A 72089-nucleotide genomic window follows, 5' to 3' on the forward strand; every position below is an offset into this window, starting at 1 on the left:
CAGTTTTAACTAGCTCTCTCAGAAGCGGCTGAGGGAAATCGAGATGCGACATAAGCACTCGGTCGACGAATAACTATTGAGTAGACTATATACAGAGTGTTTCAAAAATACGGGGCATAATTTCAGGTATGTATTTCCCACATGTAGACAATCAAAATAGTTCATTACAACATGTGTCCGGAAATGCTTTATTTCCGAGTTATGGCCTTCACAACATTGAAATTCACCGGAACGTTTTTCTTTCCGCAGGTCGTTGCCGTCAAAGGAGACATTAAGAGGGCACTCTGACAGTTCATTCCGAGGCGAAGGTTACATTCAGTGTTGTGTAGGCGTTAGACTGTGCGACATGTATTCAAATCAAGAGCTGGCAGAGATACACTTCATGTACAGTAAGGCGGACGGCAATGCTGCGCTGGCTCGTCGTTTGTACAAGGAGAGGTATCCACAGCGACAATGTCCAGATCGGAAGACATTTGTACGTCTCCATTACCGTCTGTGCGAGTATAGAAAATTTAACTCTCCTGGTTTGGGAAGGGGACGACCAAGATCTACAACTCCAGAAGTACAGGAGGAGATTCTGGAGGCTGTGAACATGACTCCTTCTATCAGCACACGAAGGGTAGCGTTGCAATTCAATGTTCCTCATACGACTGTCTGGAGACTGTTGAAAGAGTATCAATTGTATCCTTATCATTTGCAACGTGTACAGGCCCTGTCACCAGCAGATTACCCTGCACGAGTTAGGTTCTGTCAGTGGTTCTTGCAGCAGTGTGGTGTAAATCCGAACTTTCCTGCCTTAGTATTATTTACAGATGAAGCACAGTTCACACGAGATGGCATAACAAATTTCCACAATCAGCATGTATGGGCGTATGAAAACCCACGTGCAACTGTTCCATCTCATCACCAGGTGCGGTTCTTCCTCAACATGTGGGCCGGTATCATTGGTGATTGATTAGTTGGACCCCATGTACTTGTAAACAGACTTACGGAGCAGGCGTACACAAACTTCCTGGAAAACACCATACCTCATGTTTTAGAAGACACTCCACTCATCAATCGTCAACACATTCACTTCTTGCATGATGGCGCTCCTGCACACTTTAGTCGTACGGCTCGCCGGTACTTGGATCGAAGGTTTCCTGATCGATGGATAGGTAGCGGTGGCCCAATTGCTTGGCCTCCACGCTCACTTGATCTGAACCCTCTCGATTTCTACTTGTGGGGCCATTTAAAATCATTGGTTTATTCGTCTCCGGTGCCTGATTTGGAATCCTTTCGGAATCGAATTGTGGCATGTTCTGAGGACATACGCAATACTCCTGGAGTTTGGGATCGTGTTCGCAGGTCAGTGAGACATCGATGTGAGGTCTGTATTCAAGCAGGAGGTGGACATTTTGAACATCTTCTGTAATGACAACGACCTGCGGAAAGAAAAACGTTCCGGTGAATTTCAATGTTGTGAAGGCCATAACTCGGAAATGAAGCATTTCCGGACACATGTTGTAATGAACTATTTTGATTGTCTACATGTGGGAAATACATACCTGAAATTATGTCCCGTATTTTTTAAACACCCTGCATTAACCTCGCTTCGTGTGTTAAAATGTGTTTTACTTTAAGTCGTTTATCGAAAACATAGAGTTCGTATACGTTTCTTCGTAGGAAAAAGTTCTGATTATTATTATTATTATTATTATTATTATTATTATTATTATTATTATGGCCCTACAGTAAATCACAAACAATGGTAGCTCATGTGAGAATGAACAACGTTTTTATGGTTCGATGAGGAAGATTATGATCCTACCTAAGCATTTTTCAGAAGAAACATGTAGTGCCTACATTTCCTGTTCTCAGATATGAACCTATACCTAGTTCTTCTAGTGTTATCGAAAGATGTTCAGTGAGGCTCTTTATTACATTTCCTACAACACCGATGATAACCGGTGAGATGGTATTTTTTAACATTTTTTTCCAACTTCCTTCTGTGTTAAGTTTCAATCAGTTGAAATAGCTACATCAATAATATATAATATTGGTGTTTTGTCTAGGAATATATCGTCTTTATTTATTTTACATTCTATCGACGAGTAATGGAAGCTCTCTGATCAAAATGGCGTTGTTGTCTGACATAGCAACTTCTCAAATTTCCTCATTATTATTACTTTCATTATTAAGATGAACTTAAAATGAAAATACTGATAATGATGAACATAATAGTTATTATTATTATTATTATTATTATTATTATTATTATTATTATACACAAATACCAAATAGAAGACAGACAAGAAACGTATAAATTGCACATTAATTCTAAAAAGTGTATTAAACAAAGAGATCAAATATTTTCAAATAAAAAGAAATTCATTTTCACTTAATATTGATACGTAAAAAAGTGAAAATTAAAGGAGACAATCCCCTGAATATACTATGAAAGATACACTTTTTATGAAAGAATCATTTCTCTAGAACAAAGAAAGTTGTACTCAATGTCGCATGTATTCATACTGTATATATATATATATATATATATATATATATATATATATATATCTCAATTAAAACTTAATATGTTGTCGTGGTCACCTGCACTTTCCAGTTAGTTCCTCTTGCGATAGCTTTTGGGGGTTTGGGACTTTGGATTTTCAGAAAATGACGAAGGGGACATTCAGATGCGAACGAGCTAGTGTGCTTCGCTAACTCTAATCCCGGTCACCAGAGGCGCTGTCGCCGGCAGCTAATTAATTCAGTGCGTGTCGGGAAGGCGTATGAGCACCGCACAAACACAAAACAAATAATTCGTAGAATACAAGGACTGCTGTGTACGATTGTACAGTACCTGAAGAACTTAAAGAATACCATCTATTTCTGTGTACACAACTTACCATAAGTAACACTTAAGATATGTTCTTACTGTTCAGTTTCTATAAAATACGGTATAATATAATAAATTTAACGAGGGAACAAAAAATGAAAATGGCGATATGCTAATACAACTATGTACACAAAATGAACAACGTATTAACAACACATTTTTCACACACAAACAACAGCACAAGTACACATATGAAAACACCAGAGGGCAAAAGTCTACAATAGACTACATTATAACTAAACATGTGCATCCACAAAAAATCCTAGATGTTAGAGTCTTAAGCTCGGCTAATGCAGGAACACAACATAACCTTGTTTTAGGTAAATTTAGGAATATAATATGCCCACAAAAAAATAAAACCCCCAGAATATATAGAGAAATTCAACACCGAAAGCCTTTCCGACGACTCAATAAAATACATATATCAACAAAGATTGAAAGAGAAAACAACAGAAAATGAAAAACTGAACGAAGATAACGTTGAAACCGCATGGAAGAAGATAAAGGACAACATAATCAATGCTGCAACAGAAGCAATTGGAAAAAGGAAAGTCAATATAAATAATAGAAAAAGATTTATGAAACCTTGGTTTAATGAGGAAGTAAAGAAATTGGTAACAGAAAAAAGGCAAACATACGTAGAGTATAAAAATAAAGTTAAAACTCACGAAGAGTACAAAGCAATAAGGAATGTAGTGAATAATAAAATTAAACAGATAAAACAGAACTACTGGGAGAAATTCTCAAAGGATATGGAAAAAGATCTATACGGAGGACAGAAGAAAGTTTGGAAAATGCTAAGGAACAGGAAGAAACCAATAAATGAATACTTACAAATCCCGTCAATAAGTCCAGAAGGATGGGTAACATATTTCCAAAAATTATATGATAATGAAGAAGAAGTAAATAATGAATTTATTACAACCATAGAAGAGGAAATAATACCAATACCAATGAAAGACATTCAAGATACTATAACACAACTAAAAAACAGGAAAGCACCGGGAGTGGACAATATCAGCAACGAGATGATTAAATATGGAGGAAGTCTACTAGTCGAAGAGATCCATAAACTATTTAGGAAAATTTATTCGAACATGGAAATACCAGCACAATGGAAGGAAAGCATAACAATCCCAATATTCAAGAAAGGAATGAAACGGAACCAGAGAATTACAGAGGCATCTGTTTATTGAATTCAATTCAGAAATTACTGACAAAGATAATATACAAAGAAATAATTAAATTATGAATCAGTGAAGTACAACAGGGATTTCGACAGAACAGATCAACGGTAGATGCTATATTCATACTGAGACAAGTAGCAAAGAAAGCAATTGAATTCAACAAACCTGCATACCTATGCTTTATCGATTTAACAAAAGCATTCGATAGAATTGGAATAAAAGATGTAGTAGAAATACTAAAAAGGAAAGGAATTAAACCCAACATCATAAAACTCATTCAAGAACTTAATACAAACAACTCTACAAGGATAAAAGTAAACAACCGTTTAACAGAAAAGGTACCTATTGCAACAGGTGTAAGACAGGGTGATAGTCTCAGCCCGATTCTCTTCAATACAATTATGGATGAAATTATAAAAGAAACAAAAAATGTAGACCCAGGATATAAATTAGAAAAACAGGAAATCAAAATCATATGTTATGCTGACGACGTAGTTATTTTAGCTGAACAAGAAGACGATCTACAAAGATTATTATATAAATTGTAAATAACAGCAGAACGATTTAACATGAGAATATCATTCGACAAAACCAAATCGCAAACAATTTCAAAGCAGCCGCTAAGATGCAAATTGGCAATCTATAATAAACCAGTAGAACAAGTAATGAGCTTTAACTACCTAGGAACAAAAATAACAAGCAATAAGAACCTAGGCGAAGAAGTAAGGGAACAGATGATTAAAGCTAACATAATATCAGGATTTTTAAGAGACATTATTTGGAGGAATAAATTTATGACCATAGGAAGCAAAATTCGAATCTACAAGACATGTGTAAGACCAGTTTTAACGTATGCAACAGAAACCAGAGCAGAAACAAAAAAACTGAAATGATGATGACAGCAACAGAGATGAGAACGCTCAGGAGTATTACGGGTTACACAATACATGATAGACAAACAAATGAGGAAATTAGAAGTAAATGTGGAATACAAGACGTGACAAAATAGATCAAAGAAAGAAGAAAAGGATGGAGAGATCACGTTTCAAGAATGACAGATGAACGACTTCCAAAAATCGCGATGGTAGGAAAACTAGACACCCCAAGACCTTTGGGACGACCTCCTAAACGATGGAAAGAAAGCTGGTCACCATTATCAGAATAGGCAACGTTGGAAAAGACAGGATTTAATCCTACAATACGAAGAAGAAGAAGAGAAGAAGAAGAAGAAGAAGATAATCTGTTGCTATGTACACGAGCTTTTAGTACGTTACCTATAAAATTCAAACTCTTAGGGCCGTATTCATAGACATTTTTAGCGCGAGCTTTCGGTGGATGATCAGCGTTTTTCGTATTCATAAACCAGTGTTAGCGGTAGGATACGATTTGAATTCTGTACTAGTAACCAGTGGATAGCCGGGGCTAGCTTAGTACGCTCGTAGCGCGTGCTGCGAAATGTCTATGAATAGCACCCTTATTGTATACAGAAGTCTACATTCAGTGCTTATAAAACATAATCACATAATCTGCCAAACCTAGTAGGCGTGTACTGGTGGGAGGGAACTCTGTACTTCAGAGAGCACTGAAAATTATGCACAAATGAAAAACTTACTTTTTTCGTATTAATGAATGATGTAGGCTACTTTAAAGCAATGAAACGTTACGCGGCTCAAGGGTATCTTCTTCATTATCTTCATCTGTTAATCTGTTCGGTCGGTGATTTATCCCTTAACTTTGTAATAACGTCATGACCCATTTTATTAGCTACCCTGTCTAATTCGTATTGTTTCTGTTCATTTTTAAGTGGTACAACTAGTTTAAATAAGTCAGGAATTGTGGCTGTTGGATTATAATGTATACGCGTGTTGTTTTTTCCTAACAATTCTCTTATTTTGAGCTTCATAGTGTTTGTATTTGGAATTTTATTTACGATGATGGAATGATAACTGGCATTGTTAATAATTATTACGGAACCCACTTATAATCAACACAGTAAATTATTTGTGAGCAAATTTTTTAATGTTAGTGAATTAATTCCTGAATGATAATCTGGTAGGGTTTTGACGATGAGTACAAGAAATCCAGTTTTCAACGAACGTGTAAAAAGGCAGCATTTTCAAGAAGGAAACTGGCCTGAAAGTAATGTTTCCTGCACGCTTCCTAGTAAATGCATCTACAGAAGAATACCTTTACGATTAATACTATAATAATAATAATAATAATAATAATAATAATAATAATAATAATAACAATAATAATAATAATACCGGTAATAATAATATATATTATAGTCTAATATATTGAGGCGTTGATGAATCATGGTATGTAAATTTCTAATCCGGCATTTGCTTTGACTGAGGAAAACCATGAAAACTCCTATCAGATTGTTCTACCACGAGAATTGAAACCGGGACCTCCCGAATTTGAATCTCCAACGTTACAGTTTGAACCAACTCGCTCCATTGCACCAAACTGTAATAGTACATTGTAATAGAAGTGCAAAAAGTGCTCTGTTACAAAACGAGTATATGAAATTTGGAGGACGAAAGAAGAGAGGTAAGGTTAACCAAACAGTAAAGCAGGAAAAGTAAATTACCAGAATTGCATAAAAGTACTTTTTCCAAAGAGTCCTTGTACTGTACAACGTTATAAAAATCTGCAGATGCAGTATCTAGTGCTTGTGTCATTATGACAGTTATCTTCAAATAATTTGAAAAGGTTAGAGATATCTGAAAACAGATTGCACCATTGTTTTTTTTTTTTTTTTTTCAGAAAATTTCACATGATTTTGAATACCTACATGAATCCCTTTCCATTTAAAATTTCAAAGTTGCATCGAAAATGGAGGCTCTTGAGATAGCTGAGGGCTACAATCAAATGTGTCACTGGTACAGCATTTGGTCTTACAAATACTGGTAACACCTATAGTAATTGAAAATCAAGCATATGGAAGATATTTATATGATTCCAGACTTTTTATTCACCCTGTATGTATGTATGTATGTATGTATGTATGTATGTATGTATGTATGCATGCATGCATGCATGTATGTATAAATATGTTGTTCACTTCGATTGTATAAATAGCGGCTATAAAGCAGATAAATAAAGGAGGATTGTGAAATATCATGTTTAGATATAATAATCCATAGATTTGTGCTTAACGGGTAACGAAATATGTTGCAATTTTAATGAGAGTACGTTTGTGGGACGAAGAAAATGTCCTGTGTATGTAAAAAAAATTGAACACCTTATTGAAAAGAAAACTCCATAAAACAAGCAAAACTCCGCTAGCGTATTTAGTAATGAATGGACACTTCGGGCTTTTCATATGCAACTTGAACTGCAAAGAGAAGGAAAACAAAATTTACTCTGTAATTAACAACGTTCAATATAGATCGACTTTAAGCAAAATAAAAAGTTATGTGCTAGTACTGATAAATAAATGTCATATATTTGTGACGTAAATCAATCTACCTTGCTATTCAATTTGCATAAGTTATTATATAATTAATACGGCATGGTATGTACAGCATATCCGTCCTAGGCAAATAGCACACAATAGCTGCTTCCGTGTCTATTAAATTGTTCCCTCCCTTCTCCACCTCCCTCCCTCTCTACCAACTAGCAAGTTACCCCCCTCTTCTCCTTCTCTCAGTCTCTCTCACTCTAATACATATACAAGCCAGAAGTTTCGTACCACACATCGTAAGATAATATCTTGAAGAGAGCTCAAAGTGCCTACTCGTGCGTTTTATTTCTCTCTGTGGTGCTTACAGCCTTCGAAACGTCTTTACATAAATCCATATTTAGAATTTTTCAAGACCTTTACAAATATTTAAAGAATCACGTCATGACGACACTTCCTTGAGACAGAAGCAGTATAATATCAGGTCTCCAACTAAAACTATCTGGTAGGATGGAAGAGAAGGCCTTATGGCCTTAATGCTGTTAGATTAAATAAATAAATAAAACAGCCCAGGACATCACACTGGCAATGGACGAAACGTCCATGCCTTCGCAAAGTTCTAAGAAAAATTTATGCCCGTAATTTTTTGCGTACACCAACAAAAGTATTAGAGAAATTTATTCTTAACTTTTGATTTAAAGATCTCCTCAAACCTGAACAATATTTAATTAAACTTACTATGAAGTAATATGTGCTGGGTGCAGGTTCGCTCTCCTGACTTCCACTTTGCCTACTGAACTGAAGACAGATCATGCGTATGTCTATTAAGATTGGTCTTCACGCACATACAGCATATTACAATATTTGGTTTCTCCATTATCATTTCAATTTCAAGAAGCATTGTTAATAGTCAATATTATGTTAAGAAATAAATTACATTGCTTAGCTTGGTTTTTCGATGACCGAACCCAGGATGGATTTACACACTTGGGCTTACATTGGCTCATTGTGCGCCCTATAGATGCGAATAATTGTTCAAATATAAAAAGTGATCTGGGTGACATTCGTGAATCCGATGCTGATAGGTGGAAAATCCTGCCTGACAGAGCCAGAACTCAACATCAGACGGGTATCTAACAAGCCCCAAGACCCGGGAGCCCCGTGGCCTTCCTTATCAGTATCGGAAACTCGAAATACGCCCAAGACTTCAACCCAGCCTATTTTTACTACTGCAGATGATAGAAGAACTGAGGGGAAGGTGGAGAGTGTTGGAGGGGTAACAGAGGGGAAAAGGGAGCACCCGAGAGAAACTGTTAGAAAAGCCTGCTTTGTCAACAAATTCCATTACAATCTGGCCGGGTTTCGAAGCTGGGTCTCCTGGATATAAGACCAGCGCGCTAACTCCGAGCCACAGGCGCGTATTAATTCATATTAGTTTACTCGTAATTTCAGCCGTAAGATATGAAAAGAACTCGTGTCATGAAAATAACACAAAATTTCTCATTATGCATTTTACGATTTTTCTCAACAATTCAGTTCCTTGTGACGTTAATAATTCCTATTTTTACTTTATTTCCTTGACTTACCCTTAAAAATATATGCGTACATTAATGAAATAATTTACTATCACCCAAATAAAAATATAAACTTTAATTTTTCGCATTGTGCGCCGAAAACGTATTTAACAATCAATCAATTTTTAATTATACGGTTTCAAAACATATCTCTCATTGATTTTCTATAGACACAGATCTTCGGATACCTATATAAAAGCTTTTAATATTAAACTGCTATTTACGAGAATCAGAATTTAAAACTGATAGAAATACTAATTATTTATTTAATTGAATGCTCAGGCATCTGATACAGCATCATTTGTCTTCTGTACTCACGGTAGAGCTAGCAGTTAGGTTTGCTCCAGTAATTCTGGAGAGCTCGACATTGCTTGGGATGGTTCCAGTTTTATTCATGGTGGCATTTCCTTTACACAGTATGCAGTTATGAAAGAAGATGAGTACGAGGACGTATGATGAGATTGCATTGTTAGTATTGTTTCCTACCTAGAACGTGTGTTCAGATTATGATGGGAAGGAAGATAAACGAAGCGAGATGACAGGTACGAAGGAATGGAGGAGTTCAAGATTTTGAAGAGAAGGAGAAGTGAGTTTAAATTTCTTCTTTTGTCTACTCGTAGTTTAAGTCAACCTATTGCTTCCAGGAATGGGTTATTATGACCATATTTGCGAACATAGCATACGAAACGTACACACAAAATTATGAGCACGTTGAAGTGTCATTTTGTTGTCGCTGAAAAGATCAGTCAGTAAACTGTCAAATTCAAAATAGGGTACAATACAAGAGTCTGCACGAGGTATATTTTTAAAAAATAGGGAAGATAAACATTTATTCTCTTTAGGACATGGGTAATAGAGTAGAGTTCTTTTATTAGTGCAGCACTATTTAATCCGAGCGACCAATTCGCCCCTTGGGTTTACTTCGTTTTTGTACACTTCGCCTTTTACTCACTCCCATAGACATAAGTCAAAATAAGTAAGGTCTGGGGACCTTGATGATCAATGCCGTGACTACCATGGCCGATCCATTGCACAGTGTGCAATAACGCAAATCTAGCTGTACAAAATTCATAACTTCTCTGCATTCCAACGGATTATTATGAAACTTTGTACAGACCTTATAGACAGCACATATTCTTTGTGTACAAACTGTGACTACTATTGTGTAAAAGAAACAATCCCTTTATACGAGGTGGTTTTAGATAAAAATAGTAACTTCTCTTCTAACAGATTTTTTATGGAAGTTACAGGTAGGATATATTTTTTGTGTACAAACTATATTTACAATTCCAAAAGAGGAAGTACCCCTTTACATGCGGCGCATTTACACAAGATTAACTTCTCTCCTACATAACAGATTTGATGAAACTTTGTACAGGAGTTACAGGTATAGCATATATGTTTTGTGTACAAATTCAGAGTGCATCTGTATGCTACCTGTAGGCCTAGTAGTTGTACAAAGTGGCATAAAAATATATTATATAGGAAAGAAGTTGTTAATTTTGTCTAAATGCACTACTACATATAAAGAGGCAATTCCTCTTATAAAACATAATCAGATTTTGTAGACACAAAAATATATTCCACCTGAAACTTCTGTATAAAGTTTCATAAAAATCTGTTAGATAGGAGAGAATTTATTAATTTTGTTTAAATGCATCCCTAAAAGGAGTAGTTCCACTTATGGCACCGTAAATATAGTTAGTGCACAAAAAATATATGCTACCTGTAACTTCCGTACAATATATCATAAAAACCTTTTAGATAGGAGAGAAGTTATTAATTCTATTTAAATGCACCCACTATAAAAGGATAGTTTTTCTTATGCAAACGCGATCAGAGTTTGTACATAAATCATATGTGCCACCTGTAAGCCATGTACAAAGTTTCATAACAATCCATTAGACTGCAGAATAGTTATTAATTTTGTCCAGCTATGTCCTATTAATTTGTGTTCTGATTCACTGTGCGTTTATTAAGGTTAGATAAAAATGTGTCCAATGTATTTCTAATCTGATAGTCCATATCATGTGAATAATATTGTAGGCCTAAAACACTCTCACAGTTACTAAAAACTTCCTTAGTCAATGATTCTTTTCTGCTGTTAAGGCAAACATGAAACAGTTATCTATGCCCCACCACTGAAAAAAAAAATTAATTGCTGATAAATGAGCAAGAACGCGCAAACTTTAAAACAAAGATTCAACACCCTAAATGATGCTGTATTAAATGGTAAAAGAATTGTTGTAACCGGACATGACCGGTTATACTAAATCTTATATTTGGAGAACTTTAAAAACGTAAGTTTTTAAATTGCAATATTTAAATCCCACTGTAAGAATGAAAATACTTTATAAATTTGTCATTTAAGGTATATTATGAACAAATTGCATGTTTCAGAACACAATAAATCACAAACAATTGGCTCTTTTTCTCCTACATAGTAAGCCTCTCTCTCTACGACTGAACCGGGGCTAGAAGTGTTAGGAAGAACTCTAAATATAGCTTGCCGCTGATAAATCAGTAAAAGCTATTACTCATAACATTCTTCAAATGTTAAAGAACATGAATTCATATTCACCTATGCATAACTAAATAAGTCGAAATTTGATTTTTGTCCACCTAAATCGGGAAAATTGCACACTGTGCATTGTTCCGGGAATGTAAGATTTAGATTATGTGTCACCGGACAGCTAAAATGTACACGGTCTCCTTCATGTTGCAAGAACATGCCCATCCTTGTAGCTAAGGTAACTAGAGACAGCTGCTGTTTCTCTACACACATTCTGCCCTCAGACTATCTCAGAAGAGTGACATGAACTATTACTCTGACGCAGTCATCTGTCGTTCCTTCTTACCCTTTGTAAGGCTTGTTATGTGTAACGTTCAAACAACTGTTCTTCACTCCTATTGAAAATTGGACACATGTTTATGAGAACTTTTTGCTCAGAGTAGTCCATGCTATCACTCCTAAAAATGATAACGAATGATTGAGAAGAAAACGTGCTTTGTCAATAAATTAGTCTTCATCCATACGATTTAAAATCTCATACACGGTACTTCGGTTGAGAATTTCGTGATGTTTTAATTGATGTATCATCTGAATTATGTGTGGATGAAAATAAAAGGCGCATAAGCACATGGGACGGGATCATGGCGCCATAAATTAAAATGACAAAATTCATTCCTAGTAGCCTCAAAATTGTCGTTATTTCTGTAAAAGCTTTTAATTGCAAAAGCATATTGTGCACCGTTTCACCTTTCCATGATGACTACATGGCATTGTATTGGCAACAGAATGTGCGCGCAGTTTATCAACCCTCAACTGTGCGGTGAGAGTTATACGCTCCTTAAAATCGCCCGTTCCTCTGCCAGACTCTGTACAAATTAATAAATGTTGAATTTAACCGTTAGATGCACATAAAAATTAAAGACATATGTTGCTAGAAGAAAGCTTCTTCATTCCAACGTTTAATGTTCATTCCATTGTGTCATTTTTATCTCACAATGGTAAAAATGTTATGGTAACTTACAAATGAGAACTATTACACAGGGTTGTTTCCGATCTCTCATAACGAATTTGAATGACGTCATGTGCGTCAGGAATCACACCGACAGCTAAATTGTGGCGAGAGTAACAGACCAATAGTAAGTGATTTCATAACAAGAGTGTACGGTGTATCACAGTAGCAATGTCCAAGAAAATCGAGCCTTTTTGGGAGGGGTACATAACTCTTTCCGATGCCAAGTACAGTTACGTGAAAATCATAGGAGCCTGCAAATAACGTGGTTCCGTTATTGCAAAGAAAGGCATCTTGTGTGTACCTAACAAGATTGGCAAAGCTCGGATGGGATTAATTCCAGAGTGGAAAAGGCAAGCAAATCCACCCCCCGTCACAAGTCGCCGCACTTCACAAGATGATACAAATTAATTCCATTCGAGCTTTACCAATCTTATTAAGTACACAGAAGATGTCTTTCTTGGAAATAATGAAATATTGTTTATTGCAGGTTTCTTTTATTTTCACTTAACTGTGCTTCGCATTAGAAAGGGTCGTAATGTACCCCTTCCAAAAAGGCTCGATTTTCTTGGGAATTTCTGTTATGAGTCGCCGTGCACTCTGGCTATGAGATCACTCACTACTGGTCTGTCACCTCGCGCCACAGTTCAACTGTCGTGTGACTCCTGATGCACATGATGTCATTCAAATTCGTTATCAGACATCAGGAACAACTCTGTATTAGGGAGAAATGGATCTCAAATAAATCACTAAACACAATTCTAGCTAACATAAATCTTCAATAATCTCACAAAACAAAGTCAAGTTTTCCTGGCGTTTTTTTTAACTTATCACCCACATGAATGTCTTTATGTATGTTGGTAAAGCCAGACCATTCCATCTTGAATCAGAAGTTGTGCTCCTCAAATACGTTTTTAAACTACGAAGAGTAGAGAAACTTCTCTCAGCAAAGGCAGTTGACACTGGCAGAATCTCTAGTATGGTCAGAAGTTTGTAAATGTTTAGAAAAAAGTTCTTTGTATACTCAACCAAGTCATCTACTGCAATTTTAGGAAGTTTTTCTTCATGTCTTCACTTTGTTTCCCATAAATAAAATTCACTTTCTACTATTTCAGAATACCTTAGGTCAGACTCACAAAACGTGCAGAATGGGAGCAGGTTTTTGTCAACCGTGGTAGAACATTCTGAAGAGAAACAATTGTTTCTTTGTGTGACAGGAATTGTTTTTTAGAGCTGTAAAGAAATCATCCAGGTAGGAAAATTTATGATAGTGGTCATATTACTCATAACTTTCTATTTCAATAAAAGTTGAAATTTCTGGGGGAACGGATTTTCTATATACGCCCTATCAGCAGACAGAATTCTGGTTTGAATCTCATAAGTGACATCAATAAGGCATCACTCATGAGGCAACTAAGCTAAGAAATAATGGGGTAAAGAGGTCAGCTTCTTTCCACCTTCTTGTATACATCGTTGTTTAAAAAAATATTTCGACACCAGCAAGACTAAACTACAACGGCAGACATATTGCTAACAAAAATAGTAGGCCTAATTACCACACATTATGGATAAAAAATAACGACATCTTATAACAAGTCTTCCATAGAAGACTGCAAAATCTTCCAGATTTGTAGAAATTCAAATACACTTGCCTGAATTCATGCACTTAACATCGGCGCAACGGGGACTCACGTACTTGTATGTTATGCTTGATATTTGCCTATTGAGATCTGCTAAGACAATCATTGTCACAGTTCTTTCCCACGATACCTCACGAATAATTAACTCTGCGCGTGTGGCCCCACAGAAACTATCCTTATGAAACTATCCTTATAAACAAAGAGTACAATACAATATGATGTGAGTTCTGAAATTAAACTGCCGAAATAGAGCTAGCTGTTAAAGGTGATATTTTCGAACATGAGTTTATTAAAATCATTACTTGTCTCACTCCAACTTTTACCTCACGAAGTTTGTCGGTCGAAATTTTCTGCACCCTGCCTGCACGTAACAAGAGCATACTGTCACATTTCGTGACCTGTTTCTTTAACCTATATTTATTTTCTCTTAAGGCTGTAAGTACAATTATTTTCATTCTAGTAAAATACAGATGTTACTTACTTACAAATGACTTCTAAAAAACTTGGAGGTTCACTGCCGCCCTCACATAAGCACGCCATCGGTCACTATCCTGACCAAAATTAATCCAGTCCCTATTCCTCATCCTTCAAATCCAATTTAATATTATTCCCCCATCTACTTCTCGGCCTTCCCAAAGGTCTGTTTCCAATTAACACTCTATATGCATTTTTAGATTCACCCATACGTGCTACATGCCGTGTCAATCTCAGACGTCTGGATTTAATGTTCCTAATTATGTTAGGTGCAAAACACAATGCGTGCAGTTCTGCGTTGTATAACTTCAACCGTATTATCCCCAAATATTTTCCTAAGCTCCTTATTCTCGAACACCCTTAACCTCTGTTCCTCTCTCAGAATGACTTCCAAGTTTCACAATCATATAGAACAACCGGTAATATAACTGTTTATAAATTCTAACTTTCAGTTTTTTAAAGCAGACTGGATAACAAAGCTTTTCAACCGAATAAAAAAGACATTTTCTATATTTATTCTGCGTTTAATATTCTCTCGAGTGTCATTTATATTTGTTACTGTTGTTTCAAGATATTTGAATGATTTCCCCTTTTCAAAGGATAAATTTCAAATTAATAAGGTACCTATGTTACTGCTGTTAAATAAACTTTCTTCCTATTACATTCTGGGAAATTGTTGCAGGCTGTGATAAAATATATTGCTCTCCAATCTTCTAAACAGTGAACATATCTTAATAGTAACAATAATAATAGTAATAATATTACAGACGCAACTCAGATAAAGGCTTCACACTTAATGACCAGACTGGATCTCGGATAGATCTCATTGTCTTTAATTTTTAAATAATACAGAGTCTTTAATAAGTAAAGAGTCTATCGAAAAATCAACTATTTTGGATATTTTTTAAATGATGTTCATCCTCACGAGAAAGAACACTTCCCGGTGCTGTACAGTCGATTTGGAAACAAACACTCCCCTCCCCTCTCCGCCAGAACTATTAAACGAAAGAATGGTTAGTGTTTTAAACCTTTATTAAAACACATAAATGTAGAAACAGTTTCAATTGTTGACAAATTATGGTGTACAATTTTGAAAATGTCTTCCTTTCTGCTGAATGCACAAATGTAAGCGAGGTATCAACTCTTCGTGGATTCTGGTGAGCATGTAACCATTTGTATCGTGTGTTTAATTAATTCCACTAATTCAGGAATGGTGCTGGCTTAGTCGCATAGACACGATCCTTGATGAAACCCCAGAAAAAGAAGTCCAGGGGAGTCAAATCAGGCGATCGCGGAGGCCAACAAATTGGGCCTGTGCGACCGATCCACCTGCCTGGAAACACTTCGTCCACGGAATAAACGCTTAATTTGGGCGACACTATTTCCAAGTTCAAACCAGGCAGCAATTTTTCCCTACTGCAATAACGTTAAGTGGCTGCGTGGCATTTTATCATTCCAGTTTATCACAACAATGTGTATAGGCATGGCCGTGTACCATTATCCTTGGCGTATAGAAGGCCATGCTCCAGGTCATTTTAAGTTGGCATCAAATGCACATTACACATGGATAAGTAGCTTCCTCTGGCGACGGGGGGAGTGGATGTTTGTTTCCAAATCGACTATACGGCACGGGGAAGGGTTGTTTCTAGTGGGAATTAACATTGTTTCAAAAAATTATCCAAAATAGTTGATTTTTCGATAGACTCGTTACTTATGAAAGACTCTGTGTTATTACAATTGAAATTCCATGTGGCCGTAGTGGTACTATGTCAATAAAGTTTCACCATTCGTTCGTCGTCTAGTGTAGATCCAATAAATCTAAAGAAATGCAAACTCAAGGTAGACCCCATTAATTATGCAAAATTCTTTATATAATGTGCGTGTGCACTTAAAAAATCTGAAATGTTTTTTGCATACTCCTTAAATAAATGTTAATATTTCACAGCAACAGAGTGAAGCAATGTTAACATTTTGGAAATAATGATTTATATTTATAAGTATATTGCATTATACGCTTCTTTCTTGCACAAACATGTCTTTTGTATATCAGATATTTCACGAAAGGTCATCTTTAACAACTATGTCCAACTGCTCAAGCTGCTATCCGGCAAAGCTGTAAATTTTCAATGGCTCTCGAGTCGCAATCTAATTTGCAGTAAGAATGAATGGGTGAGCTACTGGATAAGGAAGATTTAATCTTGCAAGAGACTTGTCGAATTCTGGTAAATCCACACCATGTTACTCTGTTGCAATCTGTACTCGTATATATCTGTGTGCTCAGTAATTGATTATTCTCGCTATGAAGTTAAGTCACATAATTTTGCGGTTGTGGATTGAGCCACCCCCCATCACCTCACTCTCCTCTCCACTCTCTCGTCCTCGCCAACTTCAATATGTAGGCAAGATTGAAATTTCGCCATTATATTCGTGCCTGACAACTACGAATGCAGTGATGGGGAAATTTAATCACGTCCATACTTGGATGCCATTGTCACATTTAAAACAGTCGCTTTTCATGGCGATCAGCGTAAAATATTTTTATTTACGTATTTCGGAAGAATCTTACTGAGCCACAGAATTCTTTGGATGCTTCAGTAAATTTGTTGTACTTTTGGTTTTATAACCATTTATAACACATAAAATTCCTTGGATTTCTCCATAAATATATATATATGTACTTTTGTAAAAACTGACACGGATTTGACTGATAATATCTGTGATTCATTACTTCTAAGAACAGTGTAATTATTCAAAGTCGTTAGGTACAGTAGTGGCAAAAAAACCGGACCGACGGAATAATCAAAGTCCCCGAAATGAGCCACTGCGCATGCCACGCCCGCATTCACAAGATAGCGAGTAATTTATTGAAATTGTTGTAGTTTCGATTGTTGACGAAGCCCATTTCGAAAGCCATTAGAAAATAAGCTGGTAAAATTCATGTTCTGGGAATAATAAGTTAATTGAGTAGTAAAATATCGCTGCAATCGAAAAGTAGGCCTATTGGAAATAAATTTGAATAAGGAACAAAAAAAAAGTTTCCTTCCCAGGCAGGATTCGAACCACGAAAGTCTTAGTTACCAGCCTATCGTGCTGTCACTGTGAACACGGCTCTGAAATCACCTACAAGGGTCGATCCGATTTTTTTTTCTTGCCACTACTGTACATATTGTAATTTTTAGTCGGGAGGATAGTTTGTATACCAACACAGACGAACGGTTATGTTAAAAATGATTTTACTTTATTTTTTTAATTGTTACAATATTATCTTAATGGTCAAATTAATATTCTTACAATATTCAGAAATACGTGATGAAATCGTTGCCCACGTCTCTACCTACCATTTGTGACGCCATATATCGGATATGGCTACTATGTCAGGTGGTAAAGGTGATGTGGATTTGATCAAGTTGCGCATTGGAAGTATACAAATAAACAATGCCTGATATTAAATAATATAACATATAATTAATTAAATATATAAAAGAATACAAGCATATACAAAGAGGTTAACTGACATGAAAGAGCAAAGAATTAATAATGAAAAACATGTAACAATATTGAACTAAATGAAATAATAACGAAAACAAGAATTAATGGCCGATGAGGGGGAAAGACACTTGCCACCCTACCCCATTATCTCCTGGCCTAGTTGCCTCATAAGTGGTACCTTGTTGGTGCCACTTGTGGGGTTCGTACAGTTGACTAAACAACAACAATCAGTACAATATACTCTAATACAGTGGTTTCCAAACTTTTTAAAGGTGCAACCCACTTTTGAGTCAGACATTTATTTGCGACCTCCCCTCATTACCATACTAGTACTTAACCCATTTGAAAAATACAAATGCCTGTAAGATCGTGAACAAATATACTGTAATTTTACTCAAAACCAGTAGATACCACCCAACTTCTAATGTGTCGATACCTGCAAGATGAAAAATTGCAATATGCAAACTATTTTTTGCACGATCGCGTTTTTTGCTGTATTTACAGCTATTGTTGTTAGGCCTTGAAAGTTAGAATTCTCACACAGAAACTTGTTGCTAGGGAAACCATTCTTCATAACAAAACTATGCTGAAATAGACCCATTAGAGTGCACTTACTGTTACTTAGTTAACAATACAGTGCAGTTTTACGAAGGCTTTGGAATAATCCGTGGCGCTACAGCCCATGAAGGGCCTAGACTGATCAGCCGTCTGCTGGCCTCACGCCCACATACCAAAGCACAGGTGGACGATCCCCCAGCCGTTGTAGCTGGTATTAGGCTTTGGAATTGTTCTAAATTTTCAGTGCAAAATATATTGTATTTGCAATTTTAAAAATATGAACGTAGAAAAGATGTTGTACAATATACGTTGTGAAGGGTGCACGGGAATAACAATCAAGGTCCATTTTAGAAAGTTTCGAGAAAAACGAATTTTAAAGTTTAAGCACTTAATACTTAGTTATGTGTGTATTTAATAGAAATTGACGTAGTGGGATGTCAAGAATGATGATTTCTTATTACTAGCTAGACCACATAATAGTACTTTCTTTCTACTATAAGATAGCATTATTAATTCAATTTCGATTTTTGATGGACCTTGATCGTTTTTCCCGTGTACCCTTCGTTTGTGAAGTGTATTACAAAATCTCTGATACTGAAAAACTCGCTCTGCTTCTTTTTCAAACTTTTTGTCGATTTTGTAAAAAGCACTTCCCAACCTTATATCGTAATATACTATTTCAATTCTTTTGGCTTCTTAGACTGGCCTTATTTTCTGATATATTTTTTTCAGACGCTTAGAACACTTGAAATAGTAGCATGCAAAGCCAAGATGTTAACATAACAGCCAGAGATAAAATCGACGGATTTATAAGGAAACTTCTTTTCTGATAGACATTACTGGACAGAAAGAATATTTATTCATTCCAGTGCATTAAAGAACTCGCGGAAAATTTAGCTACCTTTCGTATGACACGATAAATTCTTAGTTAGTTTTTGCGGACATATAATTAACTTTGCACAATTGTAAACAACAGTTTGTTTAATATCTTCCGGAAGAAACTCAAACAATCATGACAGTGACAGATAGATACTGAATCCGTTTCTAACAGATGCATTCAACTGGCTGAAAAAAAATACTTAGTAAATATGTGCTTACTGATGGAAAGTTAAAAGTATATATTTTTTTTTATAGATTTGCAAACTCGTATTTATGCAAAATAAGTTTCCAGTCTATGATTTGCATCAAAACAAAAGCGAGAAATCTCCTTGAAATTGGAAATGATACAATTGCGTATATAATGAATACAGAGCGAAGATTTGAGAAGCTACTTTCTCAAAAACAGACACATTTACAACATTAATTATTTTTTACTTTAGCTATATCTACTGAAACTTTATTTTATTTTTATGTTCATTTTGTTTCTGTTTCTGAATACAACATAAATGTGTTAATAAGGCATTTTTTGTTTTATTTTCTAAAACACCTCGTGATCACCTCAGCTCTTTACACGATCTCTCAGGAAGTTGCGACCCACACTTTGGGAAACCCTGCTCTAATACATTACTTCAGGCTCAAAGCCATATTAAATCTTAACCCGGCTACCAATAAATTATTATTAACACACATATGTACAATATTAAATTATTACAAACATACTGTAGACTAATGAGAGGAGGAAATGTCTCAAAGAACTTAGAAATCATGAAGCTAATACTTTACCAAACGGGCGAATCTGTCAATGTTCAATACATATTACAACAATCTGGATCCTTCCAGAATAACCCATCGTAACCAACGTATAACTTCCGCGCTCTCGAATCTTCAATACTAGTTCAATATTAATCTGCGCAGCAAAATTTCAAACCTTTCTCGTCTACATCTGTACACAAAGGCAAATCTCTGAGTAATTATAAGTAATTTCTGAGTGTAGCTTGTCTACATATCTAGGCAGAGGCGAGTTCCCAAGTCTAACTGGCCACATGACCAGGCAAAGGCGAGTTCCCGAGTCTAACTGCCTATATGACCAAAGCAAGGCGAGTTTCCGAGTCTAACTTAGCTACATGTCTAGGCCGAGGTGAATTCCCGAGTGTAACTGTCTACATGACCAGGCAAAAGCGAGTATCCGAGTGTAATTGTCTATATGACCAGGTAAAGGTGAGTTTCCGAGTGTCGATGCGACAGCCTACTACTCGGTTAACCAGAATACCTCTTATTTCCCCCTGTCTTGTCTACCCACAAATCCTTGCTGATATTAGGAAACAACATTCGGGAATAATATGTCGATAATATAGGTGATGCTAGCTGCTGAAGAGCTTCGTAGGGTTGTTAAACTCAGCCTGCGACCTCGTTTCGCAAATATCCTTACTCACAATAGAAAATATAATTTTTAACACTTGTACTGTAAATAACTATTTAGAATGTGACACACTTCTTTTTCTCTTTCAGAGTTCGGAAATGCTCTCCCTTTGTGAATGTCACAGAGTTGTGGTCTCACTCTCCACCCTGGTTCTCCTATCCTTTGCCTTGTTAACAATAAGGCAGTACTCAGCAGTCTCAGCCCTTGTTCTTTCGTTCATTCCTATGCTCTCTTTCTCCCCTCATGCTCCATTACATACATTACGTAAATGACGTAAAACAGAGTCTATTATAAAATAAACTCGTTTACATATAATTAAGTTTTTATATCTACGATTTCAAATTTTTAGAATAATTCCAAACATTGCTAACGAATTACACAGTATTTGAATAGAATTATATGTAAAATTTTAAATAAAATCTACATAACTACCAAACCATGTGGTTTGTATAACCTTCAATTTTTTAAGGACATTCCACAAGTTCACAGCAACAGCACTAGTGTCTTAATGTCCTATGACTTTCGGGTGATTGTATCACTACATTAATGAGCTAAGCCTATTAGAATATAGAGTTTTCATTTTTTGTCACAGGCTTCCCAAATAAAACTAATTATCGATGAAAAGGTTTTAAAGTCATTAAGTCAAGCGTAAAAGAGCTAGAGGACAAATCATAAAAATATTGGAACGAAGTAACTATTTCAGTTGTAATTATTCCTTGGATAGAGTACAACAAAAAATTCTAACGCAATATTAGTCCCATATGAACACTTTTCTCAGAAATAAAGTAACTTTCCGCTAAATGTTAACACATTCTTTTACTAAATGAGTACTACCGCACGATTCTATGTTCTCTTATCCCTAGAGAAACTGACATGGAATGACCTTTCCGCTTGCAGTTTTTAAATAAAATGGGCAGTTATCTTGCAAATTAAATAAAAAGATTAACACGTATCAATATTCCCTACCACTAGTAAATCTGACACCCTACTGTAAGGGACTAACCCGTCTAAGGAATGGAATGCTGCTATTCAGAATTTCGTTCGTGTGTGTATTTGTATGTGAGCGGGCGATAAACTGTTACGAAACTAAAAAAACTTTCAGCCTAATTTTCTAATCCATTTCATAATTACAAAAAGCATAAGTGTTTTTTTATTTATTTTAATGTATTATATTGCCCCCTTCAATCTGCACAGTTATCCACCCCGTACACATAATTGCTCTACACCTTTCATGATAGGGAAGTAAATGTACAAAATTATAGCAGAAAAATTACTGACAATTTAAGTACATACAGTACGTTGGTTGTTATAATTATCGTAGTGGTGGTAGACCAAATATTTCAGTAGTATCAGTAGTAGTATTTTATTCAACGATGCTTTCAACTGAAGAGGTTATTTTGCGTCGAAATTCAACATGGGCAAGAAACAGTTGATGAATTTTGTCTGAATTTCTCTATCGGGAACGAGATCCTTTTATGTACCGCACATGTATGACACATATTTCTCATCTTTACTTCCTTCCTAGTGGAAGCGATTTTAAGGTTTTTATCACCCCTTTAAATCCACTACCCTAAGCCGGGTTTGAACCCTCGATTCCCGGATCCAAAGTCCAGCATGGTAACCATCAGTCCACCAAAGATCCAATGCTTTACTTACTTCAGCTTACGCATCAGCTACGCCACTTACATTTCGTATGGATAATTACTTCATATCAGAGCAAGTTTCCGTATTTTATTGGTTCAGTATTTGTTTTTGTTTGTTTACATCCTTGTAGTATTCAAGTATTACATAAAGCTCTTATCATTTCGTTTGTAATGACGATGTACATATATGTTGTCTCTTTGCACTTATCTTGAAGTTAAGATGTTTGCTTGCCTCTAAGAGAATGTTCTTGTCTTTTATGACCAATATATTTCCTCCTAAGACGTTAATATCTTCAGCATGTACACGTAGCAGACTTATTCTACTGTGTTTTAAACTCACTCGAGAATTTTTAAATTTCTTTCCACTTTTATATCTTTTTCTAGCAAACTGCATTCCTAAAGATATCCGATAAAGTAATTATTTTTACTTTAAGATTATGCTTGCATTTACTTACTTATGGCTTTTAAGGAACTCGGAGGTTCATTGCCACCCTCACATAAGCTCGCCATCGGTCCCTATTCTCAGCAAGATTAATTCAGTCTCTACCATCATATCTCACCTCCCTCAAATCCATTTTAATATTATCCTCTCATCTACGTCTCGGCCACCTCAAAGGTATTTTTCCCTCCGGCCTTCCAACTAACCCTGTAAATGCATTGCTGGATTAGCCCATACGTGCTACAAGCCCTGCCCATCTCAAACCTCAAACGTCTGGATTTATTGTTCCTAATAATGTCAGGTGAAGAATAAAATGCATGCAGTTCTGCGTTATGTAACTTTCTCCATTCTCCTGTAATTCCATCCCTCTTAGCCCCAAATATTTTTCTAAGCACCTTATTCTCAAACAACCTTAACTTCTCAACCGAATAATAACATGCATGTTTGCATACGTATATAAAGTGAAGCAACATTATAGAAAATTATATAAACAGGACAAAAAATTAGTAGATATATACATAATTCCTCAGTTCTTGTTTAATTGTAACCTATTACATTGTAATATTCTGGGTGCATCTACACCAACTTCATCCTTTCCATTTATCAGTTTATTCCATATAAAAAAAATCCCGATTAAATTTGTTCGAAGCTTGAAGTGATCGTCATTATGTGTTGTGATTTAAAATGTAACCGATTAATTTTTCATTAAAACATTATATTTTACCTTCGTCACTCCTTGTTAAATTGATTCGCAGATATTGAAAACAAACAAAATTCTTCCAATAATTTGGAACAAAACTTTGAACACAAACAGATGATTCTATTTCTATGAACATCCAAAAATTATTTTTTTATACTTCACAATATTTGGCTCTTTGTACTTCGTGTAAGAAAAAGGCAATATAGACACCGACGTAGGTCAGGAGGATGAGCACTTTCCTACTGATCCAGGGCTGCACTCGTGAGTGGATTCGATTCCTGCTTGGGCTGATTACTTGGTTGGGGGTTTTCCGAGGTTTTCCCAACTATAAGTAGATTGTCAGGTAATTCATGGTGAATCCTCAGCCTCATTTCGCAAAATACAATCCTGCTATAACAAATTCCATCGACTCTAAATAAGCTAATAGTTGTTAGAATATCGTTAAATAACCGACAAAAATAAGGGAAAATTGAAATGCAGATTGAAGAAACACTTCTACGATTTCTTGTACTGAAAGTAGTGCTAATGTCTCGATTAACATTGGCAATCGTAAGGTATATCCCATTCAGCTTTCGCGGACACTTTCCCCAATTCATTGTTCCCAAGGAAAATGTTCCCAATGACAACTTTCCTAAAATAAAATTTTCCCAAAGACATACAGTAGTTCGCAAAAGGCAATTTTTCCAATTTATTAATTTTCCAACTGCAAAATGCTTAAGACTTAGAAAGACAAGTTGTAGCCAATTGATCTCAAATATGTCAATATATCATAATTGTCCTTGAATTCTTGGTATCCCAACTGTTTCCTGCTTACGATTTCGAAATTTTCGTATTCTGTCCAAGTTATAGTTGATTTAGAATTGTCTCGGTGTCACCTTTTACCTTCTGGAGCTCACTGACAAATAAAATCTGAGATGATTTCGTCCAACAACAATGTCAACCTTCAGAAAGATAATTTGTTGGTGCCATTCGCTGAAGCACTGCTCCATATCAGCTCTACATTTCAAGTGAATAGCGAGTACGTACCTCCTGCGGGCCCTTGTTGGCCGGTCTCAAACATAATTAACGTCAAAGTATTCTGCTACAGGTAACAATTCTTCAGGAGCGTTGTCCATGAAAAGCGCTACGTCCCCTCGGAGCACGAACGCAGTGGCAAACATTTGAGTTGCTCGTTTAATGTCTCTAGTTTCCTAGTCGTTGTACTCTTCCTGTAATTCTTCAGACGGATTATTCTGTAAACGTTCTGTTTGAGGTAAAAGAAACAGCCCCAGAGTTGAATTTCAATCCTGTTTCTAGCAATTCTGCAAACAATTGGTATCATGTTGGAGGAAAATGTAATACTGGAAATTAGGTTTTGGACTCAGAGTGAGAGGGAAAAAGGGATTGGGAAATGTGTAGTGGAAAAATATGAATTGGAAATTGTGCATCTTTGAGATTATGAAATTTTGAAAAAAAAAAAAAAAAAAAAAAAAAAAGTGGGAATATTGGGTTGGGGAAAGTGGCCTACAATCCCCACTCCGTATTCTTTTGTGTTTGTCTGAAACAGTTTTAAACAACTGGACAAAAGGCGCAATTCTTACAGAAAAACTGAAGAAAAAGTGACAGAGGATTTTAATCCCATTGATTATGTGACTATGCCTTTTCTCCACCCGTAAGAAATGGATTCGTCCTCTGCTTTCATTTGTTTTTCTACGATATTCCGCTCTTATGATATGGATTCGACCTACTCTTTTATTTGTTTGTTCAATACATTTTAATGTAATTTGATTCTTGCAAGTACATTACACAACTCTCGACAGATGGCAACATGTGTACGCTTTAGCATGCAAAATCTAGCGGAGAATTCGTCAACTTATTGTTACAGAAAATGTGATATTTTTTCCGTTTGTCTCCAATAAAGACGTAGTTACTAAGACCCATTTCTTATAAAAAAAAATCATGATAGGGATACAAGTTATGAAATGTGGTGGGTAGAATGCGAAAACGATCTCCTTGTTGACACCGACCTTAAAAATTTAACTATGATTTATTTTACTATGCATGACTTACATAAAGTGGGTATAAAATATGCTATTTTTTTTTATTTCTGCCAATATACAACTATTCTGGTTGAAGTATCGACAGAAATAATTTAATATTCTGTTTAACCTCTGCACATGTTTAACAATCCTAGATTACATAGTGAGAGAGTAAAAATTATGATCTTATTCAGCTTCTGGGAAGATGTAACGATTTCAGTTAGTATACACAGTGACAGAAAATAGCAGGTCGTTTCCAGTATCTACATAGATACGAATATGGCTTATCTAATGAGCGAGAAGAAACGCTGTGCCTTATTCAATTTTTGCAAAGACTGAACTCTTCTATCGACAAAGAAATATTTAATGCTCTTTTAACTGAAGCCTGTCCTTACTGATGCAAGAGTTTTGCAATGAACTGTACCAGATGGCTGTCAACTGACGGAAGAGTTGAAGACATGTGACGAGCCCCAATTAGCTTCAACAGATTGATAACTCATTAGAGAGACCTCAGCACCTGGGTAACGGCTCGGCGTAACTAAACCGCAAGCAAGTTATGACAAGTCGCCCCCGGCGGTCTTTAGCCCGATATTAATTATAGCCGACAATTAAGTTAAGTTCGCAATATAAATTGTGAGGCATCTTCCCGGGATATAAAGCGAGACGTCCCCCACATCGCTTCTCTCAGAGTTATGGAAATAATACGAGGAAATGAAACAGCTGAAGAGCACAGGAACTATAGTAAACCCTCCCCCTAATCTAAGTTGAGGAAGTTAAACTACATAGGAGGGATAACCAAAATTGGGGAGTTGCCACTAAATTCTTAGGCTTCCACAAATTCAGATACAAGGATGCAACATTAGTGAGTTCGGTCGTTACTTATGGCTGAATGAGCACCATGCCTGCCTTTATGATTGTGGATCGTGGTTCAAACCCGAGAGTGAATAATACATTTTTAAGATCCATACGTAACTTCATAAGAATTCTCACAATCCTTCGGAAAGGAAGTACAGTCGTTTTCCGTCGCAGTGATCTACGTCGGTCGGGTTTAGTCGGATCTCATGACGCAAGCAGCATGGGAGTACAGATATTTTATTATATCTCTGCGTCTGTGCGTCACACTTTGCGGTGAGAGGAAGAGAAATAGCAGAAGGTTGTTATGCTTTTTAATGCTCTTACGCCAATAATCAAAATAAGCAATTTTAAATTTAATGGCCACTCACTGGCAGAAAGATAACAAGAGATCTGTACAGTTACCATTTCGCATCACGTATTGTTTATTTTGCAGTAGGATCTAGGATCAATAGGAACCTGTGGAGTCTACCGTGTCAAGGTGCAGGATTCCATTGTGGCTACACTCGCTTAAAACTAGGCAGTTAGTTTTCGACAATAATTGTATCCATGTATAGCCACTTTGAGATTCCGCCTTTAAACTTCAAGAAAGACTCAAATTTGAAGAATTAATTGACATAGGTCTACCCAAGCTCAGTTCACGAGTAAAAGCGAAATTAGGATCAGCAGACAAAGACGAAACTGTCGTCCCAGGATTCGCTCAGTATGTTAAATATAAACATGTAGTGCGTTACAACTCCAAGTTGGGAAATACAAATGTGTAGTTTAAAATGATTTATATTCGAAATTTAATTGAGATAGGATATATAAACACTGAAAAATAGTCTCAAATACTACCGTAAACTGGAGTAAAGTTGGCTGCCTGAATTGAAATTCGCCACAAAATACAGACAGTTATTTTGAGTTACTATATTTTAATTATATCACGTTTAAATTAAAACATTTGAAATGTTGCATTTGGAGGAAAGATTATGAAATTAATACAGCAATGTAAAATATTTTTTCGGCAGTCACACACTATCATTGCTCGCAGAATGCAGTGTTGCTTGAGTCGTAGTTAAAGTCAGGTGTCGGATAGAATTGGAACGGCTTCAGGCACGTGCATACCCGACCTGGTAGGGCCCGACTGGGCCGTCGCCTTACCCGACTAAGGGCCTGTACTACGATCGCCTGTTAAAGCTCCAGATTCGTATACTCCAGTTTAGCAATCTGGAAGTTAAATATTTTGTTCTGTACTACCAGCGGATTTTAACTGCAGGATTGTTATCCGGAAGATATAGTAATATTTTTATTACGTTGGCAATGAAGTTACTGAAAATGTAGTGAAATTTATTGCGTTGGTATACCTTTCCCCGCGTATTTCATGTTTATGTTCCGTGTTTATATGGTACTATTTATTTTGAGGTTTTATTGTAAGCATTATTGTTATTATTTATTATAATGCTGAAGCTCCAGCCAAGAAAATAACAGAGTGAAGAACAGAAAATTAGACATACTGTATGAAGAAACTTTACATGGAAGCAAAAGGTAAGATTTTAAAGGTTATGTTTCTTTTCGAATAGTAATAATTCCTACAATATGATAATATTTTGGTTTTAATTAGTAGGCCTAAAGAGGACGGGTGCGGGTTCCAGCAAAAGTGCGTTTTTCTCCATAATCATTGTTTTATTCATGTGTAACTGCACAAGAAGTGTAGGTGGCAATTATTTTTGTATTGTAATTAATATTAAGTGTGCTTTCAGTTTGTTGTATAGCCTACATTATTAGTGAATAGGGCCTATTTCGGTAATTTTTCTAGAAATAATGTACACACGGCTTCAAATCATGGGTCGAAGGCATAGTAACTCGTTTCAAAAGAAACGTTCACTGATACTGATAATAATGAATGATGTTTTTGGCCTGGGATTTCTAACCAACATTAGTACAGCAAGGTACACTGTTCCTAGTAAATTACCAATATTTCAGTATGTTAAGCCTACGTATTTTACTGTTAGTAAATGGGCGGATATTTTGTATTAGTCCTATAATACCATTCGATCACAGATAGGGCCCAACATTATTTTTTAAAAGAACAGCATGAGGAGGAGAGACGTTTCCACTAAAATGCAATATCTGTTGCTGCTACCAGTTCGACTATAATCACTCACTGTAATGCACATTCAACACCTCGTAAAATAACACAGAAACAGAAGATATTCAGTTTTTCCCAAAGTTTCTATGTACAGTATAGTCATGTTTGATATTGTACTGACAATCGTCCATTAAAAGCTCTTGCTTATTTAGGTATAGAAACTTAGATAAGGGAAAAAGAGAATTACAGTATATCTTCTAATGTTGTAGGTTGCATATGGAATTAACCTAGTTTTACTTCCTTTTTAGTAATATAGAATGAAGCATGGGAAGAATATAGTAACATCAGCACAAATACAAGGACCTGAAAACAGCTGAGAAGCAAATTTGAATTCTTGGAAAAGAACACAAAGAAAATTGCTGCTGCAGAGAGACAATGCAGGCTACAAACAATTGGAGCCCCTCCAACTGAAGCAAAACCAAATCCAAACTTAGCCAAGGTAAGTGATTTAATTCTCCTATCAATTGAGTGATTTCTCAGTGATTTTTATTCATATTCAATGCATAAGTTCACTTATATGTTAATTTATACAATTATTACATAATAAGCAGAGGAAATTGTATAACACAAGTTTGAATTCTTTTTATTTATTTATTTATTTATTCATTCATTCACTCATTTATTTATTTACTTACTTTTGTTACAGCCGAAGTAGTAACTAAACCAAGTTCCACTGATACCAGTGCAGCTAATAACACGAATGAGGTTAGTGTGTAAGGAATTAAGAGTCAGAAGAAGAGATGATGAGCTTTAAAGATAAAAGAAAATATTAGATTCTTGAAAATTGTTATACAAATTTAATTTAATGTCGGTATTACTTTATAATACTATTATTTCTATTATTACCATTCAGGTTCACAGTGCAATTCTTTAGTTTTTGAAGTGAAACTGGACATCCCAACAATATCTCCAGGTAATTTGATTTATACTACAAAACATTCTTTCACATTCTACGTATGATCCTTTTCCAATCTGAAATAGCTGTAACATGTAAACACATTTTCAGCCAACATGTTGAAAATAAAACTAACACACATACTATATATGAAATCTGCAGCAAGCAGTAGATAAATTAGATGCAAAGGTTAAAAAAAAAAATGTTAAAATATAAATTGTGCATAATGATGAAATGGTCACAAGAAATGGATGTCATAAAAACTAAACATCATTGTATTATAATATTATGTGGGATTTGAGTGGGAATTTGAAATTTATAAATGTAGGCCTAAAAATAGAAAGTACACTAAACTGAAGAATTTATTTTGAGATTTCTCTGTAATGGGTTTGTAATTAGATTAGGCCACATTATGTTAAGTTGTATTTCAATTTTACCGTGAGGATTCTCACTTTGAAACTTGTGAATGATTTTTTGTGTACAGAAAAACTGAAAAATATCTTTTCATAAGGTAAAAGAGAAACTGACTACACTCTATTTACAATAGAACTATTTGCTTGGTTTTCTCTCTCTCTCTTTTTTATTGCAGCTTCACTTTCTTATTGTTAAAAATGAGTTTGGATTAATAGCACATTAGAAAATACAATACTGTTACAGCTGCTGACTTTGAAGTGTCCACACATTTATGATAAAACATCATCTTTCTCCAGAATTGAATATCTTATGAATTAATTCCACTCTTAAAATATTACAGAGTCAGCTGGTGCAGCAGGTGAAGGTCTTCCACTGTACGGGTATTTACACAGTGTAATGAAAGTAAGTTTTAAGTGAAATTACTGGTTTATTCAGTGTAGGTAGTGTAGGCTAAACTCAGAAAGATCTGAATATAAGCATATATCCCTCTCTTAAATATTTCAGCTGATAATGGGATAATAGCTGATCGAGTTACACCCCAAGAATGCTTAAAAAAAAAGAAAGAAAGAAAGAAAGAAAAAGCAAGCCTCTGAGGAATGCATTAGCCACATTGAAAAATCTTTCTCCATCTGTGAACTGTAAGTTTAATGTTGACTTACTTTTACTTGAGATGTTAGAAATTCATGAACTTCAGTACTATTACAGTGATTTCTTTAAAAAATACATTAGTTGAAAGTTGGATGCTAACATTATAACATAGAATGATTTGAAATAAAAGTAAGTCATATCCTCATGTTTGCAAAGAGATGGGGTTTGGAATATCAAAAGTAAGATTTGGAGTTTTTACATTACTTTTTCCTCCTCTTTAATGGGTGGTCTATCTACAAAGACATCTTCAATTAGTGGCAGAAAGTAAATGCTACAATAATCACCCATTCTTTATGTTTTAACAAAAAATATGTTTAATTTTGTTGACCAGATTTGTTTGACCTGGATAACTGGGAGATTACTTCTTCTCATCCTTCTAATGGAGTGATAATCTCTTGCAGCTGTTCTTGATCCCTGTGGTCTCTGGCCTCTGCTTTATCTGCTAGTCTTCAGGATTAGGTTCGAGTCAGGTGATAATTATTAGCTAATCTAAGGTTTCTGGTTGGGTTCGGGTCTGGTTCAGATCAGGCCGAGATGGGCCGGGCCTAAGAATTATGGCCCGTGCAGATCTCTAACAAATGGGGCTTATAGCTGAAGTTGGCTCTGCCACAGTTTTCCAAGTTTTGTGTATTTGCATATGTATTTGTGTTGTGTTTAATTACAGTTACTATGTACTCTTATGTATTAGCCTGTATATTATTAATTTGTAAATATGACATGTACCATAGCATATATAATGAGACAGTGGATGTAATACATGATTATGCTTATTGTGTCTCCTGAAAAATGTCGTGTTTTGTTCACACAAAATAAATAAATAAATTTTAAATTTAATTGCAGCTATAGTGCATCTCTCTTGTTTTAAGTACACATTCACAGAGTACCTGAATACAATTGAAGCGTCAGCTGGAACAACGTTGTAAGTTACAAAATTTTCATTCGGTGTGTTTCCGTGTAATAATGTTGTATGTCATGTTACCTTGCTATACTCCTTGGCTTGCAACTGTCCATCAATGCAGTACGTGAAATTTGTCCACTCAAAAGTTTGCTACCCTCATAAGAACAAAGTTGTACGCATATACACATTTTTGCAGCTCCTGTAAATTTTACCAAATATAATTTATAACGTTGTTCCAGCCGACGCTTCAATTAATGTGCCTCTTGAAAAATGTTGTTTTACCATATTTTGCTTATGTAAAATAAATTTGAATTGCAGATACAGTGCATTTTTATTGTTTTAAATAGCCTACAGTGTACCTGGTCATAATTTTTATAATGTATTTATCAAACCTTTGTGTTTGAATCATCTTAGCCTGTTAAGACATCACTGTGAGGGATCCAAGCAATAAAATATATATAAAAAGTAACGATATGAATATGTTTGCATACATGAATCACTAGGCCTAGCGTGAATGAAACAGCTCCCTTGCAAAACATAAATGCCAATTCCAAAACTTTCAGGAAATGAAGAAAAACTGTCACGTCTAAAATTTAATAAACTGTTACAGTTTGTTAAATAATAATACTGTATATAGCAAGCATATCTTAAGTCTGATTAATGAAATATGTTAGGCCTACTCCTACTGGTGAGCGATATGTGCAAGGAAGGAGAAGGGAACTTGCCACCCTACCACATTATCTCCTGACAGTTGTCTCATGAGTGATGCCTTATTGGTATTCCAATCTATCTTCGGAGAGTTGACTAAACAACTAGCAGACACAAAATGAAACAGTTCTAGGAAAACTTTAATCAAGACCTATAATATATACATAAAACCTGTATTAAAATACTATTCAGAAGTATTCGTAACAGCATCAAAAAGAGACAGAATCCCTTGGGGGGGGATAAGCCTTGCACTTAATTACTGGAGAAAATAAAACTACTCCCAATGAAGCATTAAAAGTCATCACTTCAATTAAACCAAGCAGCAAGTGCAGCACTAGCTCGATTGACAACAGTTCCTGCTGTAACTTCGTGGACCCCACAAAAATCTCCTACTGTTGTCAATGTTCTCCCAGTGGCATAGAATCTCAATACCAGTAGTAGTTGGTCCATTGGAGGTAAGGCATTATTTCTGGAAAAATGTATAAACAATGAGATTTGGTTACAACTTTACCGGTAAATCTTTACAATAGCGTTACCAAAAGAAGGCAAGGACTCCCTACAGGATAGCCTGGAAGAGAGAGTTTTGGATGTAGTTTTGATATTTTTTTTTTTTTAGACAATTGTAAATGTATGCAAATCATACTAACCTGTCACTAACTCGATCTTACGAAAACTTGTCTTTTCCCTTTAATTAGTAAGGAAACACAGTAATGAAATGAATGTGTTGCCCTTCCCTGCCGCCTACCCTTCTATCTCGATAGAGCGATCCCGCCTACCCGTACCTCTCCACCGCACTCCACTTTCACAGCAACTTTCCACCTTTATTTGGGAAATTGGTGTCGGCACTCAATTTTTCTTTCGTTTATGGTACATATGACTTGACTAGAACCCAAATATATGAATACATTTGTATCTTAAAGTGGTAACGCAATTGTGAAGAAATGGTAGTTTACCATATAAAGGATTTTGATATATTATATACTGTTATTATTTTTTATATAAAAGTATTTTGAAACTGTTATTATTGTAGGTTGCCCTATATTATTATATCAATCACCTTCATACCTTGTAAGGGCAACAGAACACCTGCATGAAGCAACATTCTAACCTCACTTCTACTGTATTACAGGTTACTGTACTTCAAAGTAATTATTATAGTGCTATTATATACAAAATATTGATGTAATACCTACCGAAATAGTGTAGCTTATTATTAACTGTGTTCTTACGAGCTGTGTCTTGTTTCAGTTGATAATTGATTTCATGTAGTAGGTTTCGTTATTCGAAACTGTCTAAAAAATTTCTCGTCATCCCATTCTTCAAAATTATTTGGACGCGGCCTAATTCGTTTTGCTGTTCTGATACAACGAAGCATCTGCTCCAGAACTTATCATCAGAATCAGTATCAAAATTAAATTGATCCTTCAAATCACCAGCTGTACAACGTGCAGCCATCTTGATTTCAACACCGAGTTCCAACCTCCGGATAACGCCAATCTGCTACTCTGCCTCCCGGATTGCTAATCTGGAAGTTTAGCCTCCAGATTGCACATAACCAAAAGTCGTAGTACGCAATTACAACCCAACTTCCGGATAAATATGCCATCTGCCGGATAAGTTTAAACTAGAACTTTATCCGAGAGTCGTAGTACAGGCCCTAAATCCGACCGATGCAGACCTCTAGTTCCATGCACTAGATTCGCAACAAATGAAGGAGTCTTGTCCATGAATGAGACTGTTGAAGAGAAGATCACCAGCCATTTCTCATCCACGTCACAATTTAACTGTGCTATTCATTATGCTAGTTTATCAACATCATGTAGAAAATGAATTCTGTCTTATATGTCCCCCATAGCATAAATGCAATTCAAGACTGTCCAGAAAGGAAGATTCTATACGTTTACCATGTGTTCTCAATGGACGGAATTACAACAGATGGTGCTAATGCTGGGAATGTACCGTGGGCTCTTCTCCCTTGGGGCTTGTAGACTGAAAATGTAAAAGATCCTGTAGGGGAGTTCGAGGGCGTCCCTCAGAGACATTTATAGCGCGATGGCCCTAATGGCATGCACACCATTCCATTCCGAGTAGTAAAATAGGCCCATCCAAACGACCTACATGTGAGATCAGTTTCCATCCCGTGCCCCTTCTCTCAAAGGGGACTAATAGATGGCTGAGCTACGATAGCTACAAGAGCGCGACCGTTGAGATTTCAACTTTATTTCTGAAAAAGAAGGAGTAAGGTAAAATAAGTCCACTAGAGGCTACAATATCAGCCTTCAGACCCCTACTTCGTCACGAAATAAAAGTAAAAAAGTGACAATATTACGGTGCTGCAAAAGTCGATTTCTAAATTTTGAAGGAAATTCATGATTTCATTCTTGATTCCGAAAAAAATTTGCTTTCATCAAGCTGTCTGTCTCTCAGCCTACCAGTGTAGAGCTATCTCTTTCTATATTTATTCGTCATGTTTTACTTCCACCTTTCATACGGACTTACAATCCAATTCGATATAGGAGGGGATGTGTAGCTATCTGTGGAACAACACTTGATAAGCGTACACTGCGGGCTCTCCGGTCGTGGTCAGCACAGCACAGGGCCACACTGAGATAACACAGGACAGCATATGACAAGGGTAAATACCCAGTCATTTGGAAGGAAAATAAATACCTTCCATTATCTACTCCAGGATCGAAGCACAGACATCTTGGATGGGAAAAACATACGGTATCCACAGAACCAAGGTTGCAGACATACAGCGGTTTATTCTGCGCCAATGAACATATTTTGGTTCATATCCTGAACCTCTGAGTCAACCTAATCGTGGATGTAGCATGTGAACTACGTATAATAATTTTTATTAAAATATTAATCCTAATCCTAATTCTATGTAAAAAAAAAATAGCAGAAAATTGTTATTTACTCTAAATCGGCTTTAAATGTTTCTATTTTATTTGTTCTCTGTATGAACTAAAATCTTAAAATGTAATACTATAGACAGTTTTTCACATAACACTGAATTTTTTTGAATGCATTAATTATTATAGACATAAACATGCGTATATTCGGAGACTATTTTAAATAAAGATAGCACGATAAGACTTGCTGTTAAGAAAAGAAGGAAAATAAGAGCTCTTATTTGTTCGTAAAATAACCAATACTCTATAGAATTAAGCCGACATTTGTAAACTATTTCTGACAAAAATTGTAAGGTTTATACATTAACATACATTACATTGTAAATGTGATGTAGGCTAATTTTTGTCTTCACGGAATTCAAATAATATTTTCCAACTATTCTTAGAAAATCGTATTTTTCTGCACAAGTCTACGAATAAATACAGAAAATTCTTTCGTCGCAACAAATCTTTAAAAAAGAGCAAGAAAGACAGCATGATCTTTTTGAGATGCTTTTTGTTATAAAAATTGCTTGGTGTTACAGTAAGTTGTAAACTGAAACTTTTTATTATCAGAGTCTGTTCATAAAATATTTTTACTGTTAAACTTTTTGCTTTCATAGTATTATTCTTTGCTTAATAAGCAAGTAATATACTCGTAACAGCTGACGAGTCCTTCGCACCAATTCTGACGTCTGACTATTTCATATTACGCCATTAAGTAAAGTATTCTCACTCCGTAATCATTTTTCTTCTAACGATAAATTTTTTGCGACAGTTCATAGCAGCGCTACTAATGATTTATAACACTAACACACAAATTACACACTTGGTAGTAATATCATATAACACACTCTCGGACATGTGTTGAGGCTTTGGCGAAAGACCGAGCTAATGCGAATCAACCGCAATAATAGATTGAGGGCTATGATCGCGGTTTTCTTAGACAACAAGAGTGGGAAGTCGATGAGGAGGTTCATTGCCTCTCTATACGAGGTTCATCAAGGAAGTAAGTTCCAATCGCGTCCAGAGATGGCAAGACTAGTTGGACGGGAATGCGCATGCGTAGCAGTAGAGAGGGGATATGTGGGAATAATGCAGTGCAGTTTCAGTCTTGTGACGGCAGTAGTTATTGCACAGCACTAGGAGAAAATGGCTGCACTGATATTGTCTCCTGCCAACTGCGAGTTTCGTGCAGTTATCTGATTTCTGCACGCTCAGAAGCAATCTCCAGCAGAGATTCACCGCCAATTGTCCAACGTGTATGGACCCGACATTATGAGCGACAGTATGGTGCAGGCAATTCACTTAGGCTGAACCAATGTTCACGACGAAGACCGTAGTGGTCGACCGTCCCTGGTGACGACAGAAGTGATGGAAAGTGTGCTGCAAGCAGTTTTGCAGAAATGGTGCTTCACAATTTCGGAACTCTCTGGTTAATTCCCCCAGATTTCTTGCTCACTTCTGCACGAAATCGTCTCCCAGTGACTTGGTTTTCGGAAAGTGTGTGCAAGATGGGTGCCAAAGCAGCTGACGGATGAACACAAAACGAAACGTCTGGCTGCAGCATTGACATTTCTCCAGTGATACGCAGAGAAAGGTTTCTCGACAATGTTGCCACTCGGGATGAAACATGGGTGTCGCATGCCACACCAGAAACAAAACAACAATCCAGGCATTGGCGGCATAGTTGTTCACCTTTGAGGACCAAAATCAAGCAGACAATCTCTGTAAAAAAATTATGTGCACTGTCTTCTGGGAGCGACTGGTGTCCTCATGTGCAAATTTTTACCGCGAGGGCAGGCTGTGAATGCTGAGCAGTATTATCAGACATTGCGAAATCTGAGGAGGGTGATCCAGAACAAGAGACGTGGAATGCTGACAAGAAGCATTACGTTTTTGCACGATAATGCACGATCCCATACAGCCAAGCCACGGAATCTGTTGCTTCAGTTTGGATTGGAGATCTTCGACCATCCACCCTACAGCCCCGACCTCGCGCCAAGTGACTTTCATCTCTTCCGTCTCATGAAGCGCCTTCTAGAAGGAAAATATTTCCACAACGACGCTGAGGTACAGACGGCAGTGATTTCATGGTTCCAGACGTTGGTGGCAGATTTCTATGACTCAGGCATATAAACGTTGGTGCACCGATAGGATGAATGCCTCAATAACGGTGGTGACTATGTTCAGAAGTAGCCAGTGAATCTCTGTAAATAGTGCAATAAATATTTCTTACTTATTGATGTTTTTGTTTTCTTTATCGGCCATTGGAACTTACTTCCTGAATGAACTTCGTACATGACTCAACAAGGAGGTCCGACATTGTCGCCACTGCTACAAAACGCAATCTAGCATATACGTATACAGGATCCCATCATTCAATTCGAGAGAGATGCAATGCAGCCCCACACTATTGGCAATGAAAAGCAGTTGATTTGTCAACCTTCCATTCCATACTTCAGTTAGAAATACATCTCATCAACCATTACAATGTTCACGGCGTTCTTTTTGGTGCAGATGCCCTTTATCAAATATATCTGTGACATATTGAAATCTTTATGTTTCATTTATTTATTATTTAGAAGATCTTAGTCAGCATTTTAAGGACTCACTGAAATTTCTACAATTTAATTTATTTTTAAATAATTTTGAATGAGCTAATATTTACATACTTATTATTGTTAAATGAGTTTGTTTTGTATTCACTACGTTAATAACTTTCAAAATTGAAAAAAAAAAAAATTGTTACGCCTATTATTGGTCTAGATCCATGTGGTCACACTCATTAAAGGACGGATGATTTTTAATAAATATTTAATCATCAAACCGACAACACAGCAGCACTTCGCGTAGTAGCAAAAGCAGCTGATAGAAAATGTTATTTTTGGATTGGTTCAGACGGCTACCGCGCAGCGTGCAATTTTTCCATGAGAAGTGTTGCCAACGCAAATAGAACTGTGAAATTCATAGTTACAACAGCTTGGGTATAATGGTAGAATTGCAACTGCTACCTGAAAACTCTAGTTCTGCTTAATGCATTGCTTCATCTGTCTAAAATAGAGCGATTATTCCACTGTGACTCAGTCACCAGCGCCTCGTCAATAGCAGCAAGGTATACCACGGGAAGGTTGGGATGGCATTTGAGCAGAAGAGGCTGTAGAGTGTAGATCAGTGTCGTCAGCACTCGCTGAAATGGATTACTGGTAAGCAGTGCATGCCAACAAGTACCCTCGTGCAGGAGGAAGCATACCTGCCAGCAACCACCAATGCACGCTGGTGCTGTAAGACACTTGCGGGTAATAAACGCTAACCCGAGAGTGTAGTGTTTTGATGACCGCTGGTGGTAGATTCATCGTTGCTCATTACAAATAGAAAGAATTTGATAGCCCATGTTAACAGAATGGAGACATGCACCGTGAGAGAATCCTAAAACGAATCCTGCGTTTACAATCCAAGAGTATAGTCCTAATAAGATCAATTGATCGACTGACAAAGAGATGGATCGAGACCGCAGCAGGCCACATGGTCTAATGCTTGTCTGTAAGGTTATGAGTTTTAAATAATTGGTGTGTAGTTTCTGATGTTGCATATTGCGTACCGTCACTTTGTATCAAATGTCATTTACAAGCTAATATGTAGCTCCATTCATATAACAGAAACTTGGCACGAATGACTCCAAGTTATTTTGAAACGCTGTATAACTGCTCTCGGTATGTCTCATCGACGTATTTACTGGCACTGTATATTGTTTTAAATAATATTTGAAACTACAAACTAAAGTGGTTGGCTCACGTAAATAGACTGACATCAAGTTCGGTGAAAACATATTCACAGATAGAAAAGAGATGTCTCGATATGTAAACCTACTGCAAGAAATGTCAGAAATTATAAGCATGAACAAGTACAACGGTAGTGTAACTACTCGTATTAAGGTAATACTAATAACACAATTAGAAACATAAGCAGACGAAGGTAATATGAGGTGCTTCAAAAGTAAGGTAACAAGAACTCTAATAGACAAACTTTATTTCATAGGCAGATATACTGATACACAGTAGTAGAGCACTGGTATGCATTACTTTTCAACGTGGTCACGCTTGTTCCAACGGTAGACCAAGACGTCAATTCCGGCATAGAAGAAATCTGCGTCAAGTTCCTAAAGCCACGTCATAATGGCTTGCTGAACGGCCGTATCGGTGTTGAATGGCTTACCATCCAGATGCTTCTTTAACGGTCCGAAGAGATGGAAGTCACTGGTATCCAGGTCGAGGATGTAGGGAGGATGGTGCAGTACCTCCCACCGCAAGCGCCGTTTCGCATCGTACATCTCAACAAGTTGACAATGAATTTCTGCTGGTGAGATGCTCTTCAGACGCAAAAACCTTATTACACTATGTATTTCCACGTTTGACCATGTTTCCGTGCCCGCAGCCATCTTACAACTGATATTGCGAGGATCTGATGCAACTTATGCGCCATCTAATGGTTGCGTGAAAATGCTGTGGTCTGCTGCTGTGGCCCTGGAGGAAAATTCGAACAAGAGGGGGAATATGTTACCTGTGAAAGCTTTCGTTACCTTACTTTTTTAATCATCCTCGTATTTTACAGTTGTTAAATCAGGTGGTTCGTTTGTGCCTTCCTATCAAATATTTCAGAACTCGTTTATCTGCATTCCTGCTCTGTCGATAGAACAAAATTTGTACAGATAATCCGTTTTCATTCATTCTTGTAACATACTGTAGAGAACTTTGTTTTTACGCATTCTGATATTGTCCACAGTAGTTGCTAATTCAAGTTCTTCATTTTGTGATTTAACAAAGTGTATTCAACTTGTAAGAAGTATCATTCTTTACCTAGTTAATCTTGATAAAGTTTTTATTTCATAGGTGAAAATTTCTCTGTCATACAGCGATCTCTGAATTGCTAAACCATTAGATGCCTTATCATTTAAGTTGTGTTGAATTAAATGTTTTAGGCTGAAAATTTTTTCGTCCTCATATTATATAATTTAAATTGTGTTGAAATTTAAATATTTGGGTCTAAACATTTTTTTCTTACTCATATGAACGTATTAATTTGTTCTCATGAAATTTCAATGAGATGAAAATATTTAAAGTTCATTCAATACTTAAAGAATCAAATATTAGTTTCTGTAATGAAAGCCACGTTTCAATACAATCGCAGGTTTTGTAACACATGTTAATTCTCTAGAGAGATGGGAAGCAGAACTACAAATTATTAGCACAGGATACCAGCAATAGAGAAATCTCCAGGGAAATTGCTCCAAATTGTTGGAAAATTTCGGTACGCAATTCAGAGTAGCACGTGATGTACATATAGGAATGTTCTCACCTGTAAAATTGATTTCCTCTTCCTACAGCACCGACATAGCTTTAGTGAGAGCTCGACGGCACAACTCGCCATTAGAACAAATCAATGCAGATTTACCACCAATCGCCAGGACCTTTAACATTAAGTGCTGTTAACGTTGGCACCGTTGTGAGTCGAATCCCGTCTATGTCATTCTATTTGTCGGTCACCAATGTAAAATGCGGTGCTGAATTAAACTAATGCTAGTTAGGAATGCAGGATTAGCGGCTTGGAATAGTCGCTCCTTTGTATGCATGTCTTCATATTTCTTTCCTTGGCCACCGCGAAGCTCAGGCGATAGCACGGCTGCCTAAAGATCGGGAGCTGTGCTTGGGCGTGAGTTCGGTTCCCGTTTGGCCTGATTACAGGTTAGGTTTTTTCAAAAGTTTTTCCATACTATATTTAGAATTTCGGATAGTCTATGACGAATCCTCAGCCTCATCTCGTCAAAATACTATTTTACTATAATCAATTTCATCTAGAACTTAGTAGTTGATACAGTGTTGCTAAATAACCAAAAATAATATATCTATGGAAATTAAGAGCTACTAATAATTTTAATAAAGTACCCATTAATAATCGCTTAATCTAGGAAGAACTTTAATTAATAGCTTAACTTCTCGCTTCCTAAGCACAAGAGCAATGACCAGCAAATGAAGTTTGCATATTTTTTAATGAACAGTATCGCTACTGCATCACATAATATAGGTCTTCAGTACCGGTAGCGATGTATCATACAAGACTACAGGCGTATATTGAGTATCGTACAGTCAGTGAACACAAATTAGTGCAATTAACAAAGTCAATTAATACATATAAAATAAACAACAAAGACATAAAAAACACAACATTAACATTAAAAAAATCATTAATATCATTTAAGGGTTTGTTGATTAAGCAACCAGAGACAAGTCTGTTAAAAGGCTTCCTTTCCAGATTGAAAACATGTGTCAGAAATTTATTTGTAATTTTTCAAGACATAATAAAATAATTATTTATTGTTTTGGTTAGCCTACATTTAGGTATATCATAAAGGTCACGGTTTCTGATATTGTATAGGTGAACATCATTCCTATGTGTCAAAATTTGTTAATTATCATTGACAAAATTTAGGGCTTGATAAATATAGAGAGTGATGTTACAGTCATTATTTTTTCATTCACAAATAACGGTCTGCAGTGTGCCTTCATTCATGAATTTGTTATAATTCTAATAGCTTTTTTGTAACATAAGAACCTTAGGGAGATCGGGGCGGGTTGTCACACTTTGTTGTTTTTAATTTTTACAACCTTTCAGAAAACTGACGACGAAATTTTCTTCATGGAATCTGATACATAAATATCTTGTGCACATAATTATAAATTTTGATTGATACTTTTACTCCAGAAAACTTCATTTTTTAAATTTTAATATCATCTTACATATGTGACAACCTGCCCCTTTCATGGGTTGGTTGTCACAGACATCGGGGTTGGTTGTCACGGGAATTTTAAATGCTAAAAAGAAGTTAACAATACTCTTTAGATTTTTTCATGTGTGAAACAGATTAATTACTTAAAAATGACAATGCACTTTACACAAAATGGCTTTCCTATTCAGTTTCTGATATGTCTGATTCATAGTTACAGCAAATATAGACAGGGCATTTTGGGTGCGGTGTGCATAGTTCATGAGCCCATCTTTTGCATTCCATACACTGAACCCACTTCTCCTTTGCTCGGCTGTTCGAAAAGGGTCCAACACACACCAAACAAAAACATTCATCATCATCATCATCATCATCATCGTCGTCGTCATTGACCGAATCATTCTTTTTCTTGTTCTGGTTCTTCTTTTGTGTCTTCTTTCGTGCAGCAGTAACCTTCTTCTTCACTCTTCTCTCGAATTCCTCTTCTAATTTCCTCTTAATAGGACTGTCTGTGAAGTTGGCTGTCTCTCTCCTCCGGCTATTGCTTCTGCTGCCCTTCCTATCGCCCGCTTTTGGCAATGGTCGAATAATTACAGGGCTTACATTTACAGTATATGTTGAGGACTGCGATTCCCGTTGCTGGTGGATGGCTTTGGATCCGTCAATTCAGTCATAGAAGTCTCACGATTCTCGTTGCTGGTAGATGACTTTGTCCCATTTGTTGTCGGTTCACTGCATCCAGTATTAGAAGGACCGGGCTGTCCTTCATTATTAATTTCTGGCTGTGGTCTATCCAATACATATCCTGGAACAAAATCCTCATCGGTGAATATGTCCCTGTTGAAAGGGAAAATGCCAGTGCATCTAAACCCTGATTGGATATTAGATGGAGTCATTGCCAGAGGATAGGCAATGCTGACAATACCAGGTATATCGTAGATGGTCATTGTTTTGCCAGGATTATTGAGCATCCATGCGTCAGCAGCGGTGTTGTAATAGCGCTTGAAAGGCCCAAACACTGCTCGATCTAACGGCTGTAAACGATGTGAACAGCGTGGCGGAAACGAGAGCATAATAATTCCATTGGCCTTTGCAAAGTTCAAGCCATCTATACTTAGATGAGAACCATGGTTATCTGGAAGTAGCAACACTGGTTTATCTTGAGTGCTCTTCGCTGCGGAGTGAAAATGCTTCAAAAATTGAAGAAAATTCTCCTCTTGCATCCATCCGCTAGGATTAGCACAACCAGAAGATCCAGAAGGGCCACCTGCGATGAAATGATCCCTGTAGTTTACTCGCGGGAAGACAAAAAAATGGTGGAATGTGGTTCCCTATCGCAGAAATAGCACCAGCGACTGTCACAAAGCTTCCTCATTCTGCTGAAACGATGGTACCCACTTGTTTGTATCCCCTACGAGCGACAACTCTATCTGGCTTCTGGACCGTTGTGACTGCGGTTTCGTCCATGTTTCAGATTTCATGGGCTTGTAATTTGTGTCGTTGCATCACCGTATCCAAATTATTGAAAAACTTATCAACATTGGTACGGTTAAAGCTCCCAGCTCTTGATAAACTTGTAGCTTGTGGACTTCTAATGGATAACACGGTGTGTCTCTTTATAAAGGCAGAAAACCAATCTGCACCTGCTACCTTGTTTTGCTCCCAAGACTTAGGCATTTCCTTTGAATTTGCTACATCAATTTGGTAGGCCAACATGCGAACTTCTTTAGGAGAGAGCCCAAAATAAATATCTGATACTTGCAATATATATTCCACTACTTCAGCCTCTTCGAATTGCGTGAAAACCTGTCTGTTCTTGATATAGCCAACAGGAATGTCTGGAATAGTCCTGCTAGAATCATTAAGTTGCTCTGGTGTTATCTTTTGGCAATAACGAGCCAGGGTTCTATAGTTAATGTTATATTCCTTTGCAGCTTGACGAATTGATACGTCATTTAGATGAACACATCTGACAGCTGTCAACATAACATCAGGAGGAGTTTCGCCTCGTTCAGTCTTTTTTTTTTAATTTCTAACCATATTTTCTGAAATTAATATATAAACAATATTAGACTAATAACGCGCATCGAAACATAAGTAACAAATGTACAGTAATTAAGAAATGAACACTCGTCAGCTAAAAATAATCGGATAAATAATTATAATAATCGTAATATTAATAATCTATTCATATCCAATATTTACGAAAATTTATATTTAGACCTATATCTGTTCGTCTGGATGCAGGATTCGAGCCCATAGACCTCCATGCTAATAGGATTAGTACACAGAGCTACAATAACCGCAGACGGGGGATCGAACAAACATTGGGGTCAGTTGTCACACTAGACGACTTGGGACAACCAACTCCTACTACATTGTGAATACCAGCCCCTTCTGGCAATTTCTTAGAATTAACAGGATTTCGTAAACAAAGACAAGGAGTGCGGCGGCTCAATTATCACACATAATAACTGAAAGTACATTCTTTCAGACTGCCCTATTGTCAACGGTGCAGAAGTAACTAAGCAGGTAAGAAAATAAACTTTACAGTTCGAAAATATTTTACTCACCCAACGGAATTCTAATGTTTCAAAAATTACAAGCACAATAGAGTTCACAATCACCCAGCAACCACTGTAGCTCACTACTGACAAAGAAAGACAACTCCAGACGACATTGTAGCTTCATGCGACCTCTGCAGTCCAAGATACAAAACATGTGACAAACAACCCTTGTGACTACCAACCCCGTTGTCCCTATTAATATGAGTACTATTACCCCATAAAAGTAGTCCGTAAGAAAGTAGCTATGAAAATGAAAAAAATAGGCAACTCTAATATAATTCTTCGGAACATACATTTTCAAATTTCGCAGAAGAAATATTACTCTTGATAATTTTTTTACAAATAAAATTAACATGGTCTGCCCAGATAAGTGTGCTGTCCACAGTAATACCAAGAAGTTTGAAGTTATTATTTTCCATGACTGTACTACTAAATAACAGAGATGCAGCTTTACTTTCATTTAAAAGAAATTTATTGGAACTAAACCATTTCTTGGCTTCATTAAAAACTGAATTAGTAAGAGTTTTCAATTCGTTAATATCACTATGACATGTAAAAAAGTGGCATCATCAGCGAATACCACAGAAGAAGCAGAGACATTGCACATCAAATCATTAACCATTATTAAAAACAGAATAGGACTCAACACCGATCCTTGAGACACATCATATTTTACATTCTTGAACTTAGATTTATTGCCATCAATGAAGACACACTGCTGACGGTTACTGAAATAAGATACAAAGAATTTCAATTCATTCCCTATAATACCATAATATTGTAATTTTTTTAATATAACATCATGCGAAACACAGTCGAAAGCCTTACTTAAAGCACAACATGTAGCGAGCTAAATCTGTGATCCTCAAGAGCGTCTAAAATATAACCAATAAAACTAATAACAGCTTTGGTTGTATTAGAATTTGATCTGAATCCATATTGAGAATTAGAAAACATGTTACTAGATTCAAAGTATTCACAAATTTGATTTTTTATTACAGTTTCAAATATTTTAGCAAAAACAGGAATAAGCGAAATTGGACTATAGCTACTGGGTTCCGTATCGTTGCCCTTTTTAAAAATGGTAATCACCTTGGAAATCTTTAAAGCATCGGGAAATACGCCAGTGCTGAGACAAACATTAATAAAAGCAATCAGTGGATCTGCAATACATTGAATGATTTGTTTCATAAACTTATTAGAAATATAATAATAATCTTTACTGTTTGTGTTTTTCATGGAAGAAACAATTTTTAGAACATCACTTGTAGAAATAAATTTCCATTTGAAAACCAACTTAGGCTTATTGAAATTCGATAATAATTCACTCGTTGAAATATCAGATAGTTCCAACTGAGTATTTATATTCTCAGGAAGATTGGACAGATACTCACTAAATTCATCACACGTAACAACAACCTTATTATTTTTACGTTGAGTTGCTTTCGATTTAATTAAGGACCATGCCGTTCTACATTTATTATCAGAAGTTTCAATAAGTCTGACCTTAGCATTCAACTTAGCATTCCTAATGGCATACTTATATTCTTTATTACACCTTTTATAAGTCTGGACTATTATGGGATCTTTAGTGCTGTTGGCCAATATATTATGAAGACACATAATTTTTCTTTTCATATTCTGTAATTCATTATTATACCAATAAACTTTACGTTCATGGTTGCCTGTAAATCTAATCAATTTCAATGGAAAAAAAAATATTAAAAAGTTTTATAAATCCCGCAAAAGATATGTCAAACAAGTTATCTTGTGGTTGGATATGATTATCGATAATATTATACAAATTTGTAGTGGATAATTCATTTAAAAAAGCATACAGATTAACATTAGTGATTTTCCTAACAGTTACAGTTGTATTCTGGTCAGAGTTTAAATTCCTATTGTACTCAATAACTTCGCAAACAATTGCTTTGTGATCGGAGAATCCAGGATCGGTGACCTTGACATTATAAAAATGTGGCTGTAGACTAGTAAACATATTATCTAAACATGACTCATCTCTGGTTGATTCAAAAACAGTTCTATAACCATCATACATTCTACATAAATTACATAGGCCTAGGCATTTACTTTCATTTGAGTTATTCTGCAGTGCGTGATCGGTTCAATATGAATAGTGTGCTGACTGCAAGTTTTATTTACGGTACTTTAACAATATGTTGATGCTTCTTGCTTAGCAGTAAGCTATGATTACGCATCTCATTTCTCACGTCGATGTTAAATGTCATGTTTTATTTAACGACGCTCCCAACTGCAGAGGTTATATCAGCATCGCCGGATGTGCCGGAATTTTGTCCCGCAGGAGTTCTTTTACATGCCAGTAAATCTACTTACATGAGTCTGTCGCATTTAAGCACACTTAAATACCATCGACCTGGCCCGGGATCGAACCCGCAACCTTGGGCATAGAAGGCCAGCGCTATACCAACTCGCAAACCAGGTCGACCTCACGTCGATCATTACATTTCATGCATTGGCAATCTTACCTATTTCAACTTCGTTGTTCATATCTTACTTCCGAAGACATCCCCAAACCCTACATCCTTTATGCTTGCTTGGAATTAATTAGCTCTATATTCCCAACCCTTAAATTATATGGCCACAGCATATATATTGACCATCAGTGACTTCTATTGTATTGGAATGTAGGTTACATTTATTTTTATTTTTGTACATTATTTCTGTAGTTTACATTTATTGTGCAATTCTTCATTCTTCGTTGGAATTTCATTTCTGAAGAACAGATTCTATTGAAAGTATCTTTCTTTTAACCTACAACCTAATTTCAATAAGTGATTATTTAAAAAAAAAAAACAACTTCAGAATGTATTATTACTTTTTCTTTCTCTTTTTTGATGTCCCGTTCAACTTTTCAGATTAGTACTCATTTACAGGCTTATGTTTAATCAGGTATGAATAAAAGGCTTACAAATTGCATGAAATGTCATTATTCTTTGATATGTAATTTTTAGGTTATTTTGGGATAGATTTTAAGGGTTAAACATATACTACCACAGGCAGGAGGAGTACATATACTTCCTATTAAAGCGAGAGAGGGAAGCATAGGGAATGCACCGAGACGGACTGCTTGGTAAAGACGAGTCGCAATGTTCATCGTTCACTTCTGTTTTCATGGTACCTGTGTGACGTCAAAGTAAACCTTCCATGTAAAAGCGTTAAATTTTTTTCCCTTGTAGGTCGAAGGATGTATGAGGTAAGTTGAATCTGTATTGCTGAATTTTTTCTCCTTTTAATATTACATACAGATAGCTCAGCCACATCCTAACGGTCACCAGATAATACAGGTCACCATTAAAAAGCCAGTGAGTTTCGGAAACTGGTGGGGGGGGTTTCACCTAACTGACAACATTATCCTCCCTCGTATGTTTTGCGAGTATCGCCAACAGAACGTCCGTGGACTAGCATCGGAAACAATTTCGTTTATCAGCGCTTCTCGCCAACTGGACGTCCTGGCTGATGCCGGCGCACAGTCATGATCACTTCACAGGAAAGGATAGTTTGGCTGGCCAATCCTATACGCAAACGGCATCTCCGAAGCTCATACACCACTCTGTAACCGTAATCTTTTGTAAAATTAAATTACGCCAAATAAAGAGAAGGAAAATATGAAATGCAGAATGTTAGCAGAATTAAATGTTATAATATTCAAAGAAATGGGACCCGCACGGAAAATGTTCATTTTTCTCTCCTATCCACCAGAAGTAAATCTATCTCTCCAGTTAACATCAAGAATCACACCCGACATATCAGAATGATAAACCTGAGCTAACAGAGGGCAAGTTTTGCGTAAGTTTTTTTCGACGTGGTTATTGTGATTAAATATATACGAGTATATAGCTAGTCAAGATATAACAAACTTGCTTCTTTGTGAAGATGTTGATTGCATTACTGACAGACAGCATTGTGTGATGCATTGCATTGACTACTAAATGAAACATGAACAGTCCCTTGCTATTGCGTGCTTGCTTCTTACAAATATTTATTAAGAGAACTGATTTCGTTTGGAGCATGCGTCTTTGCTCAATTAGACGAAGAAATGAGTAACCCTCAGCGGGACACGGGATCCGGCCCAGCGTGACCGCCCGGCTCTGTAACTCACGCAGCGTGCGCGGTCCACGTTACCACATGTGGGGCGATGCAAACATCAGATAGCAGTGCTCCAGTTAATTACCCTTCTGGTATGTTGTTATTGCTTCTTGGATCTATATCAACCCTTTCCTTTTAGCATTTCCCAGACAAGGTACAAGTACCCCAGGAAGTGCATCAAATGATTCAATTCACATTCACGTCGGTTTTTATGTCATGATAAAACATAGTTTTAACATTACGAGAAAATGAAAATCCTAGATTGCAATCTTGCCAACACAAGGGACTGAATCTTTTTACGTTGTTAATGTGGTTTTTCGCGTCGCATTAGACACAGATCTGACGTTGTACAGAGTGGGCACAAAGATCCATTACCTCCCTATAAATACCTAAAATTTACACACTATTTAGGTAATTCCGGTCATTATTTAGACATACATTCACTTTACCCTAACTGTTGTCCAAAGTGTCCAAAGGCTTAGTACGTCTCCCATTATTCTCTTCACATAAATAATGTCCATTATGCCATTTCCGTTCGTGAGTACCTCAACGACATGTTTCTACAAAGCTGGATCTTACCTGTTACTCTCGACTGACCACCTCCCAGCCCCGACCTCACAATCTGTGCCAATAGCCAATACGCTGTGGGGTTTCATCAAGAACATTGTTACACATTAAAGGTAAGACATCACTGATGAATTGAAGGAGCCGCCAACAGATTACACCAGCAGTGCAGAGGCGAATGTCACGCCGAATCTGGCGACGCATTATTTTGTGTAAGAAGAATGGCTGGGGACATACTGACCCTTTGGACACTTATGACACACACCTAGTGTAAAATGGATGTATGTCTGCATTTTAGGATCGGAATTACATAAATAGTTTGCATTGAAGTATTCATAGGGGGTAACGGGACTTTGTGCCCAACCTGTACTGTAAATAATTATGGAAATCCTTGTGAGTTACAGATAACGTTTAGATATAAACTGTCCATAACCGTTATAGGACTGTTCTACTGTAAGAAAGTGAGATGTAAGAGCCTATTCCTTTGATTTTGATTGCAAGCAAGTTACAACGCAGAATACATCAGGCAAATAAATAAATAAATTTTCTGAGTATTATCTTCATTTGAACCCCTTAGGAGGCTAAATGGTTTAGACCAGTGGTTCCCAAAGTGTGCTCCGCGGAGCCCTTAGGGCTCCGCGAATGATTCTCAGGGGCTCCGTCCGCGGAATTGATGAAGATGACAAAAATTGATAATTCCATCTAGTCTCTAGCGGGAAAAACGGAAACTACTTCCATCAAGCTAAAAATACTTTCTGAGAAAGTAGTTTGCGTTCTTCTTGCTACATGGAAGCATTAATATTAGATCTACTCGCCACTGGAACTATCTCGATCTTTCTTGCTTGCCAAGTACTCAATGATTCTCGAAATTTATTTTATTTTTTATATACTGGACAGGCAGCGCTTATTATTCGTGGTACGTGGAATCTACAGGGACATCATTTTATTTTTACTAACATTTCTGATATTAACCTGGCTATACCTTTGGGTCAACGATTAAGAACCGGAAACGCCGTTTGCTACCCCCTTCCACGACTGGAGTTCTATGATACTGGCATAATATACAAACAAATCACTTTACTAGGTACAGGAGGGAAGAAAAGTAGTTCATCAATTTACGTAAACTAGGAAATATCGCGATTTTGAGTTTGATAATTTTCATTAGGTTTTTGTTTAATCAAAATACAGTACAGTATTAACAATGAGTGTTTTTACTCTCGAACTGAGTTATCCATGAGGACGTATTTATTATGCAGTGTATATTATACTGTCTACAACACATTAGCGTACAATATAGAGAATGAAGTTAAATAGAAAAATAACCATAATATGGATATTTAAACACATTTTTTTTAAATGGTGGCTTCAATTCTTTTGTGCATATTATCGCACTATAGACTATTGTACGTAATTCCAATTACCAGGTTCGTACTTCGTATTAGTAACTCATGTTGAAATAATTCTGTACCTACTCTATAAAAGAGACCTTACGTACTGTAAATTAAATCTTCACTTCTGCCCGATCCGAAAGGATAAAATTATTCAGACATGCTATCTACTGTCCGTCCAAGTGGTTACGTCGCAGCGTCGTAGAAAGGGAGGAAATCACGTGACAGTTAATTACTTAACGAGGTCCTTTTGTTTAAGTTATTTTAAACAATTGTATGGATATAATATTACGTAGACGTCCAATTCCTAACAGAAATTAATGTTCCCAGAAAAGAGCTGACAGCCCAGCCACTAGCATTTACAGAGAGGCGAATAGAAGCAGATGGGGGAAACCGGGATGCGACGTAGGCAAATGGAAAATGATGCAATATTGAAAGCTCTTTCGTCACTGGAAAACGCGAACATATTTTTGGAACGTACTGTTTACTATGACCGTAAGGCTACTATGACTGTATATGCGGTCTTGGATCTGTGTGGAGGACGGTTGAACTTTATTAGTGGAAGGGGTGGGAATGAAGTACATTCAAAAACTCAGGTACAATAAAAATTGAAGTAAAAATAAAATGATGTCCCTGTGCAATCTATTGACTGTTACGTTACCTCAAAAAAATATATACCGTATACCAGCATGTTAATTTGATAGATGTGTTGGCTAAACTTTCACTGAACCGGAACTGTGGCTTAAGACGGGCTCCCTAAAACCTAAGAGTCATTAGCCATCAACCATTGCTCAGTCAAAGGGAGATAACAACAGCTATAACCTTACTTTCAAAGAAGATAGTGCGAATATGTTGAACATGATCCTGTCTCTGAGTCTACGATGCCTAGTGTAGAGGTATTGAAAGTAACAAAAATATTGTGATTTATATTTGGACATGGGATTCACTGAGTTTGCTGATGAACGTCCACAGTGTGTGATACGTAACAAAGTTTTTCCCAATAGTTTTATGTCTCCTGCCAAGCTTAGACGGCATTTCTCAATTCAAAAATTCACAAATAAAACTGCAGACTACTTCGAAAGAAAAAGTGACGAACTCCATGCAGTTCAGACAAAATTTTACCTCGTGTAAAAACAAACAACGAGAAAGCACTGAAAACGTCGTACTTGGTTAGTCATGACCAGGCTCTTCCTGGTAAACCTCACCCTTCCGGAAACTCTTATGAAACCACTATTAGTGAAGGTAGTGAAGTGCATGGTGGACGAGAAAACTGCAAACTTGAATCCACTGTGCCGTTGTCAAATAACACTGTGCATGATGGAATCCAGAATATATGAAAAGACGTAAAAATATCATGATTTTCCGTATCAGTTAAACGAAATTTTCGTTACAACTTGACAAATCCACGGCCTTTGCCGGATTAGCTATGTTAATTATGTTTGTGCGGTGTTAATTTGCAGGTTCTTTCATGAAATATTTTGTTCTGCAGCCATTGCCATCCTCTACAAGCGGTACTGAAATTTTTTCTTCTTCATTGAAAAGTCGATACCGTGGGACAATTGCATTGACGTGTGCACAGATGGCGCAAAGGCCATGGGAGGTCCTGTTGCTGGCGCTGTTACAAGGATCAAGAAAATTTAAAAAACTGAACAAGTAGTCCCTGTGTACTATACCAACACGTCCTCGCAACGAAAAAATGCCAGCTTATTAAAGCAGATACTAGACAACGCCGTCAAAATTATCAACTTTGTTAAGGCACGACCTTCACAGTGTAAACTACTTAAAATCCTGTGTGAAGATATGGGTAGCTTACACAAGTCATTGTTAGTAATATTACACACAGAAGTGCGATGGTTGTCGCGCGGTAAAGCGTTGTCCCGATTACATGAACTTCGAACGGAAGTTCATTCACTTTCGAATTACCAGAACAGTTTGCTAGCAGATTATTTGAATGATCAGGAATGGTTGTACAAATTATGTTACTTGGCAGACTTTTTCAAAAATAAATTCAGCACATACATAAAAGGTAAACGGTAGATTATATTCGATGCTGATGACGAAATTGTCACACTGAAGAAAAATATAGCGTTCTACATAGAAAGCGTCGACAATAAGGATCTTACGTTTCTCATCGACTTCAAACTTTATAGAAGAAAATAACATAACAATGAATGTCTCATGCATAGCAATAATGAAAGAACACCTTGACAATTTGCTTGAAAATATGAATTCATAATTTCCAAGGGACACTCAGGAATCGATTATAAAGAAATATGAGTGGCTTGTAGATCCATTTCCAGTGATGTCAAAACCAGCAGCCCTCACTGCTTCAGATATGAGGTCCTTATAGACATGGTTTCGAACAGCCACTGTCAGGCATAATTTAAAAGCAAACCATTTCCGAAATTTTGGGCTATGTTAGGGGAGGGTCTTTTGATATTAAGTTCAAAAGCTAAATTTCTCTCACTGCCTTTTGGTACTGTGTACGTCAGTGAAACGACCTTTTCGAGGTACACGGCTACAAAAACAAAATATCGAATTTGTTTGGAGACAGAAGACGATATACGTCTTCAACTGACTTCTATGACACCGGACATTGACGAACTCTGTCGCAAGAAACAGGCACATTTTTCACATTAACTTCGGTTGGGTCGACCTGGTTGGCGAGTTGGTATAGCACTGGCCTTCTATGCCCAAGGTTGCGGGTTCGATCCCGAGCCAGGTTAATGGCATTTAAGTGTGCTTAAGTGCGACAGACTCATGTCAGTAGATTTACTGGCATGTAAAAGAACTCCTGCGGGACAAAATTCCGGCACATCCGGCGACGCTGATATAACCTCTGCAGTTGCGAGCGTCGTTAAATAAAACATAACAATTTAACAACTTCGGGTGTACATGTTACATTGTAACATTTTTTTAAATATCTTAACTACGTGTTAATATCATTTTGTAGATTTAAATAAATTATATCCAGTACTTATTTACTATTGTTTCCTTTATATATATATATATATATATATATATATATATATGTATCGTGTGAAATATGCTTCATAGAACGTAGACAGATAAAACTAAAAAATAAACATTTCTTGGGGCTCCACGAGAAACTTTTGCTTCAAAAAGGGCTCCGTGGCTGAAAAAGTTTGGGAACCGCTGGTTTAGACCATCAGTCTGTAAGTAGACTGTCCGTGTTCGGGTCTCGATTTCTTTATTGAAAAATCTCTAGAGAAACTTGTGGTGAATAAGGTCTTCATTCAATTATCACATTCATCAGCAGTTCTTCGATGACCGGTAGCGACGGGAGCAGAAGTCTGGTTAAGGTACATGTGGGTTTGTTTGGTGCACTCTGGATAAAAAGCACACTTTAGCACAATTGACTGGTGTGAGTGAGAGTACGCTTAGCTGGGGGTTAATACAACGGACCATAGAATGTCCAAGTGATGGATCGTCAACACTTTCCCATACAAATCAATAGATCATGATCTTATTTATATCCTTGAATATACAGTAAAAATATTCTCCCCTATCCAAATAAATACACAATTACTCTTAATCTGCATTGTTTTTATTCTTTCTCCTGAACAATGTTAGCTATGTTGACTATTTTCACAAAACCAAACGCAGCAAAGAGCTAAATAAGTCTGAGTAAAAATCGGAAAAAGTTCATCCGAGACGGTGGGTTTCATGTAGACCTACAGAGATTATATGGACAAATATTTATACTGTGCGCAAATAGTTTGCTAGTTTGCCCATTTAAAAGAAGGCCAAAGAAAGGACGTAAGATTTAGTAAGAAACGAAAATTAATCGGAAAAAATTAAGGGTATAAAAATTGAACTTTTTTTAAACTCTGACAATGTTGGCAGATGATTTCGATGCGGATAAAGAAACGATAGGTAAGATTTCTGTCCAATATTGTTCATAAATGTCCGAGTAATGCGCATTAGGCATCTGGTTTTTTGTCTACGACAAGTAGCCAGCTTAAAGGAAAGTATCTTCATTGGAGTTTCTGATACGAAAACAAATTTATGAACTTGCTCACCCACTACATCCTTCAGATTTTGCGTTCTGCGAATATAAATGCAGGCTGAACCGTAACTAATGTAATTAATTTCAGGGGGCTGTTCTTTGAGATAGTTCAAACAAAACAGTTTAATACAGTTTTGCTCATTTTTGCTTCCTTTTCGAGACAAAAATTGTTTTATATTAAATATTTCATAGCGTGTTTTGGGAAAGTCATTGATTTAATTCCAATATGCTCAGTCAGATTAAGAGAGCTGTGCATTACGATAATAAGTGATTGGAAGAATTTTAGTTTTGTCCTTTAAATGTGCAGAAATTTGATCTCAACAAATGTAACTTTTCGTTCTGCAGAAATTTGATTTCAAGAAATATAACTTTTCGTTCTGCAAAAAAAAAATTACAAAGAATAACCTTCTGAAATTAATGACTTTACTTACGGTCACCCTGTATATATGTGCTGTATATATACGTCGGTGGCTTATATATATGTATATATATATAAGCCACCGACGTCGCTCATTCGGCTGAGGCGCTTGTCTGCCAATCTGTAGTTACGCTCGGGTGCGGGTTTGATTTCCGCTTAGGCTGATTACCTGGTTGGCTTTTCTCCGAAGTTTATCCCAACCGTAAGGCGAATATCAGGTATTCTAATGCGAATCCTAGGCCTCATCTTGCAAATACCATCTCGCTATCACAATCCCATCGACGCTAAATAACATAGTAGTTGATATAGAGTCGTTAAATCGCCACTGCGCAAAAATGAAACTGTAATAGATCATGAGAAGAGATTTGAAAAAATAATCTAAGTAAGTTTTTGCTGCGTTCCAAGATTTATTTTACCGTTTTTCGCAATTATTCAATTTAAATCCATGGCTAAACGGTTTAATTTGCAAAAAAAGATTCAAGACATTAACTGTTCAGATTATTTTTACCTATCTGCTTGTATAGCAATCAGCCATTTCTCTCGGGCCATTACCGCAATAGAGCGTTGCAAACATTGAGCAAAGACTATTTTTTTCCTGTTTAACAGTGTTTCATCAAAGTAAAAGTGTAATAAAAGTTTTGTTATATTTAACACGTAGAATCGCTGCTTAAATTTGGATGCATCGGTCCCCTTCCATCCTGTAAATATATGTGTAAGTATTACATGTACAAATACATGTGTAACTAATTTCGATACAATGCCTTATCTGTTTAGCCAGTTATCACATGTTATCAATTATTTCAAACCTTGATGTGAGGAAGATGAATCTCAGTATTATTGTGATTACGACTTGATAGGAAAATGCAGCTAGGTCTTAAAAGATAAGAAACGTCTGAAAACAATAAAAACAATAGTTCTTGTTTAAAATAAAGAATAGTGAAACTAGTTTACAATTACAAACAGGTAGGCAGTAGAAACTGAGAACGACCCAGATATATTGGGAAAATTGAATGAAGATGTCACAGATATCATGTAGTTTAACAAATGATGATGATGATGAGAAGGAGGAGGAGGAGGAGGAGGAGGAGGAAAGGTAGCGCTTCCCGTAAGAAATCTCTTCTGAACGCCTGCGATTCAATGGCAAAAAGGTCAGATTTGATTTCAAATAGGCCTACATTAGGATTACGAGAAGTCATCCAATGATTTGAAAGATGAACTTTCTACTAATAATGTGCCTTATTTTTAAGTTATTTTAAATTATTAATTTTAATTATAGAAAAAATGGTTTTATTTTGTAGCACAGTTATGTTTTTGTTGGAAAATAATAAATACTTTCCTTCTTACTTTCTATGTCAGTGCCTAAAATGCATAACTTTAATTTTAGAACATGCATTACATACCTTTAAAAAATCCATAGATGCAAGTGACTCGAACCAGGGAACTCTGTGCGTGAGCTAGGACGTGTTGTAGTAAACGCCTTGTCATAATGATAGGAATCCTGCTACTCCACTATAAAATAAAATAAAATAACATAAATTTTAAAGATTGTTTTATTCTATCCTTTAATGATTTTCTTGGTTTAGCACCTTTTCGCCTTCCTGAGGACACCCAGTGACAAATTTTGCTAAATCAAGGAACATTTTCCATCCCCAATACACCACCAAACAAGGTATTGGCATTTTTGACGCGGAACTCCTATAACCGACCCACGTTATTAGAAAAAATTAAAAGATTTTGTGAAACGGAAATTAAATTGACGTCATTCGACTTCTGGATATTCTCGTGCTTATAGACTAGTACGGTATGCCAGTTGATTCTTGTCTGTGGTTTCTTCTCTGTCCTCTTAATAATACATTCTGTTTAATGCGCTGCTGCTGCTGCTGCTGCTACTGCTACTGTTATTACTACTACTACTACTACTACTACTACTACTACTACTACTACTACTACTACTACTACTACTACTAGAGGACTGACTATTGGTGTTGTTTAGTCAACTGTCCGAAGACAGGCTTGAACCTCGCAAGTGACACCAATAATTCATCACTCATGAGGTAACTAAATCAGGAGTTAATAGCGTAGGGTGGCCAGATCCTTTCCCACTCCATTGCATGCATCGCTGACTACTAACATATTACATTAATCATACTTCAGATGTATACAAACGATAACCTCTGACACATATCATCAAGTGAGATGTACTGCTTGATAATTATCATTATTATAATAAATGCACAGTTTTAGAAATAATTGATGGCGCACATATATTTTCAAAGTCCCGGAAAGGAGGCTCTGCGCATGACCACAGGACGAGCGACCAGATTCATAAGCGAACCACCAATTGAGGTAATAACATTCGTTCTGTTTCGTTGTATGTTGTCCCTAAGTAGTTAGAACAAGTGCCAGGGAAAAGAATTTAGCGTAAAAAGTAGTGCGATAAAGACTTTTTCACCACCAAGAGTCGCGCCATCAATTGCCTCTAAGTCCGTATAAATCAGTTAGAACCTCAATCAGAGGTAGACTGACTATTATTCATAACTTATTTAATTCCAATTCATTTTGAAAGATATTTCAGATAAGAAAAAAGCTTCTTTTTTCCTTTATATAAGTATTTTTATGTGAATTTCGATAAAGTGTTATAAGAAAACTTTTTTCTTATTTTACCGTCAAAAATCTCTAACGATGTTCCTCAAATATTATACCACTTCTTCCAAATAGAAGATAACCCCCAAAAAACTATACATAAAGAATTACGTAAGTACAATTGTACATCTAATTTATTCAAACTTCGTTTAATTATTTCAATATACTTACGCATAGTAATTTAAAAAAAAAACACTGCGACATTTGTGCACAACTTCTAATATCCAAATTTATACAAAATGCTTATAATATTCTCACATTCCAGCTTCGAAAACTTCTGATGGTGTTCCATGGATAGTACACCACTGCTTCCAAGTATAAGAAAACATCTGAACCATACATAAACAATTACGTAAGTCTAATTGTATATTTAATGAATCAAACGTTCTTTAATTAACTCAATATATGTATAGTAATCTTTCTGTTTTATAAAATACTTCGATATTGCCCCATAACTTCTAACATCAAACTTCCAACACTATTACACGAGAACAACCACATATTTCAAACTTATATCATACTAACACATCAGTCAACAACAACAGATACAACATGTAATAGGCTATAGCATATATGGAACATAAACGATTTTATATCATGTAAATAATTGTAAACGAGTTCTCACTTACACAAAATAAACAATCAACAATTTATATAGACTAAAAATTTGCATGATTAATCACAAACACATATTATAGAAAAACTTATAAAATAAGTGAAAGCTCGTAACATATATATATATATATATGTCAAATGTTTCACTTTTACTTTTTAACTTTAACTTTTAACTTGTATTTACTTTTATTAATATTTACTATCCATTATGCTTATTACATAAAACTTAAAATTGAGGCTAACGTATTTGGAAATGTATGTACCTGATGATGTCGCATTAGCGACGAAAACGTTAATACTAGTCACGAAATATGTAAAATAAAGGATTTGTTCCTTGAATATTGAATGATTAGTCATTGACTGAAAATAATAAACACATTTAATTGAATTATTTAATTCCGTTCATTAGACACATTTTAATCTTACAGCAAATCGTATTCATTTATTCTGATTCCATTAACTAAATTCCGGTATAGACGTCACACGCAATCATAGGGATTTTCTCTAATACCAATGTCGCCTTTTTTTAAATTCTAGTTAAAACAGTGACCATAGCTTTCATTTTATTTCTAATTCCTTTAATTATTCTGATTTATAAACTGTAGACAGTCCATTTCAGCTCACAGGCAAGTGATTCATTTTTAATTTCTTGATTTAATGTCCAACATTCAGATCCATAACATGAAGTAGGTTTTAGGATAGATTTTCTCCTTTTTTAATGTTGTTGAAAACATTTTTATCTCACCACACTGAGTTGAAACATTCAATTGCTTTCTTATTTCATTATAACCTATGCTTGGTTTCATCTTTATCAAAATAATTTCCTTCCACAATGGTTCCTAAATACTTTTTATACATGTGTCAGTTTTGTATACCATCGTTTCTCATTAATAAGATAAAGTAATTTAAAATTGAAAAAAACGTGCTTTTCATCTAGCAAGTGGATCATGGTATGCCACAAGATAACAAAAAAAAAAAAACAAATGCACATTAATGGTAACTTTATTTAAAAATAAGAATGTTGCTCACCATGTTTCCTTCTGAATATAGAATACAGAACTTAGTCTTGGAAAATAAGTTTATGAAATATTTATCTTGAAATGTCTGCTATTGACTAGTTTCGAGGCCGAAACTTCAATACACCAACTCAAAAGTTTTAACCTAATTTTCAGCCGCCTTCTGATAATATGCGACTCACCAAACGCTGAAGTAGCGAAAGACGAGGTTACTGGTTCTCAAGAGTACCTTTTAAAATCTGCTGACCGAATAAACAGATATAGCCTTAAACTTTATGTCCTAGGGCGTTTGAGAGACTCTCAAAGAACAGTTTCATTTTTATTGGAAGGGTTGGTATTTTGTAGACGAGCGAAGTGTAAGGAAAGTAAATATATATGACCATAGATAGCTGCAGGCAAGTGCCGTAAAGGTAAAGGTAGCTGACTGGACACTAATCGCAACTCAGATGAACTGCCAACAGAAGTACAAATTAAACACACACGCGGAGGAGATGTGAAACAAAGGTGCTAGTTGTCAAAGATCTGTTTAATTACTGTACTTCTCTTTGTTAATGTATCAGTATACACTCGGTTCAGGAACTCAACGTTTCTACGAGTCTTTCTGATTGTCTGCAAATATCAGCACATCATACTTCCATGGATTAAGATTTCTTTCAATATTTGTGTTACTCATTGCTTCACTGGTCACGGTTTCTCTGAGCACTTATACCTACTTGTTTGCTAATATCAGTACGCTGCACCATTTCCTTCCAGATCAGTAGTTTTATGAGTAGGTTTTTTAACGACGCTGTATCATCTACTACTGTACTAGGTTATTTAGCGTCGATGGCATTGATGATAGCTGATAGCGAGATAGAATTTGGCATGATGGGAACGAGAATTGGCCATAGATTACCTGGCATTTATTTTACGGTGGTGAGCAGTAGTTCTGATGAATAACATCAATATATTATTCTTTCACGAATCAGAATTTCTCTTATCTCTTGAGTCTCATTTGTAAGCCTACATGTCAATGCGGCACCCTGGCTCTCTCTTGATTTTTTGTAGGTTATTTCACGACACTTTATCAACATCTTAGATTATTTAGCGTCTGAATGAAATGAAGGTGATAATGCCCGTGAAATGAGACCGGAGTTCAGCACCGAAAGTTACCCAGCATTTGTTCATATTGGGTTGAGGGAAAACCACGGAAAAAACCCAACCAGGTAACTTGTCCCGACCGGGAATCGGACCCGGTCCACCTGGTTTCGCGGTCAGACGCGCTAACCGTTACTTTCTCTCTCTTGACATATGCGCCATGATGATAGAGCGTAATGCTGCACACAGACAGTACAGATTTCATAAGACTGACACATCATACGATTATTATAAACATTTACGTAACAAGACTACACAAGCTATTAAGAACGGTAAACTCAGACATTTCCACGACATATTACTCTACGTTAGGGCGCTGACTTTCCAAACTGTGGAGAAACTTACATACTGTAGGACTAGGAAATTCCAGACCTCAAAGTGACAACATTACAATTCCGCTTCAAACTCTAAATCAGCCGTGCCAAAACCCTGCACATTGTGCAGTCGCGCACATTGTGTAGTTGTCTCTGTGCGATGTTCCGATTCCCCTACCTGGAGAGAGTGAATCGCCTTGGAAGGAAGCGCGTCAGGGCTATGCAGTACCTGCAGTAGCACATCAGCTTTTGTTTCAGTAACATTGATTTAGTAAGGGTGCTGATTGAGCTGTGACTGTGAATGCGTTATGAAAAATAAAGTGAGGAGTTCACAGATATAACGAAGAAGAGAAATCACGAATCATATAACATAATTTTTATAATGTTTTCCTCAGTCAACAATAATTATTTTCAAATGAAAGGCTTTCATCAGCCCATATCGAGGTAAGTCTTGTGACACTTTAGATCAGATTAGTAAAGTTCTCAAAATACGATATTCCCCAGCGCTTATTTCTTAATCAGTACTCTCACAGCAAGACAAACTTGACAATGGCGTTGTTTTGGAGTCTGTACTAACACAGCCATCAAAGGTTAGACGACTTACGACTTTCATTTCATAAGCTGGTAAGTGATGAGAATATAGTGAGAAATACATGCGAGGCACTTGAGGTTGTAAGGAGCGAAGAAAGCAACTATTTTCAAAGCGGAAAATTTTTCTGGAAAAACATATAATGACAAATTTTTCATCTCACGTCAATATATTACGTATATATACTTACATTAATAAATCTTTAAACCTGACAGCTTGTGAACTACACTTTTAATTTCTTTCAGTAATGCTCCCAACTTGTCGATATTTGCTCTCAAAATTTTCCAAATAAACTATATGTGAATTTAAATTCTAAGCTTAATTTACATTATTTATTAATATTAATGTTAATTTATATTAACACAGAGCAAGGGAATGATTTCAGTGTAAAAACTACATAATGTCCTACTGCATGTAATTAATTGGGAGTATAATATGTTCTTCAATATTTGTGTACCAACGTTCTCAATAAATAATAATGCTTGACGAACAATGAAAGAGTAGGATCTATTACTTTAAAATAATTAGTACCTACTACGTAAAAAGAGGTACTGTGTTCATTTTTTGTTGTTTCGAAATTACTGCAATATTTTTTTCTTCAAATACCATATAAAAATCATGTTAATAAATTATGCTTTACAAACCACTACTTTGTGAAGTATAACTGAGTAAGTCTAATGTTTCTTGTATTACAATTATCAAATATAGACACTGATAATAAATATGTTTTCTTTTCCTTCTGCTAAGTGTGTTTATAATGTCCAAATGTCTATTTAATCCAATACTAGAAGTGCAGAATAGATTATTGCACACCCCTTCAGCTAAGAACTGGTACGAGCAACGCTTGAATGATGCAGTCTGCACAGACCGGCGACCCGCGCACATAACTGCACATTCAGGGCCGTATTCATAGACATTCTTAGCGCGGGCTTTCGGTGGATGATCAGCGAACTAACGTTTTTCGTATTCATAAACCACTGTCAGCGATATGATATGATATGAATCCTGTTTAGCACGCTCGTAGCCCGGGCTAGCGAAATGTCTATGAATAGCACCCTTAGTGTCTGATTTCTGGCATGCCTGGTCTGTTTAGTAGCGGCTAGCGAGTCCGCATGCGCGAGCATCTCCTGCACTACATACATAATATCATCCTTGCTTCACCGCAAGGTTGCTTAGACAAAAGCGATTTGTCCAGCGTTCTGCTATTAGAAGTTAAATATAATTTTAATATTATATAGTGTGTAGCGATCATAATTTTAGTGAGTAGGCCTAAGTATTAATCATTTATCGCGACAAAGATTAAAGATAAGTGATCGCGTTAAATGTTTTCATATCCGGTAGTATACTCCCAACATATAAACTTACAACAACTTCCTACATGAAGTCACTTGTGCTTGCAGATTCTAGGCGGGAGGTGTATACATCTTTAATATGACTATAGTCGCTCTGGCATCTGTATCTATACCCACCACAGAACTTATTTTACGTAAAGTAATTTCAAATAAGTGTTTAATATTTAATGTGTAATTCTGAAGGGAGAAAGTATATGATATATTCCATTTTTTAAGAAAATGTTTGATTTATAGACATTCAGAGAATTTGATTATTTTTATCTTTACCATAGTAGATATAGAACAGAGATAAATAAATATATATTGTAGCCTCAGAAATTGTTTTAATGGTATTTGTAAAAAATACATGTCCTTTAAAATTACTTGGTATATAAAAAATAATTTTCCTCCTTGTCTCTCTGTTTGATTGTAATATTTGATCTTATCTTCCAAATTATTCGATATATTTATTAATTTAGCCTGTAAGTGAGCGAACTAAAATATATATAGTCTATTTTATGTAAAAATAAAAGTAGGCCTAATACAAGATGTTGATATAATTCAAATAGAGCCTAAATATTTTCTTACAGGTCTATAATATTTTAGATACGTAATACTGGTAATATGACGGAGAACATTGGAAAATGCTGGGTTTGCAGTCAATTACCTGCCCTTGGGCAGAAAACTATGAATGAATGAATGAATGAATGACACCTTTCGAATGTTTCTCTTACAGCTATGCCTTTAATGCAGAAGCCATGGTCAGTCGTATTTATAGTATATTCCGCATGTACTTCCTTCAGGAGAAAATGCTACGTCCACTACACCACCAACTCAAGTGTGGGTGTGGAAAAATGCGAACAACAATACTCCCGCCCACATCGAAACTCTTTTAACAGTAGTCGAGAGATGAATGGGAAAAGCCCGGTGAAACCACTTTCCTGTACTGAACATGTATAGTCTGTCTACAAAAATGCTTTTTAATGGTTACTTCGTAAATGCATAGTAACCTACGTGAAAGGAAAACTTTTCAACTACCTTTAATATTATCAGCTGAATATACTGTGTCGAATATTTATGAAAATTTATTTTTTCATACAGAATGTAGTCCGGTGATCATATCACAAATAGCTGAAGTCTCTGTTCACATTGTTATCATAGCAAAAATCAAACTCCAAAGACAATACATAACAACACAATATAACGAACACACACACTATACGAGTATCTTCGGTCCCTAGAAGTGGGAGATTGGTATTCACATTCCGCTTCGAAATAATACTTCCGTCCATTCAGTTTGAACATAAACGTAACGAATAGTGCCGAAAGAAAGTACAATGCGATCTAAAAGTCCCTCCGCAGCTCCATTAGTTCTAGCACCTTGTAGAAAGTTGGCACACTCCCATTCATTCCTGTTTGACAACCTCACATCTCCAGTCCATCATATGCTCAGCGGCCAGTGCTGCCACTTGAACTCTCTGCCTAGTGGATTCTCGGCTACACAAGCACTGCGGAGAGACTTCTTGATCTTCTTCTTCTTCTACATCACGGTTTAGGCCTTCCATTAACCTGTTCCGGCTCCAAATTGTTGCTGCCTCCATCTTTTCTTAGGTCTTCCTAAGTTTCTTTTTCCTCGTGGTGAGTAATTGTATGCTGCTTTTGGTATTCTATCGTCCGTCATCCTTGTTAAGTGGTTTTCCCAACTTGTTCTGTATTTCACTATTGTTGTATTTAGTTCCTCTACGTTTAGTTGTTGTCTTATTTCTGTATTGTGTTTTTTGTCTGTTCTTTGATATCCTGCTATTGGCCTGAGGAATTTCATTTCAGCAGCTTGTATTCTAGCTATATGTTGTGCCGTCATTGTCCATGTTTCGGATCCATAAGTAATTGTAGGAACTGCCATCGTCTTATATAATTTTATTAAGGAGTCTTTTCTGGCTTTATTTTTCAAGGTTCTTTTTAGTGTTCCTGTTATATAATTAAACTGGTTTAACATATTATTTATATCCGTTTCTATTGTGTATGTTATTTCGCAACCTAGGAAATTGAATTTTGAAACTTGTTCTATTGCTTTATTTTCTAAAATTATCTTTGTCCGAACTGGATAAGAGCCCTTGAAAGCCATTGCCTTTGTTTTTTCTGGTGATATTTCCATGTTGTATTTTTTTTATATTTCGTTTAATTTATATAGCATTCTCTGTATTTCGTCCTCTGTGTTTGCAATTAAAATCTGATCATCTGCAAAGGCTAACGTTTTTATTATCATATACCCTAAATTAATTCCTCCTGTTGTTATTTATTTCCACGATCTTATCATGTCGTCTAGATATATATTAAAAAGAGTGGTTGATAATGGACAACCTTGTCTAACTCCTCCTGTTATTCTTATGGGTTCTCTTTGATTTATTTTTATTTTTGTTTTTCCATACATATCTTTAATTACTTCTATCAAATGCAGTGGGATTCCCTTTTCATTTAGTATATTCCACAATTTTCGTCTAGACACTTTGTCAAAAGCCTTCTTATAATCTATGAAAAGGATATGAGTTTCTAAGTTAAATTCCCTTCTTTTCTCAATAATTTGCTTTAAAGTAAAAACGTTATCTGTGCAGCTTCTCCCTTTCCTAAAACCTGTCTGCTCTTCTGATATTATTATGTCGACTATATTTGATAGTCTTTGGCTTATCATTTTTGCATATACTTTATATGTTGTGCATAGTAAGCTTATTCCCCTATAATTTTCTGGGTTTGTTTTATCTCCTTTTTTAAATATCGATATTATCTTCCCTATTTTCCATTCTTCTGGCGTAGTCTTTTGTTTCCAACATTTGTTATAAAAATTTAATAGCCTTTCTTGAAAATTTCTCGGGGCATTTTTTAATAATTCTATATTTATGTTGTCTATTCCACATACTTTATTATTCCTACTTTTCTTTATTGTTTCTAACATTTCTTGCATTTCTAGTTCATCTACTTCTGTTAATTGTTTATTTTTTCTATAGTTTCTTCTTCATTTTCTTTATCAGTCCACAATGTCTTATAATAATTTTCTAATTCTATGTCTTGTATAATTGTCAGATTTGTTTCATCTTTTTTTTGGGAATTAAGGTTTCTTATAAATTTATATACTTTGTCCTGTCTTCCATGTAAATTGTGTTCCATTTTTGGTATGCAACTTTCCCAATGTTCTCTATTTAGTTTCCTAGCATATCTTTTTACTAATGCTCTTGTTCTATTATATTCTATTTTATTCTGATCATTCTTATTATTAAGATATTTCAGATAAGCCTCTTTTTTTCACTCACTAGTTTCTGAATTTCGGGATCCCATTTTTTTAAGCCTTTATTCCTTCCTCCTACTTTCTTTGTCCCAAAAACTTCTTTTGCTGTTTTATGTAAGAGTCCTCTAATACATTGCCATTCTTCTTTAATTTCCTCTTTTGGCCCTTCTGCGTTTGTATAGTCTCTTAACCTTCTTTTATATAGGTCTTGTATCGATTCTTCTTCTAGTAACTTTATTTTATAGATTTCTTGTTTGTTCTCTTCTTTCTTTTTTGATTTTTTATTCCAATTTCTACACCATTTCTTTTGTATGTTTATTTTGCTAATCAGTAGAAAATGATCGCTATGAATGTCGCTTCCTCTAAAGACTCTTGTGTCCCTGACCAGATTTTTCATTTTTTGGTTAACCATAATGTAATCTATTATTGAGCATGATCCTCTCTCACTTCTCGTATATTTGTGAATTTCTTTGTGTTTGAAGTAGTTATTAGTTATTCTCAATTGATTAAAGCATGTGAAATTTAGTAGCGTTTTCCCATTGTTATTTAACGTTTCTTCTCCATTATTTCCCGTTACATTTGATAGCACTGTATTTCATAAAGTTATATATTAGGTATACAGGAGTCCTTGAATTCCTTGTGCGACTACTTTGATCTGATTTTTCGTCGCTTTACCTACCTGCTCTATCCTCATGCACAGGTCGGGGTTTATAATGTAGACTTTTATTGGAGTGTTCCTTGTACTATCACCCTGTAATTCAATTTATACTTTCTTCATTTGAGAGTTTATAATAGAAAACGAAGATAACATTTTGATCAGTTACACGAATATTATTATTATTATTATTATTATTATTATATTAGTATTGTTATTATGCATAAATTTACTCGGAATTAATTCATAATTGTAATATACAGGCTGTAAGAGGTATAAGTGCCATTATTTTAACCGATGGTTATTCATGTCATAAAGAAGAAAAAAATCCTTACAATTTTTTTCTAATTGCAATATTTAACTAATTACTAAAATTTATATTGTTGCTGAATGGGGAGGAGGGGGTTTACAAGTACACAGTAGAGCTCAAGCGGATACAGACATACCGATACAACACAGATGCTCTGTTCTATTGCAGGGGTGGACCAGGACAATTGTTGTTTACATAAAACGAGCAGCAAATACAATCTTTCAATCTCATTAACAGAACATAAGGGTAAATTTCCATTTTATTTAACAATATTACTTCATTTTTATTGTACGTCAACAATAATGGTTTACTGCACAAAATCACACGAACATTTTTTTCTAATGCAAAATTTTATTCTCTCCCGATTTCGCAAAGCAAAGTCATTTTTTAGAAACTTCTGGGTGTGTGATTTTCGAAACGAGATAAGAGGCTTCCAGTTTCTAATAATCGTTAACAAACTGCTACAAAAGTTTACCGATTAGGTGAACTTCTTTGCGGAATACGTTGACGGTACATTCTTCTTGCCTCACTTGAATTACGACGACTTTCTCGATAAATTAACAACATATCATGATATTCCTGAACTGTGAATTACATTGTAAGTTGTTTATCGAATACCTGTACTGAACTGCCATCCGCTCGGCAGATCTATGGACAGGGAGCTTGAACTCAACTGATCTGTACGTCTGTGCAGAGAAGTCAGCTGCATGAATCGTACTGAACATGTTGCCACGCCTCTCACCCCAGAATATTAACAAATTTAAGCACGCATTATTATTTAATTTCACTAAAATGTAATAGAACACACAAATATTTATTTAAACTAATATTAAATCTTTGCTAGATATACTGCTGATGTAATTGTTTTCGTAATTTTACTAACGATATAAGCAGTATAACGCAAATAAAATAAGGAAATAAATATTTTTTCTGGGAAAACTATAAAGTTTTGACCCTATGTTGTATGAACATTTTTTTATTCTGTAGACAGTCCCCGACGTCTGTGAAAAGGACGGCACTCATACCTATATAATGCTATATTTTCACTGATATTGAATAGACAGACATGGTATTACCACCATTCGTCAGAGGAATTTTAAAGTTTCGTATTATCATTTGAGTTTCATTTGTTATTTAGCAGGAAACATGTATATTTGTTGGAGAAAATGACTGCCCTACCAACATACCATAGCTGGTATGTGCTCGAATATCGAGCGATGTACAGTAACAGTATTGTAGCAGCTCGCCGAGCGTTCCAACAGCAATTTGGACTTTCTGGTCCTACCGCGTCTCAACTCGAAGATGGTACGAACAGTTTCGTAACATGAGATGGAGCGTAATAGCCCCAAAGTGAACATGTTTTATGCCGTTCCCAGAAGACGTGTGTTTGGCCCATTTTTCTTCGCCTAAGAGACTATCATGGGACATGTGTACCTGGATATGATGGAACATTGGTTAATGTCACAACTCACGAATGAGGAGGGACAGGGGTTCATTTTCCAGCAAGATGGGTCCCCACCACATTGACATATGGACGTCCGTGATTAGCTAAACGAACATCTGCCACGTTGATGGATTGGTCGTGCAGTGGCAGGAGACATCTTCAGCACATGGCGACCCCGTTCTCCGGGTCCCACAGTGTGTGATTTGATTTCTTCTTGTAGGATTTTGTCAAAGACACACTGCCGGAATTGAGAACGCGCACTAACACCGCTATCAGGAACGTCACACAAGATATGCTTGAGAGAGTATGGTGAGAATAACATAACCGCCTGGACATCTACGGTATCAAACGTGGTGCGCACATAGAATGAATTTAAGATTAAACTTCACTTGTGTAATATAATGTATTTTTGATCAATATTAGTTTAAATATATTATTACAAAAACCAATAATACAATACATCCTGGCGTACTGTAGGCACAAGTGTTCCCAAGGGTTCAGTATTAGGCCCCTTGCTCTTCTCTATTTATATAAATGGAATTTCTAAATCATTTAAGCACTGTAGATATCACACATATGCAGACGACGTTCAATTGTATATTTCAGCCCGTCCTGATGCACTAAATGACAGCATTAATAGTCTTAATGAAGATCTTCATTCCATCTCTTCCTGGTCTCAACAAATTTGGACTTAACCTAAACGCATGTAAAATACAGGCTATTCTGTTCGCGAACCGTAGATTAATTCCTAATGTCAACGACCTGAATATTCCACCTGTGAAATTGAATAAAACAATCATCCCGTTTAGCTGCACCGTAAAAAATCTTGGATTGCATTTCGAATCTAATCTCAATTGGGATACACATATTAAATATACATGTAAGAAGGCTTCCATATTCTCCATTAACTAAAAAGATTGTATCATTATCCATCTAAATTCTGCATTGCTTGGAAAAAGTGACATAAGTCAGTTTTCGCAAACCGTTTTTGATAATTTTTTGACACCTTACAGAACATCTGCTCGCTTGGAAAAAAAATACATAAGTATTTCTCCCATTACAATAATTCATACAGAAAAAATCAAATCGACATAAACCAGTGTAAGTCGTCAATAAATTATCAAAAATGGTTTGTGGAAACTGACTTATGTCACTTTTCCCAAGCACTGCACAATTAAAATGGACGCTGGTACAGACACTCATTCTATCTCACTTCGATTATTGCGGCGTTTTGTACAGTGATCTCAGGATTGATTCAGCTCAGAAACTACAACGTATTCATAACGCGTGCGTCCGCTTCATTTGTAATGTTCGATACTATGATCATATTATCTCACCTTCTTTCGAGAAGTTATCATGGCTTAGGTTACATGAGAGGAGAAATCTGCACTCATTTTCTCTCTTATATCGAATTATGCACACTTCATCCCCCTTATTTATTCGCTCGTTTTCATACTCTCTCTCGCTATCATAATATTAATACTCGATCACAACGTGATAACATGCTAGAAATTCCACTTCACACATCATCTCTGCATTCCTCATCTTTCACTGTTGCTACCTCTCGTCAATGGAACTCTCTGCCGCCTGAAGTCAAGGGCTGTCGAACATTGAATTCTTTCAAATCCAAGTTAGAAAATTATAGTTGCCAAAGTGACTTACTATTATGACAAGTATTGTATTGCATGTTTCCACGTATTCACATTTTTTTTAATGTTCTAATGATATTTAACTTATTTTATCTTTTTGTTTTCATATTTCCCGATAATGGTATATCTATAATGTGATAACTTGAGCTATATATAATCATAATTTTCTTTACTGTGTGTACCTAAAAATATTGTATTCACTGTAAGCTTTGTACTTCACTATTTTACTAGTACTACTACTACTGTTGCTGCTGCTGCTGCTGCTACTACTACTACTACTACTACTACTACTACTAACTACTACTACCTACTACTACTACTATTATTATTTTATTATTATTGTTACTATTCTTATTATTATCACTATTATTATTATCAATAATTTTTTATACTTTATATCTCTCACTTATTTTGACCTGCTGTTCACATTTTATTATGCTTTTACCTTTCTTTCTGTATGTTATATATTATGTCTGATTTCTATTTACTTGTTGTTTACATTATATTATTATTGTCTTATTCACTTTTGTGTGTAAAATGTAGTGTGCTTTGTAAATTTGTAGTGTTTTTTGTAACGCAGTTTTACTCCTGGTTGAGTGTTAGAGAAGGCCGTATGGCCTTAACTCTGCCAGGTTAAATAAATTATTATTATTATTATTATTATTATTATTATTATTACAATAATCTGTGAACATGGTGTGCAGAACAGGCAATGCACTATAAATGCATGAGAACATAAATAATAAGTTATAGATTTCTGCGAAAGAAATGTTTCCCAACAAGTAAAGCAGCTGCAATATCTTCTATTCTCAGAAATGTTGTGTGTGGAAAAATAAATATATGTATACAAAAAGTAAAATGCACATACGTATATGTAAAACATGTGTAAGACCAATAATGGTCTAAGTCTCTGAGGGAAGAGTGATACAAGCGAAAAAAAGACAAATTTAGAATTATAGAAATTAGAATTTTAAATATTATTAAGAGAGTACTTTGAGAAACAGAATCAATTTCGATATAATAAAATAATAATGTAATATGGATGATATTACAAGTTCAGTTAAAAATGGAATAAGGATCTGGTTTAAACATGTAAACCGGATACATAACAGCACAGTTATCAAGCCAGCTATAGTAGGAAAATGTAGGATGCCAGGAAGACATTACCAAAAATGAAGGGAAGGCTGGACTCCATTATCTTGAATGCTGGAGAATACAGGTATCAGATCTAAATTAAGAAGAAGCATTATACATGAAAGTATTTGTTCACTACTAAAATCAATAACAGATATTCAAATTGTTGAACTTCAATGTTCCAGTATACATTATGACACAAGACTGCCGCAGAGAAATACAATCGTAAGTAACTCTCAATCACATTTATTTATTTCTTACTCCGCTTAAGTCCCCTTTTAACCGATTGCATTCCACTGCGGGTCCGGAGGGAGATTCATCTGATCGTACTTTAGACATCTCAAAAATACGGGCCTTCCTGGTCATGGGGTTGACATAACAAAGGATCAAAGCACAATCACAAGACAATAATAGACGGAAGATAAAACCTATTCATTATGGAAAGGAAATAAAGGTTTACTTCATTGCCGGGAATCGAGCCCAGCTCTGTTTAACTTGCAGCCATAAACATTGGCCTGTGAGTCATAGTGGAGAACTTTGTTCAAGTACTAATCATAACAGCTCATATCTTTCATACTCTTTCAAACTATCATATCTTTGACATGTGGTACTAATCGTTTAATGGATTACATTTATTATTAGCATATGTAGGGTTCACTGTTCCTAGTTTTCGAAGTTAATAGCAGCAGCTTATCTTAAGCATAGTTAATATATTTGCTATAAATAGAGCAATACGAAAGACAAGGTGCAAGGTTACTTCATGGCCACATTCAGCAACAAGTCAAGTGCGCGCACTGTTAGAGTAATTCAGATTTCCATGC

At 35.9% G+C, this 72089-nt stretch overlaps 2 long non-coding RNA genes across 5 annotated transcripts; one reads left to right on the top strand and one right to left on the bottom strand.

Annotated features, from left to right (window-relative positions):
- Positions 1-27850: 27850 nt before the first annotated feature.
- Positions 27851-32365, top strand: LOC138696252 (uncharacterized). 4 transcript variants are annotated; one of them, XR_011331297.1, is made up of 6 exons: positions 27851-28376; positions 29064-29254; positions 29462-29520; positions 29669-29728; positions 30465-30762; positions 31104-32365. It is a non-coding gene; the product is annotated as an uncharacterized lncRNA (long non-coding RNA). The 4 variants fall into 4 exon arrangements; XR_011331298.1 differs by lacking the exon at positions 27851-28376 and having other exon boundaries at positions 28736-29254; positions 30465-30526; positions 30629-30762; XR_011331296.1 differs by lacking the exon at positions 27851-28376 and having other exon boundaries at positions 28736-29254.
- Positions 32366-32500: 135 nt separating this feature from the next.
- LOC138696251 (uncharacterized) lies at positions 32501-34035 on the bottom strand. Its single transcript, XR_011331295.1, has 2 exons — positions 33608-34035; positions 32501-32847 (listed from the first exon to the last, which is right to left on the bottom strand). It is a non-coding gene; the product is annotated as an uncharacterized lncRNA (long non-coding RNA).
- Positions 34036-72089: the final 38054 nt, after the last annotated feature.

This window comes from Periplaneta americana, chromosome 3, assembly GCF_040183065.1.
Source record: "Periplaneta americana isolate PAMFEO1 chromosome 3, P.americana_PAMFEO1_priV1, whole genome shotgun sequence".
Lineage (NCBI taxonomy): Eukaryota > Metazoa > Arthropoda > Insecta > Blattodea > Blattidae > Periplaneta > Periplaneta americana.